Source organism: Eschscholzia californica, unplaced genomic scaffold, assembly GCF_041429995.1.
Source record: "Eschscholzia californica isolate CP2 unplaced genomic scaffold, dmEscCali1.0.p SCAF_5, whole genome shotgun sequence".
Classification (NCBI taxonomy): domain Eukaryota; kingdom Viridiplantae; phylum Streptophyta; class Magnoliopsida; order Ranunculales; family Papaveraceae; genus Eschscholzia; species Eschscholzia californica.
Genome location: NW_028238472.1, coordinates 44,667,401 through 44,737,470, shown reverse-complemented (window position 1 = coordinate 44,737,470; position 70,070 = coordinate 44,667,401). Strand labels below are relative to the sequence as shown.

General features: G+C 36.1%; 6 protein-coding genes, 2 long non-coding RNA genes and 1 pseudogene across 26 annotated transcripts; 3 read left to right on the top strand and 6 right to left on the bottom strand.

The window, feature by feature from the left end:
- Positions 1-1,565: 1,565 nt before the first annotated feature.
- Positions 1,566-2,456, bottom strand: LOC147539600 (uncharacterized). Its single transcript, XR_015226331.1, has 3 exons — positions 2,244-2,456; positions 1,917-1,977; positions 1,566-1,809 (listed from the first exon to the last, which is right to left on the bottom strand). It is a non-coding gene; the product is annotated as an uncharacterized LOC147539600 (long non-coding RNA).
- A 4,996-nt stretch (positions 2,457-7,452) lies between these two features.
- LOC147539599 (phox (PX) domain-containing protein) lies at positions 7,453-17,145 on the bottom strand. Of its 3 annotated transcripts, none has more exons than XM_086643443.1 (15): positions 16,372-17,145; positions 14,340-14,757; positions 14,057-14,234; positions 13,802-13,941; positions 12,498-13,716; positions 12,289-12,389; positions 11,978-12,122; positions 11,514-11,582; positions 11,324-11,369; positions 10,855-11,219; positions 10,624-10,703; positions 9,966-10,101; positions 9,073-9,301; positions 8,556-8,638; positions 7,453-8,011 (listed from the first exon to the last, which is right to left on the bottom strand). In XM_086643443.1, the coding sequence occupies exons 1-15, from the start codon at positions 16,472-16,474 to the stop codon at positions 7,868-7,870; spliced, it is 3,456 nt and encodes a 1,151-aa protein (XP_086499569.1). In that variant the 5' UTR covers positions 16,475-17,145; the 3' UTR covers positions 7,453-7,867. The 3 variants fall into 3 exon arrangements, with proteins under 3 accessions (XP_086499569.1, XP_086499570.1, XP_086499571.1); XM_086643444.1 differs by having other exon boundaries at positions 14,340-14,804; positions 16,351-17,023; XM_086643445.1 differs by having other exon boundaries at positions 14,340-14,825; positions 16,351-16,973.
- An 11,782-nt stretch (positions 17,146-28,927) lies between these two features.
- LOC147539598 (proline-rich receptor-like protein kinase PERK15) lies at positions 28,928-33,170 on the top strand. Its single transcript, XM_086639498.1, has 8 exons — positions 28,928-29,835; positions 30,346-30,921; positions 31,136-31,222; positions 31,317-31,387; positions 31,507-31,583; positions 31,764-31,911; positions 32,077-32,235; positions 32,631-33,170. Exons 1-8 carry the CDS (start codon positions 29,157-29,159, stop codon positions 32,946-32,948), a joined length of 2,115 nt encoding a protein of 704 aa, XP_086495624.1. The 5' UTR covers positions 28,928-29,156; the 3' UTR covers positions 32,949-33,170.
- Positions 33,171-34,458: 1,288 nt separating this feature from the next.
- On the bottom strand, positions 34,459-42,237 carry LOC147539597 (uncharacterized). Of its 15 annotated transcripts, none has more exons than XR_015226258.1 (18): positions 41,831-42,237; positions 41,667-41,712; positions 41,383-41,416; positions 41,058-41,100; positions 40,845-40,886; positions 40,670-40,720; positions 40,132-40,207; positions 39,842-39,903; positions 39,688-39,735; positions 39,293-39,343; positions 38,754-38,829; positions 38,310-38,357; positions 37,915-37,965; positions 37,376-37,451; positions 36,932-36,979; positions 36,336-36,532; positions 35,956-36,054; positions 34,459-34,857 (listed from the first exon to the last, which is right to left on the bottom strand). It is a non-coding gene; the product is annotated as an uncharacterized LOC147539597 (long non-coding RNA). The 15 variants fall into 15 exon arrangements; XR_015226256.1 differs by lacking the exon at positions 39,842-39,903 and adding an exon at positions 38,464-38,525; XR_015226253.1 differs by lacking the exon at positions 39,842-39,903 and having other exon boundaries at positions 34,459-34,636; positions 34,721-34,857.
- Positions 42,238-44,316: 2,079 nt separating this feature from the next.
- LOC147539596 (proline-rich receptor-like protein kinase PERK15) lies at positions 44,317-49,445 on the top strand (annotated as a pseudogene). The gene is made up of 7 exons (XR_015224975.1): positions 44,317-44,730; positions 45,012-45,324; positions 47,203-47,766; positions 47,987-48,073; positions 48,168-48,238; positions 48,358-48,620; positions 48,944-49,445. The product of XR_015224975.1 is annotated as a proline-rich receptor-like protein kinase PERK15 (transcript).
- A 5,101-nt stretch (positions 49,446-54,546) lies between these two features.
- Positions 54,547-55,334, top strand: LOC147539595 (uncharacterized). The gene has a single exon (XM_086639497.1). It carries the CDS (start codon positions 54,662-54,664, stop codon positions 55,190-55,192), a length of 531 nt encoding a protein of 176 aa, XP_086495623.1. The 5' UTR covers positions 54,547-54,661; the 3' UTR covers positions 55,193-55,334.
- On the bottom strand, positions 55,309-58,448 carry LOC147539594 (protein SYM1-like). The gene is made up of 3 exons (XM_086639496.1): positions 57,626-58,448; positions 56,738-56,829; positions 55,309-55,945 (listed from the first exon to the last, which is right to left on the bottom strand). The coding sequence occupies exons 1-3, from the start codon at positions 57,884-57,886 to the stop codon at positions 55,543-55,545; spliced, it is 756 nt and encodes a 251-aa protein (XP_086495622.1). The 5' UTR covers positions 57,887-58,448; the 3' UTR covers positions 55,309-55,542.
- Positions 58,449-58,485: 37 nt separating this feature from the next.
- On the bottom strand, positions 58,486-62,778 carry LOC147539593 (Rhomboid-related intramembrane serine protease family protein). Of its 2 annotated transcripts, XM_086639495.1 has the most exons (8): positions 62,437-62,778; positions 61,927-62,051; positions 59,797-59,882; positions 59,571-59,611; positions 59,308-59,474; positions 59,167-59,229; positions 58,813-59,023; positions 58,486-58,715 (listed from the first exon to the last, which is right to left on the bottom strand). In XM_086639495.1, the coding sequence occupies exons 1-7, from the start codon at positions 62,717-62,719 to the stop codon at positions 58,826-58,828; spliced, it is 963 nt and encodes a 320-aa protein (XP_086495621.1). In that variant the 5' UTR covers positions 62,720-62,778; the 3' UTR covers positions 58,486-58,715; positions 58,813-58,825. The 2 variants fall into 2 exon arrangements, with proteins under 2 accessions (XP_086495621.1, XP_086495620.1); XM_086639494.1 differs by having other exon boundaries at positions 58,486-59,023; positions 62,437-62,716.
- A 751-nt stretch (positions 62,779-63,529) lies between these two features.
- Positions 63,530-65,198, bottom strand: LOC147539592 (trihelix transcription factor ENAP2-like). The gene is made up of 3 exons (XM_086643138.1): positions 65,178-65,198; positions 63,938-64,427; positions 63,530-63,816 (listed from the first exon to the last, which is right to left on the bottom strand). The coding sequence occupies exons 1-3, from the start codon at positions 65,196-65,198 to the stop codon at positions 63,530-63,532; spliced, it is 798 nt and encodes a 265-aa protein (XP_086499264.1).
- Positions 65,199-70,070: the final 4,872 nt, after the last annotated feature.

Below are 70,070 nucleotides of genomic sequence, written 5' to 3'. Positions count from 1 at the left end.
TAACTTTTCTTTAACAGTTGGTGAGTGCTCTTAGCATATCTGAGATGTGACCGAGCTGGGCTGAAATGGGCTGCATTCGTTGACTCCATCCTGTTAACTCCATCTTGACTATTGACTCAAGTTGACCATATAAGATTCCTTGTAATCCCTAATCTTCGAAATGTAAAACCCTAGTTCTCTCACTGGTTCTCTCAGAAACACTTATATATTATGGCCAATTAAGAGAGACTTCACTCCGTCCTTTCTAATTTACATAGATTACAAGAGTCATCATTACAAGACAGTGATACATTATGAAGAGACAATATAAATAGAGAAATGATAGAGTGTCCAGCTTGAATGCCCACTAAAATGCCCAAATTTCCTCATTTAGAAATAAAAGTGGTCTTCACCGTAGTCAAACTTTGAATAAAACCTTGTATTCCAGTGAATCCAGGTCAGCTGTGCATTTTAGTGGACACCGAGCTAGGCACTCTAACATCTCCCATATAAATATACGAGATTGATGAATTGAATGGGCCATATATCCTTAAAGGCCATCCTAAAGGACTTAAATTTTCATCTAATATATTTTTACTTTATTATACATAAATTCAATAAATTCTTGATTTGCTTTCTATGGGATAGAATCTGTGAACCCTGAATTGCAGAATAGATGTACAATCATTACACCAAGTGGTGGTAGACACTCGACTCCTTTTCCTTTATACTTTGGCATTGGCAATATAGAAATAATTTTAGTGTTATTTATACTTTGATAACTTAATGGGAGATGTTTATCATTGGCCAACTAATAAGTTATTTTCTTCAACAAAAAAAAAAAAAAAACTAATAAGTTATTTAAATAGCTTCAAAATAACAAGTTGGTTTTTATTTAAAAACCAAAAATGAAATCAACAAAAGAAAAGAAGAGAACCGAGAAATGTCTCAATTAAACATCATTATCCATGAGATAGAACATTTAATAAATCTTTCATGTATAGAAGAAAGTACCAAATGTTGGTAACAATCTTATTCCATAAAACTCTTTCAATTAGGGCAAATATTCCTCTTCCTGTCGCTCCCCTTGGCCCTTGGGATGTCCTCTATGTTCTCCATTTGGTATCAGTGAAATTGACTTGACCTACTCTTTGTATTTTCTTGAAAGAGATAAGGCATGTCTAATTTGGGGTGGTTGTTGGGCCATCAATAACGTATCCTCATCATTTCAACAAAAAAAAAAAATAACGTATCCTCATCACTTTCTAATTTTCTATTTTATTTTCTCTTGTCATTTTCCCACCAAAATACAAAGAAGTTGTATATATCTATATACCTCTATCTTATCTGCCTAATATATAATTATTTCAATTACATAAGGAGCACATTTCTTTACAAATTAATAGGTTGTCTAATGATTTGGTTCATGACTGATTACAAGAAGCTAATGTTTTAATATGGGCATTATTTAAATATTTTAATTCGTAATTGAGAAATGGTCCAAAAAGCTACTCAAAGTCTGGTCCATGGATCCCTACTTTAACCAATCATCTTCCTGACATTCAAGTTGAACTACCATCTAATAATTTTAGATTTCAGATTTAATTGTGCAGGAAACTAAGAGCTGGAACATTAACATAATATCTACTCATTTTGATGAACTAACACAGCAAGCAATATGCAATATTCCTATCCTTCAGCATGATCAAAGAGACAGACTGTTTTAGAAACCAACTCCAACAGGCAAATTTTCAACGAAAACATATTACAAGGACATAATGATAAACCTCATCTTACAGAGTCAGCACATCGATTCCCTTGGAGTGGGTTCTGGAAAAAATCACACATGATTCCACAAGTTCAAAATTTTATATGGAAATTGATACATGAAGGAGTACCTACATGAAGGTATATAGGAATATGAGTGCCAAATATACCTCAGATTTGCCTATTATGCGAAGATGGTGAAGTCGAAACAGTCTATCATCTCCTCTCGAGCTGTAAAAAATATCAAGACCTGATTAGACTAAGCGGAATCATAAACCCACAACAAATCTCCATAGATCTGGTTGAATATTTGAAGAACATATTAACAGATGACTAAAATAATGATCTAGTTTGGTATAGTCTTCCCCAATTTATGAGGGAATGGTTGAAGCTACGAAACGATCTTCACTTTCAGAATCAAACACCATAATTTACACGCTGCTGGTGGACCACGAAGCAATCACTATGGTATATCTCTGACCTACTTAATAACTCACCTTCTAACCAACCTTTTTCAGGATGAACAGTGGTGTTCACCTCCTCCTAGAGACGTGAAGATCAATTATGGATCATTCAACCATGAGAGAGCGTTATCCGCAACCTTAGCGAGAGATTCAGATGGAACCATTTTGGGTATGAGATCTCGACGACTCCAACTAATTTCGGTCGTTCACAGTGAACTCAGGGGGATTTAAAGAAGGAGTTGACCTAGCGGTTGAACTAGGGTTATCGACTTATATAATGGAGGGAGATGCCAAAGTTTCCATAGAACTAATCTCAACTGTAGATTCAGGAGTCCCATGGAGAATTAATGAGTTGCGCGCTATTACCTACAATGTTCCCATTACCATCAGATTTTGCCCCATAATAATAATAATAATAATAATAATAATAATAATATCCCCTACAGGTTTTGTCTATAGATTAAATATCTTGAAATGTCTCTAGCACATTTTGTCTATGAACCAACTGTCTTGAAATGTCCCTGAAACATTTTATCTACAAACTCAATGTCTTGAAATGTGTATAAGGAGATTTTGTCTATGGATAAATGTCCTGAAATGTCTTTGAAATGTTTACGAGATATTTGCCTATTAATGTCTCACAATGCCTTGAACCACCAGCACCCCCTAAGATTTTAAAATTATCTATCCTAGTTCATCCTAGTTTTAAAAGGTTGGGTCAGGTTGCAAGCCGAACCGGGTTGGAATAGTCCTGGGTCGGGCCTCAAACCGAGTTGGCTATACCGATGTCTCGTTTGGTACCGGGTATAGACCCATCCTAGGTCGAGTCGGGTTGAACTCGTCGGCCACGTCGGGGTGAACCTATTCTTGTATATAATTTTAAAAAAACTAAAATAAAAAATATAAATCTACAGTTTATTTTGAAAGATTTAAATCAATCATTTGGAAATGTTTAGGATGATTTTGTGAGAATTATGTTTTAGAAATGTTTTTGGAAATAATTAATAGGATACGATTTACATAAGTAAGTTTAGAAAAGATTGTTGGAAATGATTTTAGAACTTACATTTAGGAAATAATTAATAGAAGACGATCTACATAAATAAGTTTCGAAAAGATTTTCTGGAAGTGATTTTAGAAATTACTTTTTAGAAAATAATAATAGAGGATGATTTACATAAATAAGTTAATAAGCTTAGGAAAAAAATTGAAAAGATTTTATTGAAATAAATATTTTAAGAATGATCTTTTTTTTTAATATTGCCTACAATGGTCATTACCGAGACATTGATACATCGATACGATGTGATAAGCATGTCGAATTACTGCCCTAAAGCCCGAAGAAATTAAATAAAGCCGACGAAGTGAAATGGCCTAAAGCCCATAGAAACTACTTTATTTGTACCCAAATTCAATATTTTTGGATTTACACTTCCATGGAGTCGAACCTGGGACCTCCGCATTGCGGAGTAAATGCATTTACCAACTGGGCTACCAATTGTTGGGTTTAGAATGATTTTGTTTGAAAGATGTTTTGAAAAGAAATTTTTATCCAATTTCTTATTTTCTCATAAACTTAAAGATTCGTATAGAATTTTGATGAAATCTTTTAGAAATAAATCTATAGAATTTTAAAAACCACGGAAGGAATAAGAAAGAAATGGGCTTTCGCCGGACCGGGTCTGACCCGTCAGACCCAAAATATAATCCGGGACCAAAAAAGAACCCAAATCAATCTGATACATTTTCTGGACAGGCCGGGCTTGTACGACCAGCCCGGCCAGGCCTTTTAAACACCACTAGTTCATCCCATAATCCTAATACATATAGAATTTCAAAACCCAACGGGTGGTGATTTCCATGTCTTATTTGTGTATGAAAGAAAATAATATAGCACGGGTCTGTGGTAGACTGGTTGATTGACGTACGGGAAGAGAAGAATGGGAAGGTACGTACTGGAATACACACTCCATCATGTCAAACTAGTCACTCATTGATAGGTCCCGACTGGCAATTACCTGTCCTATTGTTACATCGAAATTCGATGTTTGTACATTTTCTTTTTTACTTACAAGTTTTATTGCTTACAAAAAAAAAAGTAATAATAGTAATACTGTACTATTAAGAGTTTAAGTGAGAAATTGACAACCAAAAGTGGAGAAGAAGAATCACATACAAATTGATCCTAAAATCTCTGTTAGACAATTGAGGGTCTTGTTTTTCTGAAGCCTGTGTTGTAATCCAATACTTTTACTACACTGCCCATTAACTTCCTACAATTTTAATTAACCTCACGCGGTCACGCCCAGCCAAGTTATCAATTCGTTAGAAATTAGTAAATATTCAAGTCTGAATTTTCATTCAAAAGAAGTATATCGGGGCGCGAGATGGGAGATTGATGTAGTATCTGGCCGTGAAAGTTCATAACAATACATATACTGCCGACCCAAAACCAATACGACACGACCTTTCCTATACACACATATAGTTTAATTCTTTAACAACTTATAACTTCATATATAACTTGAGTGCAACATGTTTCAAAATAATAAAAATTCTAAAGTTGACTTGCAGTACTTGACTTTAATTGATAGTTTATAGGATTGGATTTTATGGTGTCAAAGGTCTTGATTCTAAAACAAATCTTAAGAGGACATGAAAGAACAACCCAAACTTTTAATGTTAAAAATACTGAAACTCTTACAGAGAGAAATTTGAGTATATAAGAAAAAGAGTGGAAGGACAAAGGCAAAATTGGCACCTTACCCATGGATTCTAGTAAGCACATTTTTCCCTATCAAATTATGTCATCATGCACTTGTCTAGTTTTAATTAATTTTTTTAAACAACTTTCTCAAAAGACAAATAAGAAAGAGCTAAACATTTTACTTCATTTTAAGCTCTCTCTCTCTCTCTCTCTCTCTCTCTCTCTCTCTCTCTCTCTCTCTCACTCTAGCTTGCTCTCTACCTCACATACACTCTCTCTCTCTCTCTCTCTCTCTCACTCTAGCTTGCTCTCTACCTCACAGACACACTCTCTCTCTCTCTCTTTCTCATGATTCTTTTACAAATTTGATTCCAAACCATCTAAAACAAAAACAAAGAAAACACATTAAAACTTTCATGATTTCAAAATGGTTTAAGAACTGATTCCTATGTTCTCAGAAGTGACTTTATTTTTTTTTTAGAGAGAGCATCAAAACCTTAAAAAGCTTCCAACTACACACAAACACAAAAATAAATACATTTTTTCAACTTTTTCTCACTTTTTTACCAAAAGCTAAAAGACACTCAAACTCTTATATGGAGTCAACTTTTCAAAGATTTTCAAATTATTCATATATAATTTTCCCTGACCCACTTTTTTAAAGCTGAGGTAGGGGTCATACTATGATTTAAGACCTAAACCAATTTCAAACTGGATTTGTGGTTTGGGTTTGCTAGGAGAAACTGATTTTTTCTTTTTGGGTATTATGTGGGTTCTGACTTCTGAAGTAGGATTTGTCTTTACCATTGGTTTTTAGTTTTACCCAATAAATTGATAGAGTTCAAAAAAAGTGTTCTATACATTAAGATGAATTTTGGGCACTTAGAAATTCTATAGATTTATATACATTTCAAATTTGGAAATATAATCACCCCCCATTTAGTGTTATATGATTCTTTTTTTGTTGAATAGAGTTATGAACATTTTATCTCACCTTAAATTGTTTTACTCACGAAAAATGTTAGTCGTCATATGGGTCCGACAAAAAAAAAAAGTAAGTTTCTAAACTTTTAGGTAGTTATGAAAGTGCGGCAACATAGTTTTTCAGTCAAATTGGATTGAGTGGAGTCAATGACTCCAACGGAGAGCCTTCGCAAAATATAATGAGCGGCTTAGGCACACGATTTCGGATTGAAGGGTCCGAAATATGCCCATAAACTTAAGTTTTTTTAGGCTTTTCCCAGATCATCTATCTTCTTCTCCAAACATTTAAATCTAAGATTTTGAAACTTTCTTTCCCATCTCTTCTTTTGTAAGAAAATAATTATTGCATTTTTAGATCCAAATATCTTGTTCTTAAACTTCTTCAATTAATTCTTTTTGTTCATCATATCATTATTTTTCCTTCTTTTAAGTTTCAAACATGGGGTGGACAAAATGTTACCAACCCAGAGGGCCCTATAGAACTTTGAAGTAAACAAGTTGTCCAAGGGCTACTAGGGGGCTTATAATAGAAGAAAATGAGCAATTTTACAAGCACTAGCTATTTTTATTTTGTCGTATGCATTTACATGTCATTTGACTAGAACAAAAATACCTTCGATGCGAAGATATATAACAAAAATGATAAGCGTTTAAATCTTCCCTAGAAATAGGAGCATATGGAACTTCCCTTATGTAATTTAATTAACACGACGAGTCGGCCAAACCAAACTAGACCAATACCTAGAGGTGCCGCATGCTCACAAAAAATCTTCAAAGTATTAAGTGAAGAGATTATGGCTTAGAGTTGCTAAATATATTATCTTCTTTGAGTTTCCAGCATACATGCACTCTCGACGTGATCACAAGTATACTTTCCTCTCAATGAAGTTTGGTCCACAGTAGCCCTATTTTTATTTCGGCCACGAATGGTCTCAAATATAGTTATTGTGTAAGTTGTAGACAATGGTTGAAGGACTTCTAGAATAAATAGCTAACATAGTCCAAAGCACTTGAAATCGTAAGTAACTTTCTTCTGCTATGAACAGTGCTTTACGAATCTGTTTGTATCGGGCGCACATGTTATGTCTAATAACATTATATAATGCAATAATCGACAAGATAATTCGCTTTATTGTTCTTCAATATAAAAAATTGATGGATGTGATTTAAGTTGTTGGGCATCATTCTTGAGAAAAATAAAACATTTAAGTTATGCCTTGTATAAAAATCAAGAACTCAATCCACCATTTCCATAAAGATAGACCCTGTGTCTGGTGTCATGTTTAGCCCATATCTAACCTAAGTTGATAATAGAAAACATCCTATAGCCAAACATCAAAAGATGTATCGATGCAAAAAAGTGCAGGGCGTTGAATACCCCTCATCTTTTACGTTGATACATGATCAATATATTACAAAATACATGATCAACTGAATGAACGCCAATAAATTTTGATGATAAACGGCTTTTATCGGAACTCGATCTCAAGACCTCATGGGCTTGAGAAGGAGCATCTTACCACTGCAGCAAAGGACGGTGGACTGTTAACATGAAGACCAAGGTTTTGATACTACTATTTCAGACGAAAATTTACATCAGAATACAATCACTTCCTCGCATCAACCAATGTGGGATTTTGGATTTCTTGTATGTATATATTTTCCCCAGGAACACCCCTCGCACAAGAGAATTACAAACTTATCTTTTAGAGCCTCTCACCCTTGTTCTACACTTCCATTTCAGCCAAATCAAAACCATCGAAGAAAAAGTTATAGAACTAGTTACAAGGAGTAAATAACATAACATAGTTCTGACAAGAAATCATATACCTCTGAGATCGATTGATCTGGTTCTGTATCTTTTGTATATTCAGTTCTTCCTCAAACTCAACAAATCTCATTTCTTCGACCAAAACACTGGTGCTAAAACTCACAAATGATAACCAAACATACAAATTTTGTAACTTCAATTTACTTTGGGTGGTTCAAATTGCCCGAACTTGTGTTTTTCTTTGTGTAACTGCTTGATCACATTATCAAGCTCTGGAAATGCCGATAAAAGGAGAAGCTCAAGAATATCGTAGGCTAATTGCTTCAGACAAACAGAAGACTGCACAATGAAACAATACCATATATTAGGCAAGTATGGCGGAGCAGCATTATAAAGCACTCGAGATTATGAAACTTACATGGTAAATTTCCAATTGAAGGCAGAATTGTGGGAATAGTCCCACATGGGCAAACGGATGACTCTTGACTGACTAAACAAATACATTAGCGACTATCCACTCATAAACTAGGCCCACACAAAACTTAGGCCGTTACGTGGCAAGTCATATGATCACGCATACTCTATGTGACCCAAAGAAAAACACGAACAAATGGAAGATTCTTGACTAGCTTAATAGTATACAGTGGTCTCATCACTCATCGGTAATCAATAATAAGAAACATTCATGTATAACTCCAGTGAACGATATCTTCAATGATGGGAGGTGAAAAGGACTCTTAGTCTTTAACGAGTACCTTATTTCTCACCAACCACTCTTTTTTGAATCTTCAGTTGGTTTGAATGATTAATTCAATTGAACATTTTTTTTGGGTTAATGAGATACCGAGTACGAAAATTTTGGGTATCAGTGCAAAAAAATAACCTGAGAGAAGTAATACAGATCCTTCATACTTCTTTCATACTCCTTGCGACCAAAAAGACTTACTACTGGAGCTGGTGCTTTATCTGCAATTTAAGGGTTGATAAATACAAGATTCTAGAATAAGAACAAGATTTTTAATTCCACAAGCATTACCTAGAAATCAAGGAGTCACAATGTAAGTCAAGAGAAAACAGTTGTGAACTATTTTTTCCAGATCCCAGAACCTTCTAGAAGCCATAATAGAGAGCTAGGATTGAGAAGTCCAAATTGATTTACATATAAAACGGCTAATAACTGAGTCTAATATTTAACTGCAAAATTTCTAGGTCTCTAAAACCGTGAGGATTTGGCAAAAGCAACAGAAATTCCGAGTTCGCTTGCTTTTAATGGAGTGATAATGAAGTTATGAACGTACAAGACTGAATTTCATTTTCAACTGAGATTCCCGACTATAATATAATTATTAAGCGGGGCCTGTGAATCCAGCATGAAAATATATAAGGGCATGGATCTTTACCTATCATTAGCTCATAAACAAACTTTGCACGACGAACAGCTTCTTCCTGTTGCTGTTCATCTGTTAAGATATTGTTGCTACCAGATTGTTTCTGAACATCCTCAGTCTTGGGGGAAGACAGGCGTGGTGACTGACTCGCTTGATGTGGACTCGCAGACTGACTTACAGATTGCGGTGGTTTTTGACGCTTTGGATGTTTAGTTAAGAAGATCCCATCGGGCCAAAGGATCTATAGAAGAGAAATCAGATCAGGAAAAGCAAGGCAAAAAAAACTGGTGAGAAATATAAAAAGCTGATAAATTGTAATAGCTCTAAATCAGAAGTCAAAATGAGAGATCCCGCAACAAAAGGTTCAGCAGAGGAATTATCCAACCTTTAAACCCCCTGACCAACCTTTATTTTATATTCAACCCGATATTGTTTTGTCAAAGCTATTACCCAAAGTAGTAACATGATATAAGAAGAAATTCTAGCTAGCATTTCATAATTAAATTGGAATCATTTGCTACATTCAAATCATCATATTATCCGATATTGTAAGAGATTGTTTTTCTTTTATTTTGGTTGCTTGTAAAAAGGTTAGCCAGTTACATACCACGATCAATAACTCCACCAACTAAACTAATTAATAGTTGCATCTTGGAGGGAAACAATGTTATTGGATAGTATATATAATAACTGACAAGCAATGGAATGCACAAGATTAGATCATCCCAACCTAAAAACATATTCAGTTTTATTCAATTTAGTCAAACTGCAAAATTCATATTGAAGACATTAATGGATCCAAAAATATTTTTTTAAACTGATGGGTCCAAAAATATTTTGGAAACTGCATATCATGTTTCACATTTTTTCAGGGTCATACATATATTTTTGGTGTTGCCTATTACCTGCTCTACCCGCTTGATTGCAGAAGCAACTGTCGGTCCCCTCCGCAGAAGCTGAATCTTTTCGATCAGCCAGTCATCAAATGCATCACCCATTCCCAGCTGCAGTACTTGTTTGGCAACCCAGAAGGCCTGACGTCTATGACGCAAAAAAAAAAAACATTAAGAAAAATAGAAATTGATTCGTTTAGAAATAATTAACTGAAATCTATAAAGATGACTATAACTCGAGACACATCAAGTTAAGTTGCTTCTGTTGTCTTGGTTGATGCTCAGGACTGGTAGAAGGATCTAAACTTAGATGTCACATGTGTTCAGCTTGAGCAAGGTTCCACTCATCCATAATTCCATATGGGCCTCAAATGATCAATATCGAGATCACTGAATCAAACTTAGCCAATACAGGCTTGACTGCAGTCACTCAGGATTAGTATTGGAATTTGTAACTGCTGAGTTTTCTGCGGGCTAACTATAAGAGTTGATTTCCGCTCACGCTCCTTACTTTAATTCATGTTTACAATAATTCATCAAAAGCACTTGGTATTGGACGATTAGAATACCAACACTGGAACTTAAATTCATATATGCAGAAGTTGATGAATTTGACTAGTGAAAGGAACTTTTAACTTCAGTGATATCATGAATAATGATTTAGTAATACCTGATCCATCCACCATCTTGAAGTTGGAAAAGAGCATCCACCAGATCCAATATTGGAGCACTTAGATTTGGAGGGATCCACTGCATTTAATAAAGACGTTTTAGCATCTTTTTTAAACATAAGCAGGCCTGAGGCCACATTCTGTCAACTATAATTAGCATAACTACGTGAAAACAGTTGTTCAAACAGTTCAAGAATCTGATGACACAGACAATTATTCAGTAGATATACCTCTGTGGGTAGGGTTGGATCTGTAGCAGCATCTAGAAGTAACTCAGTCCCTTTCAGCCTCTTGCTTCTTTTCTGGTACTCGGGCTTTTCGGGTTTGCCAGTAAAAGCCATGGTGTGCTCGTTATTATCTGAATCACTGCCTGAATCTTCGCATATTATGTCTCCCACTTTACCACAGTTTTTGGCAGAGGAATGTGATATGTTGCTAGATTTCAAACTTAAAGAGTCCGGTACCAGATTTTGCTTCAAAGACAACACATTTTCCTTACTTTTCATGCCTAATTTTTGTGGTCTGGATGATAATTGCTCATCTGCGGGGGCAATTATGGGTTGAACCTTTGTACCCTTCTCATATGGCTTAACATCTAGGTCAACAAAGTAGAAGAATCAATTAGTCAAAAAGAGAGAAGTGTGACACAGATTTAGACCGCAGGCAGGTACTCACAATCCAACAAGAAGCATGACTCACCAGATAACGTTTGGACGATGGAGAGAGAATTTGTGAACATGTAAGTCTGCAGTAAATAGTACAATATGGTTAAACAATGTGCAAAGAGAACACGAATAAATGAGGGAGAGAGAGAGAGAGAGAGAGAGAGAGAGAGAGAGAGAGAGAGAGAGAGACAGAGACAGAGACAGAGACAGAGACAGAGATCAACCTGGGAATCGACACTGAGAAAATCCCAAACTTCTATTGACCTTGATATAGTTGGAAGTTGTAATAGCCTCTGATGAGCACCAATACAGGAAAAGTTCACAATGAAGGTACATGATCACAAAATTACATAGTAATGCAGTGAAGAAATGGAATTTGGGATTTTAAGAACAATATGTTGATCGATTTGATATGTCCAACTCCCATGCCTAGTGAAGACGGCCATATAACGGAGTATTATGGTATAAATTGACATCAAACTAAAAGTCCTGCAGCACTAACAGTTGCAATGACAAAAAGTTGCTCTTTTAACACTTAAAAAGGGTATATGTCTTTGGAAGATCGCCGGCATAATAGTATGGTTTGTAATGTTTGTTAACCATCTTGATCTGGTCAGAAACTGCAAATTAAAGCAGCAGCTGTTTACAAGTCAAAGAAGGACAAAAAAAAAACATGCGATGTTATCACCTTCAAATATATGTCGAGCAATCTACACCTTTCTTGAATAACGAAAGCATCTAAACCTGATGACAGAAAATGCTTGGGAGGTAAACTAAGATTGTACTCAGGGAATTCTTTGAGACGTTGATGTAGCTCTTCAAAATGACGAAACCTATAAATTAAAAGGGCGGAAAGCAAAAATGTAGGTTTTAGAAACTAACTCCAAAAAATAACACAATAAACGTTGTACGGAACATTATTCCCCACAAAGCAGATGAAACATAACCAGGCACCATATCAACAGAGGGACAAAAGAGATGTGACATTTTCTTTAGCACCTTCTTTTAATCGACCAGGTACTGTTATCGATGTCTGTAACAGATATTGAGTACACTGCAAATGTTCTAGAATCACTCTTGACAACATTAGCACCAATTACCTGTAACAAGCAATGAGCTTAAATACTTCACATGAATCAGAATTACAAGAAAGTACAACAGCTAAAGAAGTCCATGCAGAAACAAATATGGGCTTTGTCAATAACTACCTCACATCTCAACTTCAAGAATGAATCTGCCAACACGGAATTTACTGGGGAGTTCATAGATGAATTATGCACTTCAGATACTGAGAATGATGCCACAGAGGAGGAAGCAGATGCGCCACTATTAGCTCTATCACAGTTTTCCAATTCCGGATCATCACTAGATTCATCCGCTCTCACACCTACCGTTGCATTTAATATGTCCTTCCCATCTCCCAACAGAAAAGATGTTCTCTCGACCTCTTGCCAGGTCTGAACTTTTTGGATGTTTAAACGAGACCTCTTCCTGGCTGAATGGGTTCTAGTTACTTTTTTAGAGTGAGCCTGCATTTTGCCACTCTTCTTACCAAAACTTTCAAGCGGATGATGTATGACATCACTATTTCTCTTATTTTTGCTATCCCAGACTTTAGTCCCAGGGGAGCCAAGACCCGTAATGTTGTTGTTCTCATCATCTTCAGTTGTAAAAGAGCCCTCACTTTCCAAATCAACCTCCTCCGCACATGAGAGATTGTGATCATTTTCTTCTGGATCTTGTTTGAAAGCAACAGGACGGTAACTTAACTCGCTTCGATCATTATGGGTACGAACTTTTCCTGGTAGACCATTACCTGGAAGAGAAGTTCTCTTTTCTGCAAAATCAATGCTGGGTCCTCCATTTCCCGTTTTCTGTTTGGGTATGACCTTGGAGTTATCTGACGTACGACTTCCGGGCAACAAACTCTGTACACCTTGCTTGTTCGACCGGTTGTCACCTTCCTGTGTTTTATAATTTCTCCCTTTTGTCCACATATTTTCAAAATGTTCTGGAGCAAGGGCTTGGGTCTTTCTGTGAGAAACTCTATCTAGCATAACACCCCATTCTCCTCCAGATTGGTGTCCTTGCATCTCCCCACTGGCAGCACTTTGAGAATTTGAGGGGAGAGAATTCCAGGAACGGGAAGACTGAGTATCAATAGAGAGCAACGGATCCTTTTGATTAGTTGTTCCATTCACTTTTTTCTTCACAGGTTCATCTGTGGCAACAGAGTTCTCATGCTTAAGTTGCACGAGTTCAACTCCGCTAACAGAAGGATCTTGTGTTCCTAAGTAATGAGCTGAAGCACTCCTTGATGCGCCGTTTTGCTTGTGATGTGATGCATCCTGGGCTGTAGGAGTACCTCCTTTTTTAGACTTATTGGCATGAGAAAGAACTGCAGACTCGATCCGTTCATTAATAAACCTGCAGAAAAAATTTGAAGAAGAAAGTACGTTAAGTAACAAAAATATAATGAAGGCAAAGCGTAAACGACACAATTAATTAGTACCTCGGGCTAGCCAAGTTCAGTACAGGTCGCATAACTGCACAAGCAAGAAGTTCCCTGACAATATAACGAAAGAAAGAACACTGCAGGTCTTCATGTCTGAAGGTGATAGAGATAAGCCCATCCATTAAATGCTGCAAAACCTGTGAACACATAAAATAAGAACATCATCATGATAATAATAAAGAAGCTCGTCAAACTTCAGAGATACTCTCTCTATTGCTCTATATATCAGTAGACTTCATAATATTTGGAAACCTTGTGCTCAGCTTCAGCAGAAAATAAAGCAGGATGTAACTTGTTCTCCGCAGCCAGAACTAACTTTATTTCCTCGTCGCGGCGATCTATAGTTAAGCTGGCAAGATTTTGCTTCTCAATCTTGGCTTGACTTGTACGGAAAACTTCTAAGTGTGTACAGAAGAGATTGATTGTATCCCTGTATTATCCAATTAACCAAGGTCCGTTAAATCCTTCTATAAATTTGACAGTATAAGGCTATAAGCAGCTCAAGATTAAAATAATATCCCTAAAGCTTACCTACCTAGTAAGAAGATCGATAAGATTTACTTCCCTGGCACGCCATGAAATTTCACCAAGAACACCATTTATAATAAGCACCAGCTCCTCCGGCCCATCCTTGTCAGGTGTCAAACGGGAATACCACAGATCAGTCACCCACTCAGCAATTAAGTGTTTGCTAAACTGATCAATTGCAGCCTCAACATCGGGAGAATTCACCTTCCTTCTCCATGCCTTTCCATAGGCAACCACTTTTTTTTTGTTACCAGCACTATCTTTTAAATCTTCAGGAGATTTATCCAAAACATGAGTTTCCTTGGCTGGTTTTCTCTTGTATGATGCAGCTCTTCTCCGCATGTCAATGTCCAACGAGATGTAGCGGAGGAGAACAATTATGGATACAGCAAATGGTAAATTGACCCATACTGAAGAGCTAGTCACTGAATATGATAGACATGACAGACAAAACAGCTCAAAATTAGCTATTCTATGGTAAAAAATTTGGATGCTTGCCAAAATAAAGTTGTTTCCATTACACAAAAAGTAAACAGTTCAAACGCATGTCTATAAGCATTAATTCCTTGTACGAAAAGACCAAATTAGATAGTTCAAAGTCTATTTAACAATATAAGAATGTGTGTAGTGCAGCCAATGTTTAAAAATGTGTTTTTCTGCCTCAATACGGTTCTCTTTAACAATGTGAGGAGGTAAAGTGGTGTAGCTTCAATTTCACATATCTTAATGTAGTAATAGTATTCATTTCTGAAATGTTCGTAGTAATAGTATTTTATCCTACGAATATTATATTTTTATTTGTTTCAAGTCCTATAAAAAGTTGGTTTTTTAATAGTAAAGTTAAAGGATATGAATGTTTTGGCCACTTCTACCCTTTGACAACCTTCACAAGTTAAAGAAACAAAGAAGAAAGAACCAAAGAAGAAAAAACCAAAGAGTCATCACTTGTCACTTAAAAGGAACTGACTTTTATTGACCTTACGTCCCTTTATTGCATTAAGAGGCGTAAGTTTTGTTGTGGTACACCTACAATTTGCCTCGAGACGCACGCATCGATGCGCATGTTATGCGCCTTTTTAAACATTGAGTGCAGCTACTATCAAGTGGAAAGAAGAAACAAGAAATAAATAGCATAGTTCACTAAATAAATCATCATGTTTACTAGTTGAGTTGCATGTTACCTAATCCAATCAAAATATTGAGAGGATAACTAAAAACAAGAGAATTGCTACTACAAAGAGTTGCTCCGTGCTGCCCCTACTAAGTACATTTTACCTACTGACCTATTACTCCCTCTTTTGTTTATTACAATAATAAGGCAACATGTTAAAATATTTTTTCTCCTCGGAAGCAACATTAAACCTATTTACACTATTGCTCCTATAGATGATGAAAACCTAATTTATGAATCATGAAACAAGGGAACTATCTAAGAAGCACCAAAGTAATTTAACAAAACAATTGCAAACCCAAATTCAATTTGCCAATTGTTCTTTATAGCCTGTGAAAATTGCCTCTTACGTGGTTATCGTAATTAACTTCTTAAAGGTTCATTATCATGGTTGACACTATACATTGATAAAGTCGTTGATGAGAATGATAATAGTAACAAGTTAAGGGAAACCAGAAATGAGCCCTAATGAAAACAATTGGTGAATTGCACAAAACAAAAACTTTTCGAATTGTTGATCTATCCTCCCAATACCTATATCTTCAGAGTTTAAACCCACTACTTCCTTCGCTACTTAAGTTGAAACCGAAGGTACCTCAGTGATGCAACTAATGCAATTTACACTACTAAGCTACACCCAAAATCTTGATTTGCATGTATAAGAAAATGCATTATAAATTCATAAGTGAAATGTGAGGAATTCATTACTAAACCTAAGCACACAAAACAGCAGCAATTTACTTCATCTACTAACTAACCGAATTTGTAAACTTCTTCACCCTATTCAATCAAGCTAAATTCAACCTAGCAATCATGATAAAATTCAATTCATGAAAGAAAAAATTACAGATTAACAATAAGAACTTACATGACATGAGGTAAGATAATCCAACGACACATATAGCGAGCAAGACAATCCGTTTCTTAGCTTCATCGACAAGGTCACGAACTTTTTGCTTCCCTGTGTTCATCTCACTACTTAATCGAAACAACTTTCACTCCATCAAAATCATCATTTTTAAAATCTAAATCAAAACATGCAATTTCAAAAGAGAATCAAAATCTGATTCTTCAGCTAATAACTTTAAGCCTTTGCATCTCCCTCTCTATCTCTCTCTCTCTATCTCTAATTAGATCAAATTGATCGCCTCCTAAACCAAATGAACTTTACCTTCATCTCACTCGATAGATGAAGAAGAAGAATAATAATCATCTCAAAAGACAAACCTCAAATTTCAGAACCAGATGCAAAATCAACAGAAGAAATGAAACCAAACCAAATCAAATCTTCTTTTTAATCGAATGATTTCTAGAGAGAGAGAGAGAGAGAATGAAAACTAGGGCAAAAAAAATATGAAGAGTTCAATGCGAAAGACTGTTAGGTTCTAGTCTATTTGGGTGAATTCTCAACTGCCGAGTTTTGCTTCTTCTGATTCTTTTCTTTTGTGTTTTTTGGAGATCATCTAGTTTAAAGAGAGAGAAAATGCCGGTTTTTGTATATCGACGAAACCTTACGTTTTGATTTTCTTTACTTCTTACGCAAATATCGTTTTAGTTGTTTGACACCGTGCGTATTACGCACCTTGACCCTACGGGTTGAACCCGATAATTCAAAATGGACCCATGTGACTTGTGAGTGAGTGAGTTAGAGGCTCATTTACCAACCAATCCATTTTTCGTGAACTGACCTGACCCATGGGCCATTTTTTGATAATGTGTATAATGTAGTGCTAATGGTAGGGACATTTTTGTCTGTGATTTTACAAGCCCTTGTTGAAACTACTCCAGTCTCAATTGTTGTCGATCGTTTTGTACATCTAAACCGAGGTTACGAGATTTTGTTCATGGTGAAAGTTCGAGGCACCCAACATAGATAGTAGTAGTTAAGTTTGAGTTCGTATTTATATCTCATATTCCAGACACTAACCAAAACAATGTGAGATCTTTCACATATCCTCACCTCCAGAGACTAGTCGGTTTCGTCTCTGATACCATTTCAAACTATCAAAGAACAATTATGATATTGTGATCACTTTAGACACTCAAGGCCAAGCCCAATGAATATGGAATTTTGTTCTTGACGAGGTTGTTGAATCACCCAAAAGACCTTGTACTGTCTCGTATCTAAAGCGCAAGTTCTAGATATTTCCTTAAAGTTACGTGAGACTATTACATTCCCAAGTGCAAAGGTTTCCAATAATTTGAAAATGTAATCCAAATTTGTGGCCAATCCACCCATAAAGCTCACCATTAGCCCCTATTGAGCAATAGTACCTAATTAATCTGTGTTTGTATATTTAATCCTAATCATTAAAAATGGTTTCAACATAAGAAAATAAAAATAAAAAAATAAATTAAATGTTGATCCCACATACCCATTGAACATAATTGTGCTGCCCATTTCAAGAGAATGGAATTCCATTGTGTATCCCTCAATTGAGAATGTGCAAGAAAACCCTTCCCACTTTTCTTTTTTCTTTTTATTTACTGAAAAGGAATATTTATATTTCCTTTTATTTCCTATAATATTTTAGATAATAAGCTTTGACTATTTTTTAGTTGATTTTGTCTTTTAACTTGAAGTTATGGAATCCAAGTGATATGGTTGTCGGGATCTACACATATTTCACTTTCATTAGGTCATTTAAGTCACTACATTGCCAAGTTGTTGTTCATTCACCTTCCAACAAAAAAAAAAAAAGTTGTTGTTCATTCACACCTATATATCATACAATTTTTTTTTTCAAGTTCTTAACAAATAATTGCATTTATTTTTTAAAAGCATACACATTTAATGTTCAATCTGTCCTTTAGCTTTTATGGCTTTATATATATCAATTTTAAGATAAAATGGAAAATAATTGTAAAAATAAACAAATAATAAATGAAGAAATAATGAAAACGACTTCGATTTTGTGTGGTCTTACTATGCATTAGTTCTCTACGTGTGTATATTAGTTCGAATATATTCACACGTTGAAATTTGTGGAAGTTGTATCCATTTCAAGAATGAAGATGAGTTGTACGTAAATGACATATAAATACTAAACACGTCACTGTAGAATTAAGTAAGTAAATAAATAAAAGAGTCCATGGGTATATAGACCAAAATAATGTTCAAAAAAGGTTTATGATCAAATCTTCCCAAATATTTAGTCCTTTTACATTATGGACATAAAAACCCTCACTTTCAACACAGTACCGTCAATGTCTCACGCTCAAATTTCACGCGTTTTAGAAAGATAGATTTGGGCGTGATTTGGGGGATTTATTGACAAAAAAATAATTGAAACAAGTCATAATTTCTCTCTCCTCTAAACAGATTTGGAAATCAAATTTTCTCTTTCTTATTATCCGAATCAATCAGAAACCAAAATCCTAACCAAAACAAAACGCCATCACCACGGATATTTCCAAATTAATTTTCTCTCTCTTCTTTACAGATTTGGAAATCAAATCAATTTTCTCTATCTTACTATGTAAATTTTTTTTCGATTCAAATCAATTTTCTCTCACTAAACTTTTAGATTTGGAAAGAGTATATTTTCTGGGATCAATTTAGCGTGATTTGTGGGTTGATATACAAAACATATATGTCACTTTCTCTCACTTAACTTTCAAATTTGGAAATAGTATATTTTTGTAGGAACATTAAAGCAGCATTTGTTTTCGTTTTTTACTCATACATAAATATACATTGAATACAGATTATGAAACAAATACGTAAATTATGTGTTATTTAATACGAGGAAACCATCATTTGTCATGTATACAACGTAATTTATCAAATGTGTGTGGGTCTTGTTCAATAAATTACACATAATTTCTTTTACATTACACATCGTTCATTCTGTTACAAAAAAACCGTACAAAATCTTCTCTGGTTCAAAAATGGTGCTCGTCCATGTACTCTCCATTTGTAGTCTTGAGCAGGACAAACAACAGTTACACTATATTGTCGAATAGCATATCCAAATGCTTTTGCACCACCAGGAAACAACTGACCAACTTTAGTAAATATTTTATCCGAGCCATCAGGTTTAGTTTCGTTGACTTACTTTGATTTGATGATTCTGTTTGAAATTTCATCTGTTATATCAAATCTACACACATAAATACACATACATTAAAAAAAAATCATATATTGTATTATAAAATATATGTACAGTTCCGTAAATTATGTATAATGTTTGTCAAATTTTGACAATATTTGAAGGTTTTGAGTAGTTTGGTAAGCTTAACAAGGCTACTGTTTTGTGTGAAAAGTACGCGTAATGGTAAATAAATAATACATAATTTATGTGCACTTTTGGTAACTGTTCTAGGGAAAAAATGACGAGAAATATTGGATAAATTTTTCATACTGTATGAACTTTTGGTAAAATATTTTTGATACCATTGATAAAGTACGTATAATTTGTATGGTAAATACACATATATATCATTCAGTAATAATAACAACTTACTGGAAATTTTGCGTAATGTACTGTGAAGTATGTGAATGTATCGTACATTACCTATATTGTATATTCTGTCATGAGAAACTGTACGGATACTCACCAGGTTTCAAAGTTGTACGGATGGATAAATCTGATCTGAAGAAATATCATAAATCATAGAAGATTAAACATAAATCTAGAGAAATATGATATTATCATTGAATGCAAACATAAAATATCAAATTTGAAGGAATCGTTGAATAAGGAATAAACATCCAGATCTAAAATAGTTATGAAAGTTTTAGAGTGAGAAAATAAACATCATACATTAGAAGTTAATGAATTAGTAAACAGATCTTAAAGAAGTGGATCATAAATCTGATATGATCCATACTAGAGCAACATAATCTGATAATTTAACATGAGAAACAATATTAGATCTTAACAATGATGATTATAATGAATTTCACAATGTCAAGCCTGATAAAGGATGAATGTTTGCACAACAGTCTAATGAAGATGAAACGAGATTTCTGAGTTTAATGGAGATTTATTAAGTGAATCGGTTTTAGTGAGAGAAAATAAATTGTTTCCGTTACTGAAGATAATGAAGCTAACATTACTTTGAATAGAAACGTGATTGGAGAGAGAATGTGAGAGATAAAAATAGAAAAAGATATTCAAGGATTTTGTTGGTAAATCAGTTATAATATATGAGGAAGGTTATATTACGTATTATGAATTAATATATATTCTAGGGATTTGTGTTTTCTCTCTAGATGTATACCAATGGACTAGATATCCATTTACAATATTATTTTGGTTTTCAAACCCTTAATGGGATTAGAGTGGACTAAATGTCATATTAGGCCCCGTTTTTTGGGCTATATGCTCAAAAAAGGTAAATAAAAATACACTAAGAAATACATTAATTTATAAATATATTTCATTATCTACTCAATTAATTTTTGAGATATCTTCTTTTTTTCGTTTTTAGAGATGCATATGATACCATGAAATAAAATGTAACCACCTTACTTAGCAAGTTGATGACTAATTACTTTTTTGGTGTTCCTTTCACAACCAAATATCAATATCTACAAGTTCAACAAAAAAAATAAATCAATATCTACAAATAATTGATTTTGATTCTAATACCTTTGCAGTCAATTTTGTTTATAAGGGTCTGTTTGATACGTTAAATGTCTGAGTAAGAAAATCGTTTTTTTTCTAATGGGAAAGAAAATGACTTTCTTTCTTACATGAAAGTCAAATATTAATGTGACTTTGAATTTAATAATAAGAAAAAATAGTTTGTGTATATAATCCAACTTATTTAGTTGTTGATTTTACTTTTAAGTTCTCAATTTTCTTTTTAAAAGAACACCTTCAGATACCTCTTCAACAAAAAAAAAAAAGATACCTTTTTTTTTTTTTTTTTTGTTGAGGAAAAAAAAAAAAAAAAAAAAAAAAAAAAATACCTCTTCAACAAAAAGAACACCTTCCAAATACCATTCTAAGAATTTAATATGTTTAGTGACAATTAAGACTTTACGAAGTCGATGCATTGCTTACAATTAGTCACGATGGTTAAAGTTTAACAACTTTCTTTACACCGTAAGTAAGAAGTGTAATGAAGCTTTGACTCAAAAAAGCAAAACTACTCCAAACCTAAACATGAATCAACTGTTCATCATGAACGAAAAAGTTCATCAAGAGAAAGAGACAGAGAGAGATGATTCGAAAATAAAATTCGTTAATTTCGTATAGTTTTGGAGTAAGCTTTAACTTGTAACTTCTTCTAACATTGCTGTTGAGTAAAATTTCCACCCGGTCATTTCAAAATCCCGAGTCCAAAAGTTAGTTGTGATTACTATCCTAAAGAAAAAGTTATGCTCATGAGCACTCCCTAATCTTGTGAGTAAAACTAATATATCCTAATCTTACGAGTTATACCTATCGAGGTCTAATATAATAATTTCTTCAACAACAAGAAGTCAATAACTATTTAGTTTTTCTCCCAGCTCCCCCGGGCAAGAGTTCTTTAATGAATGAGATGTTTTGTCAAACCTAATGAATACTTTGCCTGACATGGTTAACAAAATTAAATGATCAACAGTTTTTGAGAATCAAGGAACAAACTCAATCATAAACTAGTTTAGATTATGGATAGACATTGATTATTTTGTTTAATCGAACTTCTAACTTTTGAACTTCTTATCATATCAAGAAAGTTCATACTCAACCTTGTTTGCAAACACTGGCGGGTATATAAATTCTAGCAAGTTCATACCCATGGCCCAATTTCCTTGGCTACCCAAATGGACCGAAGTATAGGAAGTTTGGGTTGTCCTGTCATATCTAATCAGGGATGTGCTATTGAATTTGGGAATTTATATAGGCGCAATAAAAAAATTACTAAACCTAACGGAGACTATAGGCACCGCGCATGCAACAATTAAGTTGTTTCCCATGGCAATGTATGAAGATGCCACTTTTCTAAGGCCAGCGCTTTGGGGAAAGCTAAATAGTTTCCGGGGTGTGAAGTTTTTGGTGGAAACAAAAAAAAAAATTAGATTTTTTTATTTCCCCCAAACAACCAAATCCTTTTCAGCTTCTTCTTCCTTTCTCCGGCGACTCCACCATCTCCGACGACTACACCATTTCCGACGAACTCTTTTTTTTTTTTTCTCCATCTCCGGCGAAGGGGCTCCTCCCCTTCGCCGGAGGTCTGGTTTAAAGAACAAACCAGATCTCGTCTGGTTTGTTCTTCAACCAGACGAGCTCGGGCGAAGGGGCTCCTCCCCTTCGTCGGAGACATTCAGAAGAAAAAGAGGGAGAAGAGAGAGAAGAAAGAGAAAGAGAAGAAAGAGAAAGAGAAGAGAGAGAAGATGATGAAGTCGCCGGCAACATCCGGCCGACGACTTTTTTTCCGGCGACATTAAAGGAGTGTTTGGTTTAACTTTTTTTGTTTTCCACCGTCTTCCCCGGAAACTTAATGTTTTCCCCAAAACAGTGGCCTTTTCTAATATCTAGTAGGATTCCCCTCCTCCGAGCATCACAAATAAGTTAAATTGCCTACAATTGCTTAACCAGTTGGTCTGGAGCATCTTCTCAAAAATTTGGAGGTCACAAATTCGATTCTCGTTGGATGTAGCATCCATCATTCAATGACTTGTACGAAGGATATAAATAAAATAAAGGTAAGAACGAGTTTTCATGTCTGGAATGGCCTTAAGGGTTTTTACATGGTAGGTGAAATCTATATAAATAATATAAAAAAAAAGTTGTATGACAAAACCACCCTAATGTCAAATTAAACTTATCATTTTTTTCCTTATTTCTTGCATTTTGTCGTCATCTTCAATATTCTTCCTCGTTTTCTTTTACACCCATAATATATTCCCCACCATGTAATACTTTTTTTATAACGAAATCTGAAGTTTTAGGAGTGCTTCACTCGAGGTAGAACAAAGCTCAAGGTGCCCTAATTATTTCTGCAATACCTCCTTATCATGGTTTTTCAAATGAACCAGAGCTTAATTGCAGGGTTAACTCAAATTTACCTTTTTGTTTTCTTTTAAGCCAGTGCAGGGTTCAAGGCGCTTATGAGACCCACGTCGACCTCTATACAATCTCTTTGGCAGCATTTTGGCACATGCTTCCGGGTCAACACGTTGACTTCCGACGAATCAAAGTTGATCAACATTTGACTCATCAAAAAATACATGAAAACATTAACCTTATATTCCAAGTTAAAAACACTTGAAACACGTTCAATTAGTGAAGAAAAGCAAATTTTGACTTGTTAAAAGTAGAAATTTTTTTTATAACTTATCGTATAGTAGAAAAACCCATTTATTTAAACTTTATCCTTAAATATTAAATTTTAAGGAAAAATTATAAAATATACTACGTAATTTTTGTTTTAATTTAGAAATCTTAATATCGATACAATCGACGAAAAAGTTAAACGTTGAGTTGACAAAAATAGAAATAGTTTATGATATCGTGTTTCCTAAAGTCACATGATAAAAAGATTGACCATATATGTAGGTTATAAATTGTTTTTATACTTTTACGAGTCTACTGTTAATACAGTTCTAAAGTTTGTAAATAATAAACTTGATATTTTAAACATTTATCTAGCTTGCCTACGTCAGAAAATGTTACATTTTTCGTCTGATAAAGTAGGAAATCTTACATTTAATAATGATTTATTAGCCAAATATCAATTGTTTTATTTTATTTTACTGTATTTTCTATGAGAAATTATATTCATCCCTCCATTTTTGTCCCTCCCCTAGCCCTCCGCTGATATGACGACATATCACTTGAGTGTAAGCAATTGGAGAGAGAATGGTGAGAAAATACACTCCAGTGATATGTCGTCACATCAGTGGAGGGCTGGGGGAAGGACCAAAATGGAGGGATTAATAAATTTTTTTATTTTCTATCACACCATCACCACCACAACCTTAACCATCCTCTTTCTACGGTTGGTGCCATCACACGATCAACACCACCACTACCAAATACTACCCCTGACAACATTATTGCACCACCACCTCACCGGTCTACCCCCGACGGGACAAAGGGACTAAATATAAGGAAAACTTGAAAAAAAAACAATTTTTATAAGGGCGCGTTTGTGGGGAAAAGTAAGTATACCTCCTAAGTCAATGTTAGATTAACTAATAATGATGTGTTTGTATGACGGAATCATGAATCCGCCGATTCATGAGGCCAAGTAATTTTTTTTTGTTTGTTTGACAACTACTAAGAATCCTAGGATTTATATTATTTGAGTATTTTCAAATGCTTATTTAAAAAAATTATTGAAGAAACCATGTTCTCGAACCTCGTTTTTCAAAACTGTTTCTTTTTTCAAATATCGTTTCATTCGATAACTCTCCGTTTTTTTCACAATTTTTTTTTTCAAGAACCGTTTTCCAAATTTTTTTTTCAAAAATATTTATTTCGAGGGAAAAAACTGTTTTTTTTCCCGAAATTATTTTTTCGAAAACATTTTTTTGGTAACCGAGATTTCCTGAAAACTTTTTCCAAGAAAATTGCTTTTTTTTTTCGAAAACCGTTTTTTCCTAGGAAATATTTTTTCGGGAGAAACGGTCTTCATGGAGCACAAAAAGTTTTTAGAAAATTTCAGTTATCGAAAAAACAGTTTCGAGTAAGGAAAAAATTCGAGAAAAAAAAGATTTTTCAGTAAAAAAATGAGTTTGAAGAAAAACAGTTTTCAAGGAAAAGTCAGGTTTCGGAAAAAAGTTAGTTGGGTAAGAATCGGTTTTCGAGAGAAAACGATTGTCGGAGAAATCGGGTTCTGGGAAAAAAGCGATTTTAGGAAAAAATGATTTTAGGAAAAAACAGTTTTTGGAAAAAAAACATATTTTTAAAATAATTATTTTGTAGAAAGAAATATTTTTTTTTGTTGATTTTAAGTTTGAAAACTAGGTTTATTAAATCTAAAATCCTAACAAATCTTAGGGGGTAGGGTGAAATTTTGGTCCAATACAAATTTTGGACTTAAGAATCTTTAAGATTCAAGAGGTTTAGATTTTTAGTAGCCAAATAAACAAAGGATTCTTGATTCATACCAAATCCCACTTTTAGTAGGAATCCTGCAACAAAAGTTCAATGAAGTGAGTTTTTGAGGTAAAAATAATTGTCTACTAAATCAATCTTGATTAACTTTCCTTTTTTTTTTTGAAATAACTTAATATCTATATAATAAAACAAGGCCAGCGCTTTGGGGAAAGCTAAAAAGTTTCCGGGGTGTGAAGACTTGGTCAAAAATTGGTCAAATTTGTTTGACAATTTTATTTAGGGGAAAGCAAAATAGCTTCTCCACCTCACCTCTCTCTCTCTCCACCTCACTTCTCTCTCTCCACCTCACCTCTATCTTCTCCGATTAGGTCGCCGGCCGGAAAATTTTCCGGCCGGCGACCATTAAAAAAAAAAAGAATTTTTTTTTTTTTCACTCTCTCTCTCTCTAGAAACTCCGGCGAAGGGGTTTCCCTTCGCCGGAGTTCCGGTCTGTTGAAGAACAGACCGGAACTGGTCTGTTCTTCAACAGACCAGATCTGGCCTGTTGAAGAACAGACCAGATCGGTCTGTTCTTCAACAGACCGGAAGTGGTCTGTTGAAGAACAGACCAGTCCGGTCTGTTCTTCAACAGATCCGGCCTGTTGAAGACCGGATCTGTTGAAGAACAGACCGGACTGGTCTGTTCTTCAACAGACCACTTCCGGTCTGTTGAAGAACAGACCGATCTGGTCTGTTCTTCAACAGACCCGATCTGGTCTGTTGAAGAACAGACCAGTTCCGGTCTGTTCTTCAACAGACCGGGACTCCGGCGAAGGGAAACCCCTTCGCCGGAGTTTAGAGAGAGAGAGAGAGTGAATTTTTTTTTTTTTTTTTTTTAATGGTCGCCGGCCGGAAAATTTTCCGGCCGGCGACCAAATCGGAGAAGACAAAGAGGTGAGGTGGAGAAAGACTGAGGTGAGGTGGAGATAGGGTGAGGTGAGGTGGAGATAGATTGAGGTGAGGTGGAGTGTTTTTTTTTATTTCCCCTTAAAATTTATTGCCCCGGAAAATCTCTAAAATTATACATATTCCCTTTAAAATTTCACACCCCGGAAACTATTTAGCTTTCCCCAAAGCGCTGGCCTAAAACAAAAAGGCGGCTGACTGGGACAAACACCCTTTTTTAATAAAGGATATTGTCTAGAAGTCCTTCTGAAAATTTAAAATATAGTCCTTCGTAGAGATAAAGTTACCTATTTAAAAAAATATTAACCGTATCCTTCTTAGAAATAAAATAATTAATTTAAAAAAAAAAGAAAATAAATAAATTTTAAGAGTTAAAAAAGAAATTAAAATCTCTCTCTCTCTCTCAATAAAATAATAACTAATTTAAGGAAAATGAAACAAAAAAAAATAATACAAAAAAATGAGGATACCCAGAGTATAACAATAAAATTTCGTCACATTTGATTGATACAACTGTCCGTGGCCTAGTGTCACGGCCTTTTTGTCCCGTTAGGTCGACCCGGCATATTAGCTCAAAGACACGGGCCGATAGTGCGGAATATCAAATCCTAACGTGCCGTGCGGCGTCATGTACTCCCTCCTAGTACATAACCAGCCTTCCCGAACATATTCGGAGCATCTCGACTATCAAGTCATCTTGGTTTCCAACCAATATCGTGGCATGACACCAACGTGTCCCAACTTACGAGCATAGCTCGAGCCGTCCCGTATAACGCTTCCTTGAGTCATAGACTCTCGCCCACTATAAAGGATACCAACATATGTGCGGAGCACACCAATTCGCATATGCGGATCTTGCCATCTAATCTCAAGCATCCGGCACCTTATCATCTCGGCTTACCATCCGGACATTGGGCATAGGAGCATCCATCTATAATAAGCTACCTCATGCCCAACATAGCAGATCAAGGCTTGGCCTCTTGAACAGCTCAATCCTCCTTATGGAATATGCTAGCACGACGCACGCCTCGCCATGGCATGAGAACATGTAACACGACTTCCAAAGGAACCCGCAGTAACCTATCTCTAGGTACTGTCCCGAGTCATTTCCTATGACAAGGGAACCCGTGCAATATGCTTCTTCAACATACGCTAGGCCGGCCTCATGGGTGCGCCATGAGGATGCTCACTTTCGTGCATACCATGCTAAGATGGGCGAGCTCCCATCCACGAGGTCTTGGCATATGCTGGATGCATATGAGGAAGGGAGACCACCCCCTCCTATAGTAGCAAAGTTCTTGTTTAGCCTATTTCCACAAGGAAACATCAATCTTTCAACCAAGCATACTCGCTCTTGGCAATACATGAATGCACCTCCGTGCATGGCCCAAGAAGCTTCTGGCCCCCAACAACCTCGTCTTTGGCCCTCCGGCCTATGTGCTCGTGCGTGCTCTCCTAGCACTCGTCACTCCATATGCATGTTCAAGATATATGGACGTGACACTAGGACACGGGAACCCTAGTTAAGTAACAAATCAGAGTATATTACAATAGATATTGACAATAAGTTTCAAAATATATTTCCAAAATCTCTTCCTTTGAGATTTCCTTGTCCACTTGGCCAACTTGTCAGTTTATTTGTTTTAATATCTGACGATTTAGTTGAATTGTATGTTCGTGATTTTTCTGGATAGTTCCTTGATTTCCTTTATGCGAACTGTCGACTGGCATTATATTGTGTTTTGTTGATTTTGGAGGTGTTTTATAAGACTTTGATTATCACTTTCTATAATTATGTGTGCGTAGTTGTGTTCCGCTACCCGTCTAATTCTCGATTAAATGACCTTAGCTTCATTTTCTTCGCTGCTGTGCGTATGAAGAAGTTCTACTTTTGCTTCGATGAATTGAGCTCGCTTATACCATGAATAATCAAACTTATTCCAATAGTATTTTGCATGTAAATAAAAGAGGCAATTAAATCAATCTTGATTAACTAAGTCTTTCATGTCGGAGAGACTTTTTGTCATGCCCCCTAGCCCCAATCAATCCACCTTCTAATTCTAATTCTACACATTCTAATTCTAATTCTAATTCTACAGAGTCCTATCAGTAGTTTCTTTATTAAGCTGTAATCACGGGGAACAAAAAAGTATAAGCAACTTACTAACCTACCATGTTAAATTGCTTGCAAGAAAAATCCAATACTAAAGATGAGATTAAAATGATCAAAGTAGATATCAATGGGCATAAAAGTCTAAATACAGTATAACACAATAGTACGTGAAGTACTAAAGTAAAAAACAACTCACTTCAGAATAAAGTGAAAGAGAATCCAAAGAGTTCAATACGTGGGCCAGCCGTGTGTGGGACTCTAAAGTCTAGACCCACTGATCTCATTCTCATCTCTCTCTCTCTCTCTAGAATTCAAAGTTGTAAAGGGGATTTGTAGAGAGAGAGAAAGTCACACAAGCTGTCGAGAAAAAGAAGAGGAAGAAGAATTCTTTCTCTCTCTATCTCTCTCTTTCTCTCTCTATATCTATAGTTGATGGAAATGTTACACCTTTCGTCGTCGGAAATCTGACACTCCAACTCTTGTTTTACTTTTTTCGAGGGTTTTCTGTTTCTTTACCGGGGAAGGGTGGAGTGGATTGACTGAAGGTTACTTTTTATTGTTTGATTATTGTTGATAAGATCGAATAATCCGGTAATGTCGACGCCAACTCCCGGAGCTTCTCCGGCTCCGGTATCACCACCGTCGCCACCAGCATCAGCGCCGCCGCCTACTACTACGCCACCTCCTATTGCATCTACACCTCCTCCGACAACGCCGGTTATTCCTCCTACTGCATCTTCTTCTCCTCCACCACCACCACCGATAACACCAATTGCTTCTCCTACTCCTCCGTCTACCATACCTCCGAAAACTTCTCCATCACCACCTGATGCACCAGCAATTTCTCCACCTGCTCCGACAACTCCATCAGATTCACCACCGTCTCCACCGGCAACATCGAAACCTCCGCCGTCTCCACCGGCAAATTCGAAACCTCCGCCGTCTCCACCGGCAAATTCGAAACCTCCGCCGCCATCGCCGCCTGGAACAACTCCTACGCCGACTACTCCAACTCCAGGATCTAAAGGGAGTCCTTCACCACCTCTGCCACCATCAACTGGAAAATCGCCGCCGCATAATCCTTCATCTTCGACTCCTCCTCCGCCAAGTTCATCATCAGGAGTATCGACGGGACTTGTTATTGGAGTTGCGATTGGGGGTGTTATGATGCTTGTTTTTCTTAGTTTACTGTTTGTTTGCTGCAAGAAGAAGAGGAAGAGGAGAGATAATGGACCAATGGGTTACTATGGATCACCTCCTACTGGCCCTAAAGGTAGTATTTTTATGCCAATTTTCGTTTCCAATATCAATTTTGATGAATCAAAACTTGAAAATTTCTCATTGGTCTGTCTTTATTTCGATTAATTTTTCATTGATTTCATGAAAAAGATTCAATTTTGATCATAAAAAATCATGAATTTGAAGTCTTGGTTGGACTTGCCTACATTTTCTGGGGTGCAAAAGTTTGGGTTATATCTCTAATTATGGGAATTGCTCATCAAGTGTTTGATGAATTTCCCAAGCTTGGTATTTTCATGTGTATTAGTACCTATATGAATAAGATTTCAGAGGAAATGTGTGCTAAATATCTTATGTTAGCACTACTATGGTGATCCAAACTTCACAAGTACTAGATTTCTTCGTCTATTAATAAAAATTCCGAAGCTTATATGAAGAAAATTGGAATGAATTGAATAATTAGGTTATGCATCAAATTATCTACTTGTTGTGTCAATTCATGGTTGTTTCTGTTCTCGAAATCATCTAATTCATTTTTCCCCAGGCAACTCGCATGGTGCTCCACCTCAGCAATGGCTGTATGATTCTACTCCCCCACCGGCTGAACATTTTGTTTCGGTTCCTTCAAACCTCACCCCACAACCAGGTACTGGATCAAGACTACCTCAATCAACAAGCAGTAGTATAGAACCGCCGCCACGACCACCGCCGCCGCCGCCATTCATGAGCAGCGGAACAACTGGTTCAAGTTACTCTGATTATGACCATAGTCCGCGGCCACCACCTCCTCCCGCCATTTCTTTGGGTTTCTCGAAAAGCACATTTACGTATGAAGAGTTAATGAGAGCAACAGATGGTTTTTCAGAAGCGAATCTTTTAGGTCAAGGTGGTTTTGGGTATGTTCATAAAGGGGTCCTTCCAAATGGGAAGGAAGTTGCAGTTAAGCAACTGAAAGTTGGAAGTGGCCAGGGAGAACGTGAATTCCAAGCCGAGGTTGAGATTATTAGCCGTGTTCATCATAAACATCTTGTTTCATTGGTTGGATATTGCAGTACTGGAACTCAGAGGATGCTTGTTTATGAATTTGTTCCTAACAATACCTTGGAGTTCCACCTACATGGTAAATCCTTATTCAATTGTATTAGTTTCCAATGCTAATAGTATTCGAATTATCTGCCAAAATATGCTAAAAGGAACTTGATTTTTATATATTCACTTCCCGGTAATTGTGATGTCTTCACGATCGCTCTCCGAGAAAGTACCAGAATTGGTTATCTTTTTACGCATTCAGGTTCCAGTTACGAATATATGACTGAGAAAAAAATTTCCTGCAGGAAAAGGTCGACCAGTTATGGACTGGGCCACCAGACATAGAATTGCTCTTGGATCTGCTAAAGGACTCGCATATCTACATGAGGATTGTGAGTTCTATTTCTAATTTCTTTTTTTCTTTACACCTTTGTATTAGTAACATTCATAGATTATGTTGGTTATATAAACAAATTCACTGTGTAGGCCATCCTAAAATTATTCATCGCGACATCAAGGCATCTAATATACTTATCGATATGAAATTTGAGGCCAAGGTAGGAGCGATATCTTGGACTCTTTTGTTGTTAATGAATATAAAAAAGAGGTGCACTTCATTCATAACGTCGAAAGTGACTGGGTTTTAATTACTTATTGAACTTGATTTCAATTTTAGGTGGCAGATTTTGGACTTGCAAAATTTTCTTCTGATACCAATACCCATGTCTCCACACGAGTAATGGGAACTTTCGGGTAAGTCCACTTCCAGTAGCGGTTAGTGTTATAACACATCGATATGTCATGTCTTTAGTTTCGGTTAACCTAAAAATGTTTTCCTCTATGGAGAAGTAGTTAACTTGGCAACCCGAATTATTTGTATTTGGTATTTTGGTTGCAAGTTTGTTTTACATAGTAATTTTCTACCATTCTCAGGTATCTAGCTCCAGAATATGCAGCGAGTGGAAAACTCACTGAAAAATCAGATGTTTTCTCCTTCGGGGTAATGCTTTTGGAGTTAATTACTGGTCGTCGACCCGTTGATACGACTGATGCTTACATGGATGACAGCTTGGTAGACTGGGTCTGTAATCTCAACCATTAACTTATGTGTCAAACTGATAGAGCCATCTCTCTCTCTCTCTCTCTTTCTCTCTCCCTCTCTCTGTCTATCTCTGCACATATATATACATGATTCACATGTCCAATGGTAAGGTGAATTTGATACTAACAGTTTAACTCTGAACAGGCAAGGCCCTTGCTATTACGAGCTCAGGAGACGGGTAACTATAATGATCTCATAGATCCGAAGATGCACTATTATAACCCCCAGGAGATGGCACGTATGGTTGACTGTGCCGCCGCTTCTGTGCGTCATTCCTCTAGACGGCGTCCACAAATGAGTCAGGTAACTCATTCATCACTCACAGAAATATTTTGTTATCTTCAGCAAACTCAAAAACAATAAAGAAAGTTCCAATTCAAAAGATCTTTCAAGAACCAAGTTTCACTTCTTTCGTTCAATAACCAAAATGGACAGACCATTAGTAGTATATTTGGTTGTACCTTAGCTCAAAGTGACTGACCCATCAGTAGGCTAACACGGGTTTATTGGGTCGGTTTTTTTCTTCCCAATCTAGTTCTCCCTGGTCAATCTGCCAAAAGTATCCTGTATATAATCCCACTCGCATTCTATAAGAATTCCTGTTTCCGCTTATTTAGACCAAGTTTGTTTTCACAATTTGTTGAATTACATTTGATACTGTGCCATCTAACAAGTACTTATTTCTTAAACCGAAGCAGATAGTCCGAGCCTTGGAAGGAGATGGTTCTCTTTCCGATCTGAATGAAGGAATCAGACCTGGACATAGCACCGTGTATAATTCTCATGGAAGCTCAGATTATGACACATTCCAGTATAACGAAGATATGAAGAAATTCAGAAAAATTGCATTGACCAGTGACGAGTATGGAGGCAGCGAATATAGTGGAGTACAAACTAGTGAGTACGGTCTTAATCCGTCTGGCTCAAGTGACGAAGGTCAAAACACCCGCGAAATGCAGCAACCAGGGAAGAAGAGAAACGACGGTCAAGGTTTTAGTGGAACCTCATTCTCATAAGAAAAAAATACTAATAGGCCTACTGTTACTGAATTCTTCCTGCAATTCATTTAGCCTCTGTTAGCTACAATTTTATTGTTTCATATAAAATTTTTTTCCTTTTGCTTTTAATTGTATTTATTTGAGTAGTATTTGAAAACAAAAAAAGAAAAGTTATAGAGAGAAATACTATTTCATTCTTTTGGTTTAACTAATTCAAGGTTAGCTAAGATCTGTCATCAATTTGGTTATATGTATTGTTATAACATGTGTATTTTTTTGGCTTGTAACTTGATAAATAGGTTTCACTAGTAAAAAAGTATGAATGTGTATCTAATCAATTTAAAGGAATAGTTTGGTGTGATGTCTATTGTTTGATGTAAAACATTATCCTAATTAAAATTAAACCTAATTAAAATTACAAAAAGATTAATTACATTAAACAAAAGAAAAAAAAGAAATGGAAGATGGATTTTATCCAGCGACTAGGATCACCCCGACATGACCGTTGGGATTCCCCAACGGTCATGTTGGGGACCCTACAGTCGCCCCTAAATGTAGGGGCGACTGAAACAATCAGTTGGGGCTCCGCCTGTGCCTGGAGCAAAGGGTTGAGGCCAAAATTCTGAAATTTTGTCCTCAGCCCGACCCACACTGGAGTTACTCTAATGATAACTGATAAAATGGATCATCTAGGTATTTTCGATAAAGTATGGGGCTAGGCAAGAAGCTAGTTATAAAGTTGGGGGCTATTTCGGAAATAACCGAATGTAGTAAAATATCTTATATGTGAGTGTTCATAGCAAAAATGGTGAGTGCATGTAAAATGTCTCCTCGCTGTATATAAGCACCTTATTAGCCGAGGAAGTTAAGTTGCCACCCAATGGGCCATGGCCCAAATCCCTTCGCTGTCCAAATGGACAGATATAGGAATTTTGGGTTGTCCTATCATCTAATCAAGGATGTGCTTACACTATATAGGCGCAGCAAAAAATTACCAAGCCTAAGGGAAACTATAGGCACCGCATACAACAATAAGTTGTTTTTGGTAACTAGTTATGTTTTTCCCTCTTGCCAAAATAAAAAATTTGGATTCCCCTGGAACTAACACAAATAATATAGTTTAACCAGTTATTAATCCTTCTGCTCCAAAAACTAAGAGTCACGGTGGATGTGAAATTCATCATTTATTGATTTGTGTGAATGATATAAATAGTGTAAAGGTAGGAATGAGCGTACATGATCTAGAATGGCCTTAAGGGTCGTTATATGACATCTATGACCGATATATCTTTAATGATGGTTGTTATAGGACTATTCAATTTATGTATTTACTAGGTATGACCCGTGCCTCCGGCACGGACACTTTAATTGAGCAAATGTACGAAGGATTAGATCCATATAAGCATATGCTAGTAACGACCACACGATAAATATCTCATTGTACTTACGACCAACCGACCGACGTAGGAGAAGAATACAAAAAAAAAACAAATAGTAGCAAAATTTTTTGAAGCTCATGTCACCCGAGTGAGTGAAATTTTCATTTCCTCATCATTCATTATAGAATAGAAGCAGCATAGATTAGTTCAAGAAACCACTGCAATGCTTTTCCTTCTATGAGCTCCATAAATAGTGTTGAAAAACTCGATAGAAGTCAATATCAAAAGACTGAACTGCCTGCGATGTTTTTAATGAGTAACGGACCTCTGAAATAAAACATGTTCATTAATTATATCGAATTAATAACTCAAAGAACTGGACATCTTGACCCTTTTTAAGACGGGACCTACGTCATTTTTGTTTTACTGATGTACTGAAACTTCTACGACATTTGGAGTTTCCAGGTTTTTGGACTTCACCATTTACAGGAGTCACAGTTGTTGTTTCGGTTGTCGCCCAACACAAACATATAACCCTTGGTTACCCACTGCATAAACAAAAGAAACCCATCAATGGTTAGTAAAGTAATCAAGATTTTATAGAGCTCTAAGATAATGAAACAGGAACCAAATGAATAAGGGAAAAGCAATACATGTATATCAATTTCATAAAATTTGACCTTAAAATGTATTCTTTATCTTAGATGACTCCGTTGACAGACAGACACCTGTTGTGAATCTATTACAAGCAATCATGCACATATTATGAGGCATGCCAGACAAAGACACTTACGAAAATAAGAGAAAAGACACATGAATGAAGCGAAGCCGTTCTAAATTTGGGCGAGATAGCTTCCTCAACAGTTGCTCCTTCCAAAGCTACGATTCTTTTGATAAACACTTCAACTGAAGTGAACCCAATTTCATGCAGAAAATGGAACCGTTTGTTTAAGGTAAAGGTCATCCACATAAACCTAATTATATTGTGGATTAGTTCATAAAATACAGCATAAATTTATCTGTAGGATTGCAGGTGCCTTAAAGATCACTGTATCAATCATTTTAGGTTCTTGAGAGTATATGAAACAAAGTATATCCACGAGTGTTCAAAGCTACTTTAAGTTACTACTGAAAAACAATTCACTAATTTAGTAATTCAAAATATTTACGAAAAGAAATATAGATGGATAAAGAACACAAGGGTTTACACATGCTACACTGCTAAGAAATTCAACAACGGGTTACATGTACAACTGTTGCATTTCACTGCTAGGAAATTGAAGTAAACCGAAGTTCTAAAGTTATTATTTTCAAGTACTTATGAATTTTGAAAATTCCATTGGTTCAAAAAATGCTCAACTAAAGGTCATGGACACGTTTTAATGAAACTTTAATCACCACAAGAATCATATAACTTCTCAATTTCGACATAGTTGATTACTTCTACAGCTAGTATGGTAAATGCGGAAAAATTAGTTGTCCTAAAGGACATCTCTAAACATTGGAATAACAGGACATATTAGACGCAGTAATTAAAATATCTCGGATCACTGGAAATCCGAGTAAAGTTTGTTACTTTCTTTGCTAGATTAATGCTAATATTTTATCGCCAACATGTCTTGGAAACATAGAAAGCGGAAACTTACTAAGTTTGATTCGCTGTGTAGATGAAATAAGTTGGTATAGTCCGCTGAAACCGAAGTCTAAAACACCCAATTTTTTCTGAACTTCAGCAAATCGAACTTCTGATTCAAATATATGGGTTAGAAGAAAGAAAGGTATTGAAAAAAGTATGGGCATCAATGAAAAGAATACGAAATTAATAATACAAGACTTTAAAGACCCTAAGTAAAAGCGTTAAAACTCTTAGTTACTTCCGGTGTCTCATAAGGTAAAAAAAGAAAGAAAAAAAATGCATGAACTAAGAACAAAATTTAACATGTCAAATTTGTTTAGTACCAGTAATCAAGTAACATCATTTGACAACGAAATTGAGAAAGAACTATGAGAATTGAAGCCTAATTACCGTAGAGAAGCTTCACATTTCGCTCATAGAATATGAAAATGGAAGAGAAAGGAATCATTCACCAAATCTTGATAATGTTGAGTCTATCAAACTTTTTCTCTTTATTTTGTGTGTTTCGTCTCAGCGATCTTGATATACAAGTAATATATATATGGATATTCCCTAATCCAACAGAGATCGTAATTCAAGCAAACGACCTAAACAAAAATATCAATAAAAAAAGTGATAATCGAAGTCTAGATTCTATTGGAGTTCAAAGAATTCAAAATTTCCTTCTCACGTCCATGAGAATTGGACTCAAATAGACATTTGACTTCTAGAAAGTCATTGCCGGCAGAGAGAGAGATAGACAAAAGAGAGAGTTTTACAATCCATTCACGAAACATTATGATAATTGAATCCTAAACATTTACATTTTATCATGTGCCCTGATGATATATGACACAAATTTGGGAAATCCTATTGATTATTTACTTTCTATGAGTGGATCATATCGACATAAAATAAAAAGTATGCCTAAATGAAGAATATACTATTTTAGTAAAAGAGAACCAAATTATAACAAATAAATTAAGATGAAAGGAATATTTACTTACCCTTACATAAATCATTTTGATGCCTAAATCACATAAGATACTTGAAACCTGTACAAATTTGTGAAAACTACGTAAGAAACCACGACGATAGATAGGTTTACTGGGAAGACAAACAACAAAAGTATGTTGAAATGTATCTTCCGATATACATAACTGTAAATGACAAATGACTTCGGGCTTCAAACTTCGACATTAACTTAAAACTCTAAAGGAAATCTGAAAAATTACTAAGAAAATAATAGGTCAATAAATTTTAGGGAAGCTTCTGGAAAGCGACTAAAGAGGGGAAAAGACTTTGGTGGCCATGTTGCAATTCATCAAAGGAAAACGTCATCTATCAGATCAGTTATAATATCTTCTTCATTGATGCTGTTGTTGCTCATAGTACTTCTCTCCATTCAATCAAATTTTGTTGAACCAAATCAGGGAAGGAAACTTTGTTACCATGTTATCAGTTATATTGTCACGCACATTGAGGCTCTCACTTGCTCATATTCTCTAGCAAATCCTCGTAAAAATCCTATACAATAGACACAAAAGTGAATTCTTTAACAAAAAAAAACCTAATAAAGCTATCAACTTATTACTTGAATACAACCCTACAAGTTCAAATTTCTCTCATTGACTTCAGTAGATAAAAATAAAAAAATTGAAAGAAACAAAGAAAATAAAATAAAAGAGAAATCAAATTTTTTGATGATAATTTCACTGAAAAATATACAAAATCTAATCTAATTTGTGCTTAAGAAAATTTTATATCCCTACTTTAGCAAAACACATTGAAACCTATTTGGTAGTTATATTAGGATAAAATAGAGAGTGACACCTCATGTTTGGTCCAACAAGATTATCCCAATTTGCAATTCATCAAATATAAAGAACCCATGAAGAATTAACTAATAACCCATCAAATATAAATAGCCCATGGAGAAAAAGCAAAATTTCTGAAGAAAGGTCAGGAAATTAGGGTTTTTCTAACTTACCCTACTATGAGCAGCCATAACACAAAGCATTTCCGACATGATTCCGTGAACCTAAAACAAACCAAAAAAGTATATCTCTCACCTTAAAATTCATGTAAATGGAGAATACAATTCATACATGTAGAACAAACGTAGAAAAAAATAATAAAATCATGTAAATGGAGATTTAAATTACTTAATCAAGCGAACCAAATTGAATCCTAAACATTTACATTTTATCATGTGCCCTGATGATATATGACACAAATTTGGGAAATCCTATTGATTATTTACTTTCTATGAGTGGATCATATCGACATAAAATAAAAAGTATGCCTAAATGAAGAATATACTATTTTAGTAAAAGAGAACCAAATTATAACAAATAAATTAAGATGAAAGGAATATTTACTTACCCTTACATAAATCATTTTGATGCCTAAATCACATAAGATACTTGAAACCTGTACAAATTTGTGAAAACTACGTAAGAAACCACGACGATAGATAGGTTTACTGGGAAGACAAACAACAAAAGTATGTTGAAATGTATCTTCCGATATACATAACTGTAAATGACAAATGACTTCGGGCTTCAAACTTCGACATTAACTTAAAACTCTAAAGGAAATCTGAAAAATTACTAAGAAAATAATAGGTCAATAAATTTTAGGGAAGCTTCTGGAAAGCGACTAAAGAGGGGAAAAGACTTTGGTGGCCATGTTGCAATTCATCAAAGGAAAACGTCATCTATCAGATCAGTTATAATATCTTCTTCATTGATGCTGTTGTTGCTCATAGTACTTCTCTCCATTCAATCAAATTTTGTTGAACCAAATCAGGGAAGGAAACTTTGTTACCATGTTATCAGTTATATTGTCACGCACATTGAGGCTCTCACTTGCTCATATTCTCTAGCAAATCCTCGTAAAAATCCTATACAATAGACACAAAAGTGAATTCTTTAACAAAAAAAAACCTAATAAAGCTATCAACTTATTACTTGAATACAACCCTACAAGTTCAAATTTCTCTCATTGACTTCAGTAGATAAAAATAAAAAAATTGAAAGAAACAAAGAAAATAAAATAAAAGAGAAATCAAATTTTTTGATGATAATTTCACTGAAAAATATACAAAATCTAATCTAATTTGTGCTTAAGAAAATTTTATATCCCTACTTTAGCAAAACACATTGAAACCTATTTGGTAGTTATATTAGGATAAAATAGAGAGTGACACCTCATGTTTGGTCCAACAAGATTATCCCAATTTGCAATTCATCAAATATAAAGAACCCATGAAGAATTAACTAATAACCCATCAAATATAAATAGCCCATGGAGAAAAAGCAAAATTTCTGAAGAAAGGTCAGGAAATTAGGGTTTTTCTAACTTACCCTACTATGAGCAGCCATAACACAAAGCATTTCCGACATGATTCCGTGAACCTAAAACAAACCAAAAAAGTATATCTCTCACCTTAAAATTCATGTAAATGGAGAATACAATTCATACATGTAGAACAAACGTAGAAAAAAATAATAAAATCATGTAAATGGAGATTTAAATTACTTAATCAAGCGAACCAAATTGAATCCTAAACATTTACATTTTATCATGTGCCCTGATGATATATGACACAAATTTGGGAAATCCTATTGATTATTTACTTTCTATGAGTGGATCATATCGACATAAAATAAAAAGTATGCCTAAATGAAGAATATACTATTTTAGTAAAAGAGAACCAAATTATAACAAATAAATTAAGATGAAAGGAATATTTACTTACCCTTACATAAATCATTTTGATGCCTAAATCACATAAGATACTTGAAACCTGTACAAATTTGTGAAAACTACGTAAGAAACCACGACGATAGATAGGTTTACTGGGAAGACAAACAACAAAAGTATGTTGAAATGTATCTTCCGATATACATAACTGTAAATGACAAATGACTTCGGGCTTCAAACTTCGACATTAACTTAAAACTCTAAAGGAAATCTGAAAAATTACTAAGAAAATAATAGGTCAATAAATTTTAGGGAAGCTTCTGGAAAGCGACTAAAGAGGGAAAAAGACTTTGGTGGCCATGTTGCAATTCATCAAAGGAAAACGTCATCTATCAGATCAGTTATAATATCTTCTTCATTGATGCTGTTGTTGCTCATAGTACTTCTCTCCATTCAATCAAATTTTGTTGAACCAAATCAGGGAAGGAAACTTTGTTACCATGTTATCAGTTATATTGTCACGCACATTGAGGCTCTCACTTGCTCATATTCTCTAGCAAATCCTCGTAAAAATCCTATACAATAGACACAAAAGTGAATTATTTAACAAAAAAAACCTAATAAAGCTATCAACTTATTACTTGAATACAACCCTACAAGTTTAAATTTCTCTCATTGACTTCAGTAGATAAAAATAAAAAAATTGAAAGAAACAAAGAAAATAAAATAAAAGAGAAATCAAATTTTTTGATGATAATTTCACTGAAAAATATACAAAATCTAATCTAATTTGTGCTTAAGAAAATTTTATATCCCTACTTTAGCAAAACACATTGAAACCTATTTGGTAGTTAGATTAGGATAAAATAGAGAGTGACACCTCATGTTTGGTCCAACAAGATTATCCCAATTTGCAATTCATCAAATATAAAGAACCCATGAAGAATTAACTAATAACCCATCAAATATAAATAGCCCATGGAGAAAAAGCAAAATTTCTGAAGAAAGGTCAGGAAATTAGGGTTTTTCTAACTTACCCTACTATGAGCAGCCATAACACAAAGCATTTCCGACATGATTCCGTGAACCTAAAACAAACCAAAAAAGTATATCTCTCACCTTAAAATTCATGTAAATGGAGAATACAATTCATACATGTAGAACAAACGTAGAAAAAAATAATAAAATCATGTAAATGGAGATTTAAATTACTTAATCAAGCGACTCTGAATCTAGCTTCACCAAACATCTCACCTATAATCAAATCAAACAATGAAGTCGGTGTATTAGAAGAAAATCTTCTTTCTAAAATTCCAGAAATCTTTAAACTAAGATCAAGAGTTTAAGAAAACATATCAAATTGAAAAGACATAAATAGAAATGATCAATATATGAAGAAAAAAATGGAAAACCCAGTATCTGTACCTGGGAAATTGGAAACTACAGTATCCGCACCCGGAAAATGCTTCTATAACAATCACATACATAAATAACATGGTGAATGATTCCCTCTATTCCATTAACAAATAATGTAAGCCAAACTCAAAAATTGAAACTTGAAGGCCAATCTACCAGAAGATTAAACCAGATCAATTCACAAAATTGAACCTGATATATTAAAGATAAAAAAACTAACTTTGAAGGCAGAATGGGTTACTTGGTTGCGGATGTTCAACAAAAAATTGGAGCTCAAATTTGTAATTTACTTCATAAATTTATAACTTACTTCATAAATTTATAATTTACTTACTCGGGTTAAAGATCTTCTACAAACTCGTACTCATCTGCAAATCAAGAGAAAAAAAAATATATCAAAATCTAAATTTACCATCAATCAAATTAACAAAACCTAAATTTACCATCAATAAACTCAATGATATCTTCAAATCAGCAAAATACTGAAGAACAACAATAAAACTTAAGTTCTTTTTGGCCAAAATGTTGAAGAAACTCAATGTTATCTTCAAATTACTAACAAAATCGTTCTACAAACTGTTGAAGAACAACAATAAAACCTAAAAAAGTAACCATTACCGGAAATTTGGGGAAGAACGAAGATTTGGGGACGAAATTGAAACTCCTGAAATTCAAAAATAGAGAAAGCTTAAATTTAACCTAACAATCATAAAGAACATAATTTCCTATTTCCTAATTCATATTGTAAAACCTAGAGAGGGAAAGAGAGATAGCAGTAAGACCTGAATAAATTAGGGTTTCAATTACCAAACTTCCTCAGAGATCTGAAGAATAAATTAGGGTTTCAATTACCAGACTTCCTCAGAGATCTGAATAAATTAGGGTTTTTTCTATCAATCAATCTACCTGGCTAATAACCCGACATTATTGAAGATTGAAAATTGGGAAAAAATTGGGGAAAGATTGTTTACAGAAGAGAGGAAAGGTCCGGTCGCCATTACTATCGTTGCAGCTATCGATTTCAGTGAGAGAGAACTTGAATAGGAGATATTTTGAAGCAGGATTCATGATGGATTTGTAGTTTGTAACGTCCCAAGAAGGTACGATTTGTTATTGAAGGTTTTAAAGCCATAAATTTTGTAACCTCCCACCAGGCATGACGGAGATACTAACTCGTTTTACAGGGATAACGCGCGAAGGAACGAAGATAAGGCGCGTAAAAACCCAGATCGAAGGTTTTATTAACTTTCCCTCATTTGGTGGGTGATTAAATTAGGGTGGGTAACTGATCTAAGGGTGTAGATCTTATCAAAAAACCAACAGACGACCGGATTTGTCTTTCGGCTTGTCCCAGTCAGCACAAAACATTGTGTTTTGTTATATAGATTCACGATGTATACATCTCATATTGAATATAGTATTGACTCTTCAAGTCTGTGTGGAATTAAATTTTTTTTTATATGGCAAAACCACCCTAATGTCAAATTAAGCTTATCCTTTTTTCTTTTTATCTTGCACTTTTTTTGTCATCTTTCAATATTCTTCATCGTCTCCGCCGACTTGTTTTTCTTCTATCTTCATCATTGAGAAGATTTTGAAATCTTTTACGTGAACAAGATATTCTCCACCATATAATCTTTTTCCTTTATAATAAAATCCATAATTTCAGGAGCAGAAATAATTCAGATCCACCTATGTGCCAGACTCAAGGTAGAAAAAAGTTCTTTCATACAAAAAAATGTAGAACAAAGCTCAAGGTGCCCTGATTATTTCTTCATATCTCCTTACTATGGCTTTTTGGTTGGAGCAGAGTTTAATGGCAACGTTAACTAGGATTTACCTCTTTGTTTTCTACTAAGTCGGTGCACAGTTTAAGGTGTGAGACTCATTTCGACCTCTATACAATCTCTTTGGTTAGACCTAGACTCAGGTAGTAGAATGACGTCTCTATTGAGAGCGTGCTTGTGTGTAGGCAGGATTTTGGCACATGCGTCCGGGTCAATTAGCTACTAGTCAAAACTGTCCAACATTTGACCCGTCAAAAAGTATCATGAGACACTAATCTTTTCTATTTTAAATTAAGAACACTTGAAATATTTTTCATTAATGAGTAAATGCTAATTTTAACTTGTTAAAAGTAGAAAAATAATTTATAGTTTACCACTGAGTAGAAACACCCTTTAGTTATATCCTTAAATATTATAAATTCTAAGGACATATTATAAAATATATTTTTTGGTTTAAGTTAGAAATCTTAATATCAATGCAATGGGTGAAAAAGTTGATCGTTGATTGATAAAAATAGAGTGAGTTTACGAAGTCACATGATAGAAGGACTGATGATATATGTTGAGTTATAAATTATTTTTATACCTTTACGGGTCTACTGGTTATACAATTCTAAAGTTTGTAAATAATAATACTCGATCTTTCTGAACATTTATCTAGAGTGCCTATGTCAGAAAAAGTTATATTTTTTGTCTAATAAAGTAGAATATCTTACATTTAATGATGATTATTAGCTAAATATTAGTTGCTTTGTATTTTCTATATATAACACCATCACCAGTGCTCACCACCACAACCATAACCATCCTTCTTCTACTGTCATTGTCATCACACGACCAAAACCACCACTACCACACACTACCGCCCCCACCACATTATAACACCACCACATCCTGGAGATAATAGAAGACGGAGATTTAAGGATGAAAGCTCAATGAAGTCTTCACGTCCAGGATGCTTTATTATGCCCAGTCTTCACGTCTAGGATACTTTTTATACCCAGTCTTTACGTCCAGGATATTTTTTATTAGTAGGTCCTTTTGAGAGGCTAAGAGCACCCGCCCAAACTGTTGTTAGCACCCAATCAAAGCACAAAATGGGAATATGTCCCATCTGCCATCCGGGTGCCAACAGTACTTTGGGAGGGTGCTTTTTAACCCCTCCCTTCTACCACATAAAAGTATAAGCAACTTACTAACTTACCATGTTAAATTGCTTGCAAGCAAAATCCAGATTAAAATGATATATCAACGACTTAAAAGTCTAAATACAGTATACCTCAATAGTCCGTGAAGTACCAAAGTACAAACAACTCACTTCAAAGTTCAGAATAAATAGTACTAAAAGAGAATCCAAAGAGTTCAATACGAGAAAGAAAAAAGATACGCGGGCGAGCCGTGTGTGAGACTCTAGAGTCTATACCCACTGATCTCATTCTCATCTCTCTCTCTCTCTCTCTCTCTCTCTCTCTCTAGAATTCAAAGTTGTAAAGGGAAATTTGTAGAGAGAGAGAGAGCGAGAGAGAGAGAGCGAGAGAGAGAGAGAGCGATTCTTTCTCTCTATCTATCTATAGTTGATGGAAATGTTACACCTTTCTTCGTCGGAAATCTGACACTCCAACTCTTGTTTTCGAGGGTTTTCTGTTTCTTTACCGGGGAAGAGTGGATTGGTTGAAGGTTACTTTTTTATTTGATTATTGTTGATAAGATCGAATAATACGGTAATGTCGACGCCAACTCCAGGAGCTTCTCCGGAATCACCACCGTCGCCACCAGCATCAGCGACGCCGCCTACTACGCTACCTCCTACTGCATCTTCTCCTCCTCCATCACCACCAATTGCATCTCCTACTCCAACAACTTCTCCATCACCACTTCTCCATCACCACTTCTCCATCACCACTTCTCCATCACCAATTCTCCATCACCAATTGGCAAATTCTCTATCACCAACAACTTCTCCATCACCAACAACTTCTCCATCACCACTTCTCCATCACCAATTGGCAAATTCTCCATCACCAACAACTTCTCCATCACCAACAACTTCTCCATCACCACTTCTCCATCACCAACAACTTCTCCATCACCACTTCTCCATCACCAATTGGCAAATTCTCCATCACCAACAACTTCTCCATCACCAACAACTTCTCCATCACCACTTCTCCATCACCAATTGGCAAATTCTCCATCACCAACAACTTCTCCATCACCACTTCTCCATCACCAATTGGCAAATTCGGAACCTCCGCCGCCTGGAACAACTCCTACACCAACCACTCCAACTCCAGGATCTATAGGGAGTGTTAGACCAGCTGGTCCAAGTCGGCCATCTCCGGTGGCAGGGCTTGTAAGTGGAGTTGTGATCGTGGGTGTTATTGTGCTTGTTTTTCTCAGTGTAGTGTTTATTTGCTGCAAGAAGAAGAGGAAGAGGAGAGATAATGGACCAGTGGGTTACTATGCATCACCTCCTACTGGCCCTAAAGGTAGTATTTTCTTTTCCAATATCAATTTTGATTTCAACAAAAAAAAAAAAAAAAAATTTTGATGAATCAAACCTGAAAATTTCTCATTGGTCTGACTTTAATTCGATTTATTTTTCATACATTTCATGAAAAAAGATTCATGGTGTGTTTGGTTGCAGGATTCCTAAGTAGGATTCCTATCAAAAGTGGAATTTGGTAGGAATCATGAATCCTTGGTCTGTTTGGCTACCAAGAATCCTAGGACTCTTGAATCCTAAGGATTCCTAATTCCAAAATCTGTATTGGACCAAAATCCCACCCTACCCCCTAGGATTTGCTAGGATTTTAGATTAATGAACCTAAATTTCAAACTTTAAATCAACAAAAAAATATTTCCTTCTACAAAATCATTATTTTTTTCCAAAATCATTGTTTTTTTCAAAAATCATATTTTTTCTGAAGACGTTTAAAAATACTCAAATAATAATAAATCATAGGATTCTTAGTTGCCAAACAAGCCAAAAAATATTACTTGGATTCATGAATCCGTGGAATCATGAATCCCAAGGACTCATGAATCCGCGGATTCATGATTCCGCCATCCAAACACACCATCAATTTTGATCATAGAAAAACATGAGATGGAAATCTTGTTGTGTTTGATATCGGGGAAATAATTCCATGAAAATAAAAGAGTTCCATGGAAAGTCTTCCACGGAATTTATTCAATAAGAGTTCTTTCGTATGATAGTCATTTATTATTCCGTGGAATTACGAACTATATTATTTGGTTGACATCTAACTTCTACGAATATAATATTCAATTAAGAGTTTTTATTTACTCTTTATGAAGTCAAAATGACATTTTTTCTTTTATGTTACCAAAAGTACATTTTCGTATGCTGTCTAAATTACATTTTTAACCTATGTTTTTAAAATTATATTTTTACCATTATGTTGTAATATAATTTAACTTTGTGTTATTTTAATGTAAAAGTGTAGACATGTCATTTTTACAAGATAAAGTTAAGAATGCCATTCAGACCACATAAGGGTAAAAATGTCACTTTGATTTATCGAGGGTAAAAATGTCATTTTGACAACATAAGAGTAAGATGTCAATTTGATATTATAAAAGGGTAAAAGTGTAAATGTCATTTTAACAACTTTGTAAACATGTCATTTAGTAAGAAGGGTAAAAATGTCATTTGCCCAATGTATAAGTGGAAGTTTATTTTGCTAAATTTTATGGCTAAATGTAATTTAGAACATATATGAAGATAAATATTAGGTTTCAAGTATCAAAATAAATTAAAATATTTTTATTTTGATTTTTGACTTTCCATGGAAACTAATTCCTACAGTTAAGCAAGGAATTAAAAGTGGGTTATTTCATGGAAATAGATTCTATGCGAATTAAAGTCATGGAATTATACTTTGTATCGGTGGAAATACCTAATTCCATGGAAATTCTTTTCTTTTCATGGGAACAGGAGATATCAAACACACCCTTAGTTGAATTTGCTTATCAACCAAGGTGCAAAAGTTTTGGTTATATCTCTAATAGGGGGAATTGATCATCAAGTTTTTGATGAATTTACCAAGTTTGATATTTTCATGTGTATTAGTACTTGTATGAATAAGATGTCAGAGGAGAATATATATATATATATATATATATATATATATATATATATATATATATATCTTATGTTGGCACTAATATGGTGATCGAAACTGAAGTACTAGATTTGTTCGTCTATTAATACGTAATCCGAAGCATGTACAAAGAAAATTGGAATGAATTGAATAATTAGGTTATGCATCAAATTATTTACTTGTTGTGGCAGTTCATGGTTGTTTCTATTCCTGCAAATCATCTAATTCATTTTTCCCCAGGCAACCCGCATGGTGCTCCACCTCAGCAATGGCTGTATGATTCTACTCCTCCCCCACCGGCTGAACATTTTGTTTCGGTTCCTTCAAACCTCACTCCACAACCTGGTACTGGATCACAACTACCTCAATCAACGAGCAGTAGTATAGAACCGCCGCCACCGCCATTCATGAGCAGTGGAACAACTGGTTCAAGTTACTCTGATTATGACCATAGTACACGACCACCACCTCCTCCTGCCATTTCTTTGGGTTTCTCGAAAAGCACATTTACGTATGAAGAGTTAATGAGAGCAACAGATGGTTTTTCAGAAGCGAATCTTTTAGGTCAAGGTGGTTTTGGGTATGTTCATAAAGGGGTACTTCCAAATGGGAAGGAAGTTGCAGTTAAGCAACTGAAAGTTGGAAGTGGTCAGGGAGAACGTGAATTCCAAGCGGAGGTTGAGATTATTAGCCGTGTTCATCATAAACATCTTGTTTCATTGGTTGGATATTGCAGTACTGGAACTCAGAGGATGCTTGTTTATGAATTTGTTCCTAACAATACCTTGGAGTTCCACCTACATGGTAAATCCTTATTCAATTATATTAGTTTCCAATGCTAATAGTATTCGAATTATCTGTCAAAATATGCTAAAACGAACTTGATTTTTATATATTCACTTCTGAGTTCCCGGTAATTGTGATGTCTTCACGATCGCTCTTTGAGAAAGTACCAGAATTGGTTATCTTTTTACGCGTTCAGGTTCCAGTTACGAATATATGACTGAGAAGAAATTTCCTGCAGGAAAAGGTCGACCAGTTATGGATTGGGCCACCAGACATAGAATTGCTCTTGGATCTGCTAAAGGACTCGCATATCTACATGAGGATTGTGAGTTCTATTTCTAATTTCTTTTTTTCTTTACACCTTTGTATTAGTAACATTCATAGATTATGTTGGTTATATAAACAAATTCACTGTGTAGGCCATCCTAAAATTATTCATCGCGACATCAAGGCATCTAATATACTTATCGATATGAACTTTGAGGCCAAGGTAGGATCGATATCTTGGACTCTTTTGTTGTTAATGAATTTAAAAAAGAGGTGCACTTCATTCATAAAATCGAAAGTGACTGGGTTTTAATTACTTATTGAACTTGATTTCAATTTTAGGTGGCAGATTTTGGGCTTGCAAAATTTTCTTCTGATACCAATACCCATGTCTCCACACGAGTAATGGGAACTTGATACTAACAGTTTAACTCTTGGCTTTACAGGCAAGGCCCTTGCTCCTACAAGCTCAAGAGACGGGTAACTATAATGATCTCGTAGATCCAAAGATGCACTATTATAACCCCCAGGAGATGGCACGTATGGTTGACTGTGCTGCCGCTTCTGTGCGTCATTCCTCTAAACGGCGTCCACAAATGAGTCAGGTTACTCATTCATCACTCAAAAAAATATATTGTTTTTTCAGCAAACTCAAAAACAATAAACAAAGTTTTCAGTTCAAAAGATCTATTAAGAACCAAGTTTCACTTCTTTCATTCAATAACCAAAATGGATAGAAGACCATTAGTATATTTTCTTGTACCTTAGCTCAAAGCCATCAACCCATCAGTATCCTGTATATAATCCAACTCACCTTCTATAAAAATTCTTGTTTCCGCTTATTTAGACCAAGTTTGTTTTCACAATTTGTTGAACTACGTTTGATACTGTGTCACCTAACATGTACTTATTTCTTAAACCTAAGCAGATAGTCCGAGCCTTGGTAGGAGATGGTTCTCTATCCGATCTGAATGAAGGAATCAGGCCTGGACATAGCACCGTATATACTTCCCATGGAAGCTCAGATTATGACACATTCCAGTATAACGAAGATATGAAGAAATTCAAAAAAATTGCATTGACCAGCGATGAGTATGGAATCAGCGAACATAGTGGAGTACAAACTAGTGAATATGGTCTTAATCCGTCTGGCTCAAGCGAGGAAGGTCAAAACACCCGAGAAATGCAGCAACCAGGGAAAAAGAGAAAAGACGGTCAGGGTTTTAGCGAAACCTCATTCTCATAAGGAAAAAAAAATACTATTAGGCCTCTGTTAGCTTCAATTTTATTGTTTGATATAATTTTTTTTCCTTTTGCTTTTAAATGTATTTATTTGATTAGTATTTGAAAAACAAAAAAAAAAGAAAGTTAGAGATAGAATACTGTCCCATTCTTTTGGTTTAACTAATCAAGTTAACAACTTCTCTTTATCTTTTACCATTTGCATCAGCTTTTTTATTGGCCTCAATCTTTTTCTTTCCTTTGTGAATGACTTGATCTTTTTGCCATTTTACTTGGAGAACTTGCCGCGTCATGCGAGTCCGGTGTAGTAACAATTTATTTGACATCGTCGTGACTAATCAAACATCTTTCTCCATATATTGTTATTCATTTGGAATCAGAACGGCGTTTCTCCTACTTCATTTGTTGATCTAAGAAGGTCTTGTATCAACCTTTTTATGGTTAAACCTTCACATAAAAAAGAAAAGAGGTAATGATCTTGGTCAAGGAGTTGGTTTGATGAATATGAAAATATTAAACAATGTTAGAAGTTTAAAATTTCAAAATTTCCCCAAAAAACTAATCAGGTTACACACTCTAGAAGGCCTATGTAGGATCTAGGTCCAGCCAAGAAAACAGATCTAACCCTATAAAGATTACACTTTCCTATGAATTTAAATATAACTAATAACAGAAAGAGCACACTTTCCACCACTGATTTCTCATGCACATGAGCTCCTTTCATTGGCATAAAAACAGACAGAGCTCATCTATGCAAAAATGACTAGTCTAAATAATAATGATAATCTTGAAGGACCTTCTTTGTATTACTTTACTTTTTTTTTTAAGACAACATAACATCTGTTGATTGATAATTAAGCGAGATACATAGATGTTACGAAGAGAAAGAGTGCAGTTAAGAAACACTGGAGTGACAGTTGTGTTGTTCTTCCTGGAGTCTTATATTACTTTACTCACTTCCCACTTTTTTTTTTCAGCTTTAAATGGATACCCGTAATCGTTGCACTCTTTGGCTCCTAACATGCCTCTCTGTTCTCTGGTCTGGGAAATGTTTTACAATTATTATGGTCCAAAATGTGGGATGTTCTATTGTAACATTTTTATGTTATTTTGTGACAATTATGTAGATGTTTATTTATTTTTATTTTTTTGTTGAAACAATGTTTATCTTCGTAATGTAACTAAATCATAAGTATGATGTAACGATCCTAAGAGTTTGTTTTTCTCTTCAAAGATTGCAAATAAACTAAGGGTATGTGAAAATTTCTCACAAAAATATGAACATTTATAACTGCCCTTCTATACCTGAATTATATAAATATTTTATTATTTTTACGGTGCTTCTTTACATAAGGACCTTACATAAGGACCAAGCTCTACGTCTAAGGGTTTCTATTACATTGTATTTCATTGGAAGAAAACACAGAAACTCAACTTTCTCTTAACATAACTATTAGCTAGAAGCCAATTCAAAAAACTATTAGCTAGAAGACCAAAAGATCATGCTGGAGTAAGTTGGGGCCAAAATAGTAAGTTGATGGTGTTGGAGGAACCAATTAGAAATCAATCCTTTTTTTGTCTTGGGAGTGTCTATATGCACCCTAAACGACAAACGCCCCCAAAATTACTCTTGGCCTGTTTCCATCTCCGCACCGTCTGGACTAGGGCAGTCTGTGCGGGACTTAGAACAGTACAGACTCAAGTCAGTCCGATACCTCAGACTGCCCCAGTATGTGGGGTCTCAGACTCTCAATTAGAGGCCCGCCCGGAGCGCCTAGAGAGGGATGGGCTATGAGGAAAAGGACTACACCCCTTTTCTTCTTGGGAGCGGCTAAAAGCACCCGTTCAAACTGCTGTTAGCACTCACCCTCTATTAACCCTCGGTACGGATGTGCAGGAGGCACCCACAAGCACCCACCAGTCACTATCCAATCTCGCGCCCAAATCTCCACCCATTCTTATTCTGCCCTAATTTTGAAGCCGAGAGTTGCTGAGACCGAGAGAGAGAGACAGAACAACCGTTTCAACTCGATTTCTTCATCTTCTTCCCAAATTTCTTGCTCGAACAAGAAGTTCCATCATCTCTCGACCTTTCTCTTGCACACCTTGCTTCATTCGTGGTTTAGAAGGGTAGATCCAGGACCTTCAATCTTCATTTTAGGTAAGATTATAAACTTTTAGTTTTTCTTAGATTCATCTCAGTAAAGGAAGCTTATTTGTGATTTACATATTTATAATACTAGGAAGTACTCGAACCAGTGCGAAATGGTTTCGATGGGACAGTCCGAACCAGTTCGGTGGCTAAAGTCCGAACCAGGTTCAGACCGAACTGTGTGTGTCTTGTTCATGCCCTTATTTGTTTTTCTTAGTTGTGTTTATTTTCCACCCTAGGTTATTCCTTTATTTCGATGGTCAAACGTGTTCATCCTACCGGGAGCGAGAGGGCTCGTAAAATTCATAGTCGAATGGGAGTTCATACTACGGTTCAGACCAAAGAACCAGTTGTTACACAATAGAGGAAGACGATGAAGAAGATATAGTTTTGGACTTTTGGTGACAAAAATTCAGAGAGTCAGAGAAGGTTAGTTACAAAGAAAACATTTGGGAGAAAGAGGTTAAGAAAAGAAGCGTAGGAAACTTGGTTAATCTTTTTTTGGTTGGATGTTGATATTTTAGATGTTTTGGAATTTGGATGGATGTTGTGGTTGAATGATATGGTAATTTAATGTTGTGGGGGATTTTAAGGCCTCTAGAGGCCTCAGACAGGGTTGCCCCCTGTCCCCCTACCTCTTTATCCTTACCTCCCAGTCACTCTCTCTCCTCATTTCTCATTATGAATATCAGAATAAGTTTACAAGTTATAAGATCAATCAGTCCAGCCCAAGCATTTCACATTTGCTTTTTGCTGATGACTTGATTATCTTTGGAAAAGCTACTAACCAAAATTTAGATGCTATTTTACAAATAATGAATGAATATGCAGCTTTTTCAGGTCAGAAAGTGAACTTCGATAAATCTTCTCTGTACTTTAGTAGTGGAGTGCCACAATCCACAAAAACATCTTTTGTCTCTCAACTTCATGCTCCGATTATGACAGATGAAGCCAAATACTTGGGAGCATTGATTCTCAAGCCAGGTAACAGGATAAAAAGCTATCAGTGGTTAGTTGACAAATTCAACAAGAATCTTTCAGGTTGGAAACAAAAACTCATTTCACAAACAGGTAGAACTGTACTTATAAAATCTATTTTGGCTTCTTTTTGCACTTATCCATTTAGCTTCCAAATGATCCCTCATGATACCATTAAGAAACTAGAAAGAGTAGAAAAAAGCTTCTGGTGGGATCATGCACATGAAACAAACAAGATACACTTCATTAATTGGGACATTATTTGTTCACCTAAAGGTAAAGGAGGTCTGGGAATTAGAAATCTAAAACTAGTAAATGAGTCTTTAATTGCCAAAATGACATGGAGGTTGCTAACGAATTCAAGTGCAGTTTGGGTTCGACTATTAAAGTCAAAATATGTGAAGAATGATGAATTTTGGTCAAATTACAGACCTAGTTCAATATCCCCTTTTTGGCAATCCATCTTGAAAACCAAAGTGACTATGAGACAAAACATACTGTGGATCATTGGGGATGGATCTACTGTAAAAATCAGATCCGACCCCTGGCTACCTTCTCTCCCTGAGAAAACCCCTACTTGTATAGATAACTTGCCAAATAACATTTTTTGGGTATCAGATCTTATCTCATCAACCACTAACACTTGGAATTTAGACCTTCTAAACAGGTACTTCAATCAATCTAGTGTGCAAGCAATCATGGAGATAAACATCTCTAGGACAAATAGGAATGATAAATTGGTGTGGTGTCCTACAGAAAATGGTAGATTTAACACAAAATCATATTATACTGAACACAAAGTTAATCCTATACTTAGCCAGGAAGCTCACACTTTTCCTTGGAAAAGATTTTGGAACATCAAAGGTATGCAGCCGAAGATACAACAATTTATTTGGAAGATAATACATAATGGAATAGCAACATTACATGAAATAGGGAAACGGGTTCAAGGTTTACCTATATTATGTTCCTTATGTAACTTAGCAGAGGAGGAAACAAGAGATCACTTATTTGGATCTTGTCCAAAGTTCAGAGAGCTTCTCCAACTCACAGGAATCTCCGAGCTCCAACAAATGGGAAATGACTTAGTCACTAATCTCAAAGATTTACTAGATAATAAGAATAAAGAAGAGATTTGGATCTTATTTACCTCTTTGATTTGGGAGTGGTGGAAGACTCGGAATGACAAGTATTTCAACAATATAGATCCTGATCTACCTCGCTGTTGGTGGAAGACGAAGGAGTCTTTAAGGTATGCATCTCCTGTTCTTAGATCTAACCATTCGATTGATCTATCTCTTTCAGACAATTGGATCCCACCCGAACAGGATCGAATCAAAATAAACTGCGATGGATCATACTCCGACAACCAAGCTTCGGCGGCGGCAGTGGCTAGAGATTTTAAGGGAGAGATAATCGGAAGTAGAAGTGCTCGGTTCAGACCGATCTCTCCACTCCATAGCGAAACCCTAGGGTTTCGGGTGGCTTGCGAATTAGCTGAGGATTTGGGGTTATGGGATTTTATACTCGAAAGTGATTGCAAGGTCATTATTGAGCTTCTAACAACCGTAGATTCGGAAGTCCCATGGAAATTAATGGCGGAGATTGAATGGCTTCGTGATAGAGTGGAGGAGCGACACGTAGTAGTGGAGTTTACTCCACGTAACTGTAACCAGGTCGCCCATAATTTAGCTAAAAGCGCTTTAGTCCCCTGATTTGGATGAATTAGCTTTTAGTCCTTTCTCAGTTAACTTTCATGAGTTTTCTTTGTTGTAAACTTGTGAGTTTATTTATGAGATTTACTTTCAAAAAAAAAAAAAAAAAAAAAAGATATGGTAATTTAATTTGATGTAATTATTTTTTTTATATTTCTGGAACGAGTCGGAGGGGACAGCCCGAACAGGAAAAACATAAAACCTGGGGCTCCCTGTTTTGGGTCGGTGGGGACAGTCCGAACCAATTCGGTGGGGACAGTCGGAACCAGTTCAGACTAGGTTCAGTCCGAACAGAGAAAATATCTCAAAAGTCAACGGGTGCTAACAAATTTTTTGACTCAAACGATATTGACCAAGTCAATCTCTTCTAGTGGGTGCTAACAACAGGTTGAACGGGTGCTTTTAGCCGCTCCCTTTCTTCTTTTATCTCAACTTGGCACAGACTACTTCATCAAATTCAAATCATTTCACACAACCCACACTTATCTTCTTACGGGTTAGGGCTCTCTTCGAGAAATCTACGAAAATTAGGGTTTTTCCAATTCAAAATTCTTGAACTATGGAAGCTGCAAAAGAAGATGATAATCTTCTAACCATAATTCGACCACCACGCTTAGAAGATGCAGGTCTAGAGGATTGTGCTCTCTCTCATGAATCAATCAAAGAAGCTTTCTTCAAAGCTGCTAATTCTCTCCGATCTTGGTCTGGAACTGATGCTGATAGTGATTCCGATGATCACTGTATTGAAGGCAAATCCTTTTTACCTCCTAACGATGGTGGTTTATCTGATACCCTCATCGGAATTTCCCCAATTTCTGACCCACCAGGATCATGTTCGAACGAAAAAGGTGGGGTTTTGCCGGAAGTTCTAGGAGATGAAGTTATTGTTGGTGGTGGAAAAGACCGGAAATGTGAAGATGGATCTGATAAAGTAGTTGATTCAGATGTTCATGAAGGTTTTTCTGATGGAGATGAAAGATCTTGTGTTGATGGACTTCAAGGTTTGAAGATTCATGGCAATGAAGCTGATGATGATGATGAAGAAGACAGAGAAAGTGATAACCCTATTTTAGTTGAAGCTTTGATCTGAATTAACCATATATTCCGTGTATCAATTACTGTGGTTTAGCCTTTTAGGTTTCAGAATTTGGATTTTCAGTTTTAGGGTTTTTCCTAATCCTCAATGTAATATGACATTTCTGTGTATATGAATAAATGATCATCTTCTCAAATTTCTAATTTTAGGGTTTTGCCTTATTACATTGAAGGTTTTCAGATTCAGATCCAGATGAAAAAAAAAAAACATACATCAAACTATTGGGTAGTGGCAAGAATTCAGTGCATAAAAAATCATCAAAACCCTTGAAAAATCTTCTAAAATACAATCACCAAATGATAGAAAATTGGGGTTTAAAGATAAGTAATTTGATCTTATCAGCACTATTTCTTCTTTTGTTCATCAAACTCTAGAAGAGAAGTAAACCATTTCTTCCAAGGAGCATCTTCTTGTTGCTCAATCCATGACATAAAAGCACTATCCGCTAAACAAAACATGTTTACATAAAGAAGTTGGTATTTCACCGGAAGAAATCGGAAATTTACTGCCTGAATTATCGGACCTATTGCTGCTCCGACCACGAATGCCGGGAGTAAATCCCTTATAACACCTTCCTTCACCTGAGCGACACTTTTACCAGCCGAAAATCCCATATAACTGAAATATGAGACTATATATATAGGCGCAAAGAGAAACCCATCCAATCCAACTTTAGCACCAACAAATGGTATTGAGTTTGGTCGTAGTTGAAGTTTTACTCTTATTAGTCGATCCAAATTTTGGTACCTGAAAATGAAGCAAAACAATGACAACAACAAAGAAAGATGACATTTTAAGAGTAATCTTCTTATAATCAAGATCGATATATAAGGTTTCTTTTAAATCTGATTCTTGTATCATGAACCAACATGTTGCTATTTCAAGATACATAAAGATGGTAACTGAAAACAAAATCAAATAGGATTACAGATATTTTCATACATCTTGGAAGATCTTCAATATATTGCCGTGTTTCGAACTGTTTTTGTCGTTTTCCTCGAGTTTGTATTCTCAATGGTCTCAAAAGTTAAGAGTTATATTATGCTCAAAACCTATGCCTGAATGGCTGACTCAGGCCTAAACACTATGAGACTAGCAATCAAACGAGTCGCATTCTTTTTTATCTTTTTTTGGAAGTCTTGCCGGGGTTGAAATGGGCACAAGATCCCATTCATCAATGTTCAGACATAGGTGATTCACGCCTAATATACTTCTTCCACTGATCCAATTTCGACAAAGTACATTTTGATCTTATGGTAAAAATAGTAAAGGTGAAGATTGCTAATATGAAGAATCAAAATTAGTTACTAACTTTAAAACATATGAGCTAGTTTCAATCATAAAAATGAATAAGTTATCAGGTTTTCCTATCGATCTACTTGTTTCTATTGGTATGTAGGGTCCTTGATGACAACCATGGAAGAAACTCAATTGAGAGGAAAATGGACCATGGTGGAAAAATGAAAAATAATAAAAAGCATCTAAATCTGAAGCCTGTAAACATATATAATGTACTCATAATAGAGGAAGACAACTAACCAGAAATGTCCCACTGGACCGATAAATCCAAACCCAAACATACTTGTAATAGCTACTCTTTGCCAATTGATCTTCATTAGTTCATCGTTATCCTATTCACCAAACATAAAGATTATTGGGTCATCTGAAATACTAGTATAAGCATTTAAGCTAAGTAACTTCGACATGGATGTGGCTAGAAGAGTTTTACAAACATTACATATATGATTTAAGAACATAAAGAAAAAGAGGGAGTAACCAAGTATGGTAATTTCAATATCGAAACAATGTGAAGATTGATAACTCTATCATATGAAGTTAGAAAGTAGAAGCAAAATTACTTTTCAGAAGGTTTAACTTGGACAAGTGATCAATATCTTCAAACTAGATTCTAGCTATGTTCATTGGACAAGAAATCTCATATGAACCTAAATATTATATTCTTGGTTTGCTAGATCGCCCTTCTCCTATGTGGGACTATTCCCACACGCCTCCTCACTCGTAGGGTTCTTCGAGCCCACCATGTTAAGTTTGTAGTAATCCAACTCAAACCCAATTGACAATGAGTGTGTAGGACCTACATATTATTCTCTTGGTGGCTAGATCACACTTCTCTCTTGTGGGATTATTCTCGTACCCCCAAATTGAACTTTCTACTGTATTATTGGGAAGTGAAAGAGTCTAAATGTTCTAGATCTAGCAAAGTAGGAAAGAAACACCCATCTCATAAAACAAAGAACTAAGTGAGAAATCAGCAATGGAGTTCATGATCATCACATTATAAATTTTGAAAGATTAAGAGATACCCATTATTCTTTATTTTAGGGTCAGAATAATAATATACCAAGAAGAACAGATATGTAGGGCAAAATTGTAGAATTGAAGTTTAGGTTTTAGTTGGTTACTTACAGAGTTTTTAGTTTTTTTCTTCAAATTAGAATGAGTGATTTTTTGAGCACCTATATCTCCAAGTCCCCAGAGAAATCCAGAGCTGATGACTTGGGTCTTTACAGGATGAACAGCTAAACATGTCTGATACCATTTCCACACCTTCAACATCTTAGAGAGAGAAAGAGAAAGAGAGAGAGAGGGAGAGAGGGAGAGAGGGAGAGAGGGAGTTATGAAAGTCAAGCAACCAGAAATAATGAGAAAGAGAAAGAGATGTTTCATTTGATTTTTTTTTTATATAAATCAAAAGCATATCAAATCATATCAAATCAAAAGTAATGGGACAGCTGCTTTTGTATCCTTTGTATTCACCATTTATAATTCTTTTCCTTAGACATGCTTAAATCGTGAGAATTCATTGACCCATCTTATGTTCCTACGTATAACAATTTTAAGGTGGAGCAAAGCTGTGTGATTTTCCATATTGAGATCTCCATCATCATCATCAAAGATGAAACCTTTTTTTTTTTGTATATCCAAGCATGAGATTCTGGATCTTAGATGTCTATTTTATGACACTTGTGGACTCAGTAAAAGGACAGACTAATGTATCGAATTTTCTATTGAGAAATGCTAAATGGATCGAATTTTAGGGCCGACAGTAGGGCGAAAGGTGATGTTGCTGGTCTCATTTGGTCAGACCGTTAGGAGAGAGAAATGCCCTGACTCGTGGGGGGCCACAACCCCTCTCCGCCCGTGGTTGGTCCACCAAAAAATCAAGCCATTTACAATTTTGTTGTCCTCTATGCTAGTCTCTGGTTGGAATTGGTCCGAGTATGGGGCCAAATAGGAATTAACCCTTAAAATAATTTCACAAAAAATGGATTAAGAGGTTAGTGATCTTATAAATCTAAGTATGAAGAAGATAACATATACTCAAACATTGTTCTAAAATACAAGTCTATCATTCAATCATATTTCAACATAAAATCAATGGGCTTTTACAGCTTTCAGTGTCTATAAATTCCAGTTCTTCGTTTTTTAGCGCTTCTAGGAAGCTTCGCCGTCTTGGTTTTCTTAAGCGATCTCAACTTTCCCTTAGCATTTTTACCTGAATTCATGGGAACTCTCCAATTCTTTTAGCATCTAAAAAACTCAAGATATATAGTAGAACAGAAAGTAAGATCTATCAGGGAGATTTCTCTTACCGAACTATGTTGTTTATTGATTTCTTTTATCGCTTTTACTACTCAAAGTTGATTTATCTTGGTCTGGAGATTGAGAAGGAACTCTGCTCAATAGCCATACCAGACCTGCACCAATTAAAGCGCCTGAGAGATGAGCGATGTGATTAACACTTTGTGAACCTCCACTGAAAGTGTTTGATAATCCCGTCGAAGCTTGTGCAGCTTCCATCACCTAAATCTCCCGAAGCACCATATAAATCGATCAGATTTGTGCGTAAAGGAATAATTAACCATGTCGGAGATGAGTATATACGTATGTATGTATGTACGTATAAGAATGATTCATCCATTTCTATAGGTGAAAGTGTAGCTTACCCTCTCTATGACGAACTGCCCCAGTATTAGTACTTCAAGGATCTTCCGCCAATCCCAACACATCTATAACAAAATTACGAGTCTTGATCATCTAGGTTTTTCTCAGACCATGATTTTTTATGGATACCGAGATTAACATACCTTGACAAGAACACTAATGGCAAAGAGGCCAAATACAGCACCAGAGGCTCCAACAGAAACTGCATTTCTTGGAAGAACCAGCCATGAAACAAGGTTAGCTCCTGCACCAGTTAGAATATAAGAAACCCATAATGCAAAGTTTCCTTCTTCCTCCTCAACAAGCTTTCCTGCAAGGAAAAAAGCTCAAAATAATAGATCTCAGTCTTAGAGTTCTAGGCGATAAACATAGTGAGTGAAACTGAAAGAAAGAAAGAAGGATTTACCGAAAATGTATAAGAAGAATAGGTTGCTAGAGAGATGATTCCTGTAAAGTTCATTCTCAAAGAAGATAAAAGTCAATAAATTTTGAAAAGAATACTATTCGAAAGTTAATAAAAAGGCACAGAAATACGAATACATTAATTTTTCAATCTAATCGTATAGATCTTTTCAGCATTTATCTCAAATAAGTTTTGAACCAGCATCCTTGTATTTGTAAAGAGGCCTCACCAATTAGCATGACAGAAAGTTGCAGTCACAAATTGATACCAAGCAGGACGGTTGTGGTACAAGTAGAGTGCTTTGATCTCCCGAAGCTGAAAAAGCGAGCAAATCTTTATCAACTTGATTATTTCACACAAACCTCTCTTAAACTACTCATCTTAGAATCAGTCTTTATGATTCATTCACAAAATTAAATTACGAACAGGCATTTTGCATTGACAATTGCTGTTCATTTTTATGATTTTTTTTTTTTTGAAATACTGATTGAATATATAAAACGAAAAACGGTTACACGAAGAAAACGAAAAGAAAAACCCCAAAAAAACGGGGGAGCGAAAGAGCCCATCCCCCATTAAAACCAAAACGGTCACGGCTAGACCAAAACTAGACTCAGACCCCTGTTGTCCCGATCAAGTAAGGGGTAAAAACTACCAACAAAAAGCTCGTCGTCACCTCTAACACCCAAAGCTTAGCCCGCTAGACTGTAGCGCTCGCGCTTACACCAGCCCGACCTCCTAACTGAGCACCCAAGACTAACTACCTAAATTACCTACCTAAACACAAAAACAAAACATACAAACCCCCCAAACAGACACGAACGACATCACACCATTGCCCCCTATAGACCAAAATGCCTAAGACCCAACATCCCCCCTCCTTGGGTCATCCCCTACTAATGAAACCTTCACTCCTTGTCTTGCCGGTCTTCCTCATCATCTTTACTCTTCCTTTCCTTCCTGAGTTTCTCCTTTTGAGTGGATCGAATCGGATTATGCCTCCTGGGAGTAGATAAGTTCCATTCAAGGCCAACAGTCCTTGGTTGGAGTGGTAAGAGGTATAATCTTCCACCTAGAGGTCAAGGGTTCGAGGCACACGCTGAACAATTCAAAAAAAAAAAAGTTCCATTCAAGCAACCTAAGTTCTCTCGTTTGCTCAGCAAACCTCTTCTTTTTAATGCTAGCTCTCATGGCCTCCAAAAACGAACCATACTCCGTTACTCGATCCTGATGGTGTGGTAAAGATGCCAGGAATTGTAGAGGCTTAGCTAGGACGGACTCTTCCCGGTCCATTTGCACTGCCTCTTTTCCTTTCAAAGTCGAGCTCTGAAACGGCCCAACTGACCACCCCAAAGCCTTCATCTTTTCTCCCAACTTGTCCTTTCCGGACCCCGGTGCCTCCTCCCGGTTGTCCTGACCCCGAGTTGAGTTTCTAATGATAGCTCACTGGAGACCTGGGGAATAGGGGTGCCTTTAGCCGCGAGGCTCAGACATCTTTCATCCACCGCCCTTTTGAAGTCTTGTGCTTTGTGAAAAGCCTTCTTTAGGCTCTCCGGCCCAACGTTAGATTTCACCCACCTAACTGACATGCCCATGAGGACCCTCACCGCCGATAGGACCTCCTCCGGCTATGGTGTTGCTATGACTGACTTGAGGTTATCGTTGTCCGGAACCAACTCCTCCCCTATAATCTCCTTTCCTTTTCCTGTTAGTAACTCAAGCTCGGCCCCTATATCTGACTTACTTTGGTCTAACTGAAACTCCTTTGCCTGTATCGTTATTCCTCCCTCCGGTACCCTAAGTCTGTTGATAATGTCTTTCTTTCTGCTGACTGATCCTACCGAAAGATCACCACTAGGGCTTGAGTTCAAGCTACTGTCAGTGATAGGTCGAGTGTTCCTTCGCAGAATCGGGAACGAGATCCTAGGTATTCGCACTGGAACTCTTACTGGAGGAAACAATCTATACGGGTCGAAAGATTCTTTAGCATCAAATGAAACTCTCTATTCTTTCACAACATTGTAGTTTATGATTCTATTAGAACAATTTGTCTCCTAAATATAATTATAAGTGGTTCAAAAAATAACTAATTTTGGGATTCTGAAAATGTACATTTTGTACATGGACTAAATAATATTGATGTCTTTGGATATCAGGATTGTGGGAATACATCTAGCTACATGCATCAGTTTCTAAAAAAAACACATTTCATAGCATATATTGCATCGTCGACATAGAATAAGAGAAGGCAAAGGTCTATATAAAGATATGTTGATAAAAATACTTTAGCGAAGCAATATCGACATATAACCCACATCCATAAACACTTTTCAAAACTAAGCAAGTGATCTTACAGTACATGAAACCAATGATCAGCTGCAAAAATCCCAATATTCAGCAGGAGGATCCAAAATATGCCATTAACGCGCTTGTCTGGCTTCCGTTTATCTTCTGGTTTTCCGAGTTCTAGCTGCGATATCATATCTATGAAACTAATCACCATGATTGAAACTCGAGTTATTTGATTAAATTCCATTAACACCAACATTCAAATAGTTAAAAGAAAGGTTTAGAAGATCAATTTCAATCAAAATGACATTGACCTGTTTTGGGAAATGAGAATTAGGGTTCACATGGAAAATCAGAGGGTAACCCAAAATTGATAACCAAACCACACCCTCAGTATCTGCAATTACTAATAAAACCCTAATATTCTTCAGTGACTGACACTAAAAGGTTGAAATTTGCCTTGAGCTAACATAATTGCAGAATACAGATTGAAACCCACATATAGAAAAATCAAAATGAATAATCCTTAAAAATTAGGTTTTCTTTTTTGTAGAGAGAGAGAGAGAGAGAGAGGAAGTACCTGAGCCGCTCATCTTGCAAACAAGTCGACATCGAGAGATAAGATTGGTTTTGGTATTATCTTTACGAAGTGCCCTAGATGGAAGCATTGAAGAAGAAATGGGGGGAAAATGGAGGCGGGTGGTGGGGAGAAGAAGAAGAGGATGATTGAAGAGAGTGTAAGAAGTTGGAGGAGCAACGTTGAGTGTGAGAAGACGAAGTAATTGTCCCCCCATTTCTTCGTCCACTCTGTGCTCACCTAAGAAAAAAAAAATACTACTCTTGGCCTCAACTTTTTTATTCATAAGATATATGACAGATGGAATGGTTGTCTAGCCGAGAGCATCTCCAATGCGATTTCAACAAAAAAAAAAAAAAAAAAAAAAGAGAGCATCTCCAATGCAAGATTCAAGAGGGCCGCGGCTTTGGGGGAATAAAGAAAATTCTCCGGAGAATAAAGACTTTTCTTAAAACTAGTCAAATAAGATTGACTTTTTATGTTTCTTTTTATTGCTAAGGGGCTTCTAATTTTAGAAGATGCTATAGAAAAGGCTCTTCCATCTCATCACCTCTCTCTGCCACTTCATCTTCTCGACACCTCATCATCTTCTCCGGCGAAAGTCGCCGGCCGGCCAATTTTCCGGCCGGCAACCTTCAAACATAAAAAAAAAAACTTTTTCTTTTCTCTTTCTCTCTAATTTTTTTTTTCTTTTCTCTCTCTCTCTCTAGAACAGATCTAGAGAGAGAAGGTCTGTTCTCATGAACCGACATTGTGACCTATACCCTAGAGGACAAAATACAAATCCAGCATCTGAAATTACCAGAAGCTCATCAAATAGAACCTAAAACACATTCCCGGTTAGGTTCGACTCACAAACTACGCTTCCATTAATCAAGAAAGCAATTCTACACTTTGTGTTACGAAATTGACAACCAGAACTTCAATGCATCATATTTTGATCAAAAGGAGAAACCAACAATGTAAAACCACAGTACCCAATCATTCAATGTATCAATGGGTGTTCCAGCAAACAATAGATAAAGTGAAATTCCCACAACTCTCAAGCATGTAACAATCAAATGTTAAATTAAGGTTTTTGCACAAAACCAAGATATCAAAAGAATAATGTTGAAGGTAGAAGTGATTTTCTAGAGAGAGACTGACCAGTGGTGGTGGTAGATGAATATTTAGGGCGTTTCATTTTCTGATTCTCAAGCTGAATTTCCATAAACATTTGAGTCCTCTTTAATTCGATTTCTTTTGTGAAATCCATCCATTGTCTTTCCATATCCATCATCTGCTGCTGCTTCGAGTTCTCAATTCTCTCATACAACTCTCCAAACTTGGTAACAACTCTAGCTAACTCCTTGAAAGACGACGATGATCCACCACCAGAAAAAAGAATCACCATCGATCTTACGCTTTCTACTCCTTGTATCAAACAACACCTCTTCTTCTTCTTCATCTTCTTGATCATCTTCTTGATCATCACCATCTTCATCATCCTCATCATCGTAGTCATCATAGTCCTCCTCGCCACCACCACCACCGCCACCAGAGCTTTCGGTCGTTCCAGCGGAGTTATTCAACCTAGATCTAGATGAAGATCCACCGGAATAAATAGCAGTGATAGGAAGAGGGTAACGATTAGGATTATTAGGGCTATATAGTTTAACGGCGGGAGGAGGAGGAGAGGGTTTATGAAGAAGAGAAGAAATCGGAGTGGTTTTGAAACGTTTGGAAATAGTAGGAGTAGTATTAATTTTGGTGGTGGTGGTGGTGGTTCCGATGAGGTAATCTAAACGTGAATAGAAAGGCCATTGTGAAGGAAATGGTTTTGATTTCTCGAGTTTGTATTTTTTCTTGATGGTATCAATTCGATTCTTGCATTGAATATCAGTTCTAGGAGGTTTACCAGAACTATCTCGATGGGCATTGACGGCATCGGCAACATCTTTCCAGTCTTTTTGACGGAGATTACCACGGTTTAGTTGAAGATAACCATTGAAGGTCTGTTCGTGAGAACATACCTACTCTCTCTAGAACAGTTCTAGAGAGAGAGAAAAGAAAAAAATTAGAGAGAGAGAGATTTTTTTTTAAAAAAAAATTTATGTTTGGAGGTCGTCGGCCGGAAAATTGGCCGGTCGGCGACTTTCGCCGGAGAAGATGATGAGGTGTCGAGAAGATGAAGTGGCAGAGAGGACAGATGAGATGGAGGAGAACTTTCAAAAAAATGTAGTATTATGTATTCCCCTTAAAAATTTATTCCCCGAAGAATTTTCAAAAAAATCTGGATTCCCTCGAGAATTTATTCCCCGGAGAATTTTCTTTATTCCCCAAAGCCGCGGCCTTCAAGAAAACCTCTAAAAATCCTATGTGTTCAAGTGTGAAAAATGGATCTCTAAATAGCCTCTTTCTTATTTGGCCATTTATAGACACTCTATTGCAAAACCTTCTCCAATGCAACACTCAAGAGAAACTCTAAAGACCTATATTTTGTTTTAAAATAACTCAAGAGGGCAGTGACCTGACAACTTGTGATTTTTTCAACTACCGGTGGTGGAAAGGAGAAATGAATACAATTGGTGACAGTCCAAAGGGATACTATTAAATCACTACTAAAGTGTCAGTAGAACCCAACTTGTCATTTTCTCGTCTAATGTGATTTCAACTGTCCATTCAAAATCTTGTGGGTAACGCCGCTATGACTAACCATGGCAAGTAAATGAGAATATGAATTTTGCTAGCTGCTTATGACTAACCATGGCAGGTAAATGAAACATTAAGCTTTTCTACTCCTTAGCATCTCACATTCTGCTAAGGAGTGGAGGACTCGTTGAGCCAAATATTGGTTAGCCTTGACCAATCAAATAGTCTATTGATTGACTTGGCAGCACATGCCCGACCTTAGAATATGAACAAGCAAGACATTGACAAAACTAACAGAGAGATGAACCTGAAATAACTCTGCCACCTTAGACCTGACATAGGAAGGCGACACGAGTCTCCTAAGCACCTTAAGCTCTGCCCTGACCTAAAACCTAACAGAATGGTGCAGCCGAGTCAGCTCTGCAAGATGAGCACTGTAACAAGACGTTTGCAAAAGTATGTTCAGCATTGCTCGACCTACGAGATATCTCGATTATGCTGGCGGCATGATAAGATCGAGTACTTATTTGTCTTATATATCCTCAAGATACGAGCGTATCATGCGGGTATAATTAGAAAGTTTCTATTAACAGTCCAACCACGTAACCTCTTATAAGCAGGTGATTCACCACCACATGCAAGTCTTTACTCTATCATTATTGATTTTCAACCTGTAATTGATTTGACTTAAGCGTCAGAGTATCTTTGCAAGTACCCTGCCCCCATCTCCTTACAAATGACACAAAAGAGCAATAACTCGAACGTACAACGAAGATTTTTCAGAAAGCCACTTTCCGACATCAACAAATGATATAATAATAAATTTGTATCCACTGAAAATATTTTGTAATATTCTTTTTGACATGGTTTTATTTTTGTGGGCGGATACTTCTACAGAAATAAAATTACGAAAAAAAGACAATAAAAGTCGTCTTTTTTCTTGACTTCTGATGGGCCTAAAAGGTTACCCTAAAAGATTTCAAATAAATAAACAAATAAGACTAACTAAACTAAAGGTGAGAGATTCGGGAAGAATCGAGCAAGAATCGAATGAGAGGGATACTTCGATCTACAAAGTCGATAGTGACTATTACTAATAATCAATAAGCATGAAAAGTTAGTTAACTTCACCCATTTACTTGGATAGGTCAACGAACTCTTGGTTTAACTCAGATTTCAGTCCATGAACGGTCCAAAAACCCGGAAGATTTTATCATTAAAAGCAATAAAACTCTTTTGTCACCTCGAAACATGTTTCACGAGTATCCGAATACAAAAGTTAGCTAGACATGGCGATACAAATATAAACGGGAAGAAAATAAAGAAAGACACGAGTTAAAGTGAGAATCTCCCTATTCCGATGAGGCGCGAGACTAAGATCGACGGGAAATATATGTATTGTAGTGCTGTCGATCTCCCTGTAAAAGAATGCAGGAGTCCCTTTAACAGAATACTATAGGTGTCCTCTCAGCTAAACTTTGACCTCCCCTTAACAGAATGTCATCTTCTTCCTCTCAAACCAAATCCACCATGAAAGCTTTAAACCTAGTTTTCTCTCTCTATAAAATCAACACCAAATCCAAAGAACACACAACCAAATGACAAGGGAATCAAACCAAAGTTATCTCAATTAAATCACCACATTTCCCGGCCAAAAGGATGGCCGGAACAGCCTAGCAAAACCCGGCCAGAGAAGAGAAAGATTCGGCCAAGGCAGAGATGGCTTCCAGCCATGAACTCGCTGTCCCGAGTTGCTGCTGCCGTCCCGAGTTGTCCTTCAAGTAACCGAGCTGTTGCTGCTGTCCACAATGAAACCCGAGCTGCTTCAATGGTGAAAACCCCTAGACCCGAGTTGCAGCTGCTGTCGAGCTTCGTCCCGTGCCGTCAATGGCTGTCCCGAGCTACTCCAATGGAGAACCCGAGCTGGTGTTAATGGTTCTCCCTCTGCCGTGCCGGCCGAGCTGCTGGCCGGCTTCCTTCTCTCCCCCCTCTAACTCTCCAAACCCTAATTCCTAATTCAGAAGAAGAAACCCCCTCTATTCAGATTTTTTTCTTTTTATTAAAACCCTCCTTGACTTAGTCTATCTATTAAGACTATGTGGACCTAAATAGAGGTGCTCATAGAATCTCTGTTTATGTTTTCTTCTTTAGAATTGTGGGCTTGGGTTTAGGCTTTGATTTAAAAGTCATGGGAGTGCCTTAATCATTCTCTCTACATGTCTAATTTTTAGAAAAAAACCAAAATAGCCTTCAACTTATTTCTTCCGTAATTTTTCCGTCCCAACTCCGATTCGACTTCCGTCTTCGCCGCCGGATTTGCCATCGACTCCACTTGCCACTTAACCTTTGATCTCTCACAAAATGACCAAAATACCCCTGGTTCCCTCTCCTTCCGATCTCTTCCACATGAGACGAAAATGTGACGAATTGCTTCGTTTTATTCCGAATGTAATGCCAAACTCCAAATAAGCTTCCTAACAAGAAAAATACATAAATTATTAGAAATAAAACCCGAAAGAACTAACTCATCCAAGTTAAGTGATCTCAATGTGGTATTTTAACGCCACATCAACTTCCTAAAAGTTGGTTCGTGATTCATATATAAAAAATCTATCACGACCTCTCCACTAAAGGACCTCTCCACTAAAGGCCCGATCTAATGTCCGACATTAACATCTACGTCTTTCAAGTGATGAGATCAATGTCACCATATTAAAGGAAGTTTCCTAGTTTTGTCTTTTGCCCTAATAATCAAAGGTTTTTGTGTTCTAGTGATCAAGGCGGTCGTCTTGATATTCTGCCCCGAAGAACAGTTAATGAAATGCAATAAGTTCACAGCAAGTGCTTTGCCTGTGGAAGCGTTCTGACTAAGCAGATGTTCTGCCCCGAAGAACAATCTAATGAAAGACACGCAAACCAACACCTCATGCTCTGATTTGCGCCTCTTTAAGTTCCAATAGTTGGGAATATGAATTCTGCATACGACTAATTATGACAGTAAATGAAACGTTAAGCTCTTGTACTCCTTAACATCTTTGCGTTCTACGAAGGAGTGGGAAGACTCGTATTGAACGCAAATATTGGTTAGCCTTGAACAGTCAAAGAGCCAACTGATTGACTTGGCGACATGTCTCGTATCCCTGAATACGCACAAGCAAGGCGTTGACAAAACTAACAGAGAGGTGGACCAGTACAAACTCTGCCAATTGAGCCCTGACATATGAGGTCAACACGAGGTTCTTAGGCAAATTGAACTCTGTCATTACTTTAAGGGAAATGATAAAGTTACAAAAGATTTTGACAAAAAGAGGTTCCCAGCTGATGTGGCGGGTGTGGTTTCAAACTTTGACCAAATCTAGGCCGTTGAGAGATGAAAATCACAACCGCCACATCAGCTGGGAACTTTTTTTTGTCAAAATCTTTTGTGATTCTAGCATCTCTCTTACTTTAAAGGCCAATAGAAGGGTGAAACCGAGTCGAATATGCAACCTAAGCACTAAAATGGGAGGTCTGTCGACTCCTTGAGATTATTTTCTACCCAAGAGATATCTTGGTTACACGGACGACCATGTAGCACCGAACATCTGCTTGCCTTATCCTCAAGATACAATCATATTTGGTCTGATCAGAAAGATTATATGAAAGATGCAACCACGTGGTTATTTTAAGCTGGCGATTCACTACCACCATGCAACCTATATAAACGACCCCTGTTTACACTGAAAAGAAATCTGATCTTTATTTTTCGGTGGTTAACTTTCAACCTGCAATACAGAATAGACTTAAACGTTGAAGCGTCTTCGTTGGTACCCCCCCCCACCCACCCATTTCCCTTAACGACGATAAAGAGGAACAATATCTCGAAGGTACAAGGATGCTTTCCGAAAAATCACTTTTCGACATCAGCAAGTAATAGAGAGGATAAATCTAAGGCCCAAAAAAGGAGCCCAAATACCAAATCCAACCCAATAGGGAATATTATCTAAAAAAAACCCAAAAAGTGATTTTACCTCTCTATCCCTACAAAAGAATTGCTTACCTCTCCTGTCCCTCACTCATTTTCCGCCCAAAAAAGCCAACCAGCCTCTCTCCTTTCCCACCTGACTTGATATGACCCAAGAGATGCCAACCTTTCTCTCTTCTCTCTCGGACTCCGCGCTCTCTCTCCTCATTCAAACCCAAAATTGATTAGAAAAAACCCTCTCCATCTCTCTCTCTTCATTCAACCGATTCCACTCTATCTCTCCTCTCTATCTCTCTCTCTTCAGTCTAACAAAGCTGCCTCTCCGTCTCTCTCTCTATCTCTTTTTCAAGCGAAACCTTAACAGCCATTAACGCCTCTTTCATTCGAAACGATACCGGCGAATCTCTCTCAATCAAACCTATTTAAGCAACCGGATCTACCCATTTCTCTCTCTATTTCGCTCTCTTTCAACATATTTGGTGCTTCTCTTTCGATTTCTCTCTCTTTCAAACACAGGTACGTCCCTGTTCTTCCTCTAACTCTTGATCGTCTCTCTGTTGTTGGTAAATTATTTGGATTGTTAGAAAATTTTTGGGGTTTCTTGTTTCAGATCTGTGTTTGTTGGTAATATTTTAGGGTTGTTGGTTCAGTTTTAGGGGTGTTCGAAAATTTGGGGGTGTTTTCAAACAATTAGGGTTTATTATTTCAAGTTCAGTAGTCTGATCTTGAGTTTTTGAGAAAACATTTTGGGTTGTTTTTCAAAAAAGTTTTAGGGTTAAGTTGCTCTACAGTTTGTGATAAAACATTTTGGTTGTTGTTTTGTGATTTCGGAAGCATTTGGGTGTTTATGGTTCTTCATCAAGCTTGTAGGTTAAGTTTGTTTTAACATTTAGGGTTGTGATCCGAAAGTTAGGTTTCTGTGGAGACATTTAGTACTTTGTCTTTGATTTTTGGGGGTCTGTCTTTGTTGATGAAGTGAATGATTTGTTTTATCATTCTGGGTTGTGTTGAAGAAATGTTAGATTATGTTTATACATTTTGA

What these genes read in the sequence shown, in the direction of transcription:
- LOC147539599 (XM_086643443.1), bottom strand. Translation starts at nt 16,474, where the DNA reads ATGAACACAGGGAAGCAAAAAGTTCGTGACCTTGTCGATGAAGCTAAG. An exon ending in CTGAACTTGGCTAGCCCGAG is followed by an intron (nt 13,717 to 13,801) that starts GTACTAATTAAT and finishes TTTTTTCTGCAG; the next exon opens with GTTTATTAATGAACGGATCG. An exon ending in TCTTGAAGTTGAGATGTGAG is followed by an intron (nt 12,390 to 12,497) that starts GTAGTTATTGAC and finishes TGCTTGTTACAG; the next exon opens with GTAATTGGTGCTAATGTTGT.
- LOC147539598 (XM_086639498.1), top strand. Translation starts at nt 29,157, where the DNA reads ATGTCGACGCCAACTCCCGGAGCTTCTCCGGCTCCGGTATCACCACCG. An exon ending in ATATGAAATTTGAGGCCAAG is followed by an intron (nt 31,388 to 31,506) that starts GTAGGAGCGATA and finishes TTTCAATTTTAG; the next exon opens with GTGGCAGATTTTGGACTTGC. An exon ending in CGAGTAATGGGAACTTTCGG is followed by an intron (nt 31,584 to 31,763) that starts GTAAGTCCACTT and finishes TACCATTCTCAG; the next exon opens with GTATCTAGCTCCAGAATATG.
- LOC147539595 (XM_086639497.1), top strand. Translation starts at nt 54,662, where the DNA reads ATGGAAGCTGCAAAAGAAGATGATAATCTTCTAACCATAATTCGACCA.
- LOC147539594 (XM_086639496.1), bottom strand. Translation starts at nt 57,886, where the DNA reads ATGAAACATCTCTTTCTCTTTCTCATTATTTCTGGTTGCTTGACTTTC. An exon ending in AGAAAAAAACTAAAAACTCT is followed by an intron (nt 56,830 to 57,625) that starts GTAAGTAACCAA and finishes TTTGGTGAATAG; the next exon opens with GATAACGATGAACTAATGAA. An exon ending in GGTCCAGTGGGACATTTCTG is followed by an intron (nt 55,946 to 56,737) that starts GTTAGTTGTCTT and finishes CTTCATTTTCAG; the next exon opens with GTACCAAAATTTGGATCGAC.
- LOC147539593 (XM_086639495.1), bottom strand. Translation starts at nt 62,719, where the DNA reads ATGAATAAAAAAGTTGAGGCCAAGAGTAGTATTTTTTTTTTCTTAGGT. An exon ending in ATTCTTCTTATACATTTTCG is followed by an intron (nt 59,475 to 59,570) that starts GTAAATCCTTCT and finishes TTTTCCTTGCAG; the next exon opens with GAAAGCTTGTTGAGGAGGAA. An exon ending in GGCAGTTCGTCATAGAGAGG is followed by an intron (nt 59,024 to 59,166) that starts GTAAGCTACACT and finishes CGGGAGATTTAG; the next exon opens with GTGATGGAAGCTGCACAAGC.
- LOC147539592 (XM_086643138.1), bottom strand. Translation starts at nt 65,198, where the DNA reads ATGTTTCATTTACCTGCCATG. An exon ending in TGTTTCATTTACCTGCCATG is followed by an intron (nt 64,428 to 65,177) that starts GTTAGTCATAAG and finishes TCTCACGAACAG; the next exon opens with ACCTTCAATGGTTATCTTCA. An exon ending in TGGTGGCGAGGAGGACTATG is followed by an intron (nt 63,817 to 63,937) that starts ATGACTACGATG and finishes CGATGGTGATTC; the next exon opens with TTTTTTCTGGTGGTGGATCA.